The sequence below is a fragment of the Lethenteron reissneri genome, chromosome 69 (assembly GCF_015708825.2).
Source record: "Lethenteron reissneri isolate LAM-NWPU_2019-01 chromosome 69, ASM1570882v1, whole genome shotgun sequence".
Lineage (NCBI taxonomy): Eukaryota > Metazoa > Chordata > Hyperoartia > Petromyzontiformes > Petromyzontidae > Lethenteron > Lethenteron reissneri.
Genome location: NC_083847.1, coordinates 10,517,869 through 10,589,957, shown reverse-complemented (window position 1 = coordinate 10,589,957; position 72,089 = coordinate 10,517,869). Strand labels below are relative to the sequence as shown.

At 47.8% G+C, this 72,089-nt stretch overlaps 1 protein-coding gene across 1 annotated transcript; it reads left to right on the top strand.

Annotated features, from left to right (window-relative positions):
• The first annotated feature begins 15,010 nt into the window (after positions 1-15,010).
• Positions 15,011-70,708, top strand: LOC133360834 (gastrula zinc finger protein XlCGF26.1-like). The gene is made up of 5 exons (XM_061579721.1): positions 15,011-15,236; positions 18,785-18,923; positions 62,360-62,527; positions 63,008-63,325; positions 68,818-70,708. The coding sequence occupies exons 2-5, from the start codon at positions 18,791-18,793 to the stop codon at positions 70,197-70,199; spliced, it is 2,001 nt and encodes a 666-aa protein (XP_061435705.1). The 5' UTR covers positions 15,011-15,236; positions 18,785-18,790; the 3' UTR covers positions 70,200-70,708.
• Positions 70,709-72,089: the final 1,381 nt, after the last annotated feature.

Sequence of the window (72,089 nt, the reverse complement as noted above, 5' to 3'; positions counted from 1 at the left end):
GTGTGTGGTGTGTGGGGAGCGGTAGTGTAGTGGTTAGCGTGCTGTCTGTGTGTCTGTGTGTCTGTCTGTGTCTGTCTGTGTGTGTCTGCGTGTGTCTGTGTGTGTGTCTGTGTGTGTGTCTGTGCGTCTGTGTGTGTGAGGAGCGGTGGGTGTAGTGGTTAACGCTACGCTGCGCTACCAACCCGGCGAACCGAGTTCGATTCCCGCTCATGGCCACCACCGGTCAAGATTATTTGAACCTCCCATAGGTCGACTCAGCCTCAAACGAGTAACTGGTGTGGCGTATTAACATCGCCACTGGGGAGACAAAGGCGGCCGGCCGTGGTGGATACAAGTCCCGGGCGAAGCCGGGTAGTACAGCTAGTCTAGTATATAATTACAATCACTCCCCCCTTGAATCTTGGCACCTGATGAGTTAATGAGTTAATGATGACGTCACCCTGCTGCTGCTCTATATAAGAACGGGAGACACAGGAGAACCTCACCATTCTGGCGAATTGCCCGATGATGCTGGTTGCAATTACCAGCGAAACGTCGTACTCAAATTGTAAATGTTGTGGCTTCAACACACCGGTGGGCTAAAGCAGTGAACTATTTGTCTTTGTCAACGTGACACTTTTTTACTGATTGGCCGTGTCGGGTGGTGGAGGGTTACGACACATTTATAAATAAACGCGATCTAAACCCAAAAACGTTGATTATGAAATGTAGCAGAGTTGCGCAATTTAACACGTGATTCACCACAAGTGAGCTCACACTACGTTTTGCATGCTGGGCGGCAATGCGTGGTTAAGGAAACTCAACTCACGTCCAAAAGTTGTCAGTTCCGAATTCCAATTGCTAGTTGAGTCAATATAGCATCCATTTTCAAATTTCAGTAAAAACCAGTCGAAGCTTGTGGGACACTAGTCATGAAATATACACAGCCTGGCCATTGGGCAAACCAACAGCTGACCCCTTACAAATCGGTACTCAAAATTAACATTGGAATGAAATGTGATAACCATGCATGGTATAATGTTAGGTCGATCCATCCAACCCAAACTCCTATAACAACAGCAATGACAGCCGCTGTTCGCCGCCAAGTGGCGGTGACATCACCGTGGTGCCTGTGCCAGGCTATGTGCACTTTAAGGCCATGTGAAGTGTCCAATGCCCGCTGGCAGGAGGCCACGGGACAGACCCAGGTGGTGCCATGTGTTGACTGACTGGGATGACTGGCCGATGCACCACCTGTGCCCCCTACTGTATCAACTTTCTGCGTTTAAGCCACCCGGTGCTCTGCTCATTGTTGTGAGCGTCGCTCCTATGCCCGATTTTATTGTTGGAGGACAAATGCTTTCAACTGACAAGGAGTATCCTCCCCCAGAGAGACCGATCTTGACATCACTGGTACCAGTCATTGGCAAGTCCACTCAACTTCACATCCTCTTGTACCACACAACTCCATCTCATCTCTAGCCCGTGCCATGCCCGTTTAGTCCCCTCTATCTGGCTGAACAAAAACTGTTTGGGCATGGGGTGGCTACATGACCCAGCCAATGGCAGCTTCACCTGCCGAAAGAGCTCACCGATGGGTGTCCAGATATCCTATAACCACTGCATCACATGCGTTGCAGGACTGGGCACCTACTAATCCCTATCCATGTCCTTTTCAGTTGCAGCCTCCGAGGGAAACGTGAGTCTTCATTGTTCCGAATTCAGTTCCAGGGCGAGTGTGTGCACCGAGAGGATCGTCATGGGTGTGGTGGGTGGCTCTGCCCTCTTGCCCTGTACCTTCTTACTTCATTCTGCCTCGAACCGAGACAGCGTGGAGTGGAGACTCCAGGAGGTGCATACGGGACCGGTGCTATTCAACAGTTCGAATAATCACACTGCTGGGAACATCAGAGATCGACTCAGGCTGATGGGAGACCCGGGAAAGGGCGAGGCGAGCATCAACATCACCAATCTGAAAGATGCTGACACAAACATATACTTCTGCCGAATAAAAGAGTGGGAAATGAGTGAACAGAGAAACATTGAGTACAATTACTATGACCATCGTGGAACCCGCCTGCTCGTCCAAGGTACATTGGGCCTTGCGTTCGAGGTTGTGTGTACACAAGCAACCCCCCTGATGCAGTCACCTGTCTTGAAGTTACATTATCCATGTTCTCCCCAAGAACGACAATTGGTAACTTCCCACAAGGCTGGTTTCCTTTTATCAAATACCATAGGATGCATTGACAAAGTCACGATGTGAACTTGAAACCTACCACATTGTGAATCAGGTCCACCGGCTTGTACAGCAACAAAGGGGAGGCGAGCATCAACATCACCAACCTGAAACATGGGAAAACAAACATCTACTCCTGTCGAATCAAAGGGTGGCAAAAGAGTTAACAAGGAACCGTAGAGTAGAATTAATACACATTCTCAACAACAATGCAAAATAAACAATTCAGGACCCATGCCTCTCCACTGAGGCAATGACACACCCAGGGCTACCTTTCGGAACATCGTCACGAGCATTGCCCTGTCGTTGATAATCTGTGGCTACGGGAATGGCAAATAGTGACCTTAGAATAATTACGTGACCTCTGTCTGTGATCTGATTGGAAGTTGCCATCGCTGTTATCTGGTGCCAATTGGTAATACTAAGCGGTAACGAATTGGCACGTTTGGTTATGTGACAAACCTTACTTATTGGCGGTGGCGAGTTGGTGGCGGGTTTCACGACACATTTATATTTACACGATCTAACCGCAAAAACCCCCTTAGTATGGATAATATTGGTCGCGAAAGCCTACGTGTTAAACCTCCTTATTATGCTTACCTTCATAGCCATGTAATCTTCCAGTGATCATGCGCTTAGTGCAACCCCTCAATCCACCTCGTATACAAAGACAATGATCCCCCATGCAGCCTTAACAGTCTGTTGGGGAAAGTGCTGTTAGCGAGTAGCACCTATGAAGGCCAGAACGGTACATGAGGGAGTGGGTGTCCAACACCACGCCCGACCGCCTTTGTCTCCCCAGTGGCGATGTATTTACACATCGCACTAGGTACTCATTTGAGGCTGAGTCGACCTAGGGGAGGCCCAGGAACTGGTTCAGATAATCGCAACAGGTGTTGGCTGTGAGCTGGTTCACAGCATGCTTACCGCCACACTACCGCTTCCCCACCTCATATTAGCACCGCATCACAGGCACGCGCTGCCAAATAACTAATCTCATTCGCATTCCTTTTCAGGTACAGCCTCTGAGGGAGACGGGAGTCTTCGGTGCTCTAAATTCGGCTCCAGAGCGAGCGTGTGTACCAAGAGGTTCGTCATGGGTATGACGGGTGGCTCTGCCCTCTTGCCCTGCACCTTCTCGATTCGTTCTCCCTCGAACCACGACAGTGTGGAGTGGAGAGGCGAGGAAGTGCATACGGGACCGGTCCTATTCAAAAGTTCAAATAATAACTACATTGCCGGGAACTTCAGGGGTCGACTCAGACTGGTGGGAGACCTGGGCAGGGGCAAGGCAGACATCAACATCACCAACCTGAACCGTGGCGACACAAACATCTACTTCTGTCATATCAAAAAGTGGGAAATGAGTGAACAGGGAAACATCGAGAGCGAGTACAGTTACTATGACCAACATGGGACCTTTCTGTTGGTCCAAGGTACGTTGGGCCTTACGTTCGAGGTTGCGTGTACACAGAGGACCTTTTGATGTACAGTCACCCATCTCGAAGTTCCGTTACCCAGGGTCTGATTAAGGTTCTTGTATATGTAGATATAAGCCATACGTGCATTGTCTAATAGCATGCTCTGGTCTAACACCGGTGGTGAGGCAAGGTCATAAATAAGTATAACCCGTAAAAACAAAGTTTTTCACTCTAAATCCTTTATATGCGTGGCGGCTAGAGTCCTCTCGTCCTCTGGCTTGAGATCGCTGCCACCTATGGGTCAGATGATTATCTGCCAGTATTAAGCAATTGGTAATTAAATATTTAATTTGTTTTCCCTAAACAGTGTAAAATTTTGGAAAAATTTTTTCACGAACATTAATTGTCTCGCACAACAAGTCTGTGTGCAAAATGTCAGCTCGATTGGATCACGGGAAGTCGGTTAAAAAATGACCGAAAGATTTGCACGGTCGTAAGCAAGCAAGCACGCAAGCACACAAGCACGCAAGCAAGCACGCAAGCAAGCAAGCGAACTTAATATAAAGGATTTAATAAAGGATTTAAAAAGACTGTCTCTGATGTAGGCCAATCAGTTTCAAAGACAATGCATATGTTATCACAGCATGTTTGTTTGCATGTTCATCACAAGTATGTGTGGTCAATGCAGACTTGATTCTTTGCAAATGGTATTTACGTGGTTGTTGAACATCTTAACCCAACTCCTGTTTTATTGCCAGAAAGGGTAAAAACCTATTCTTATTTTTATATTATCATTTCCCTGTAGGTGAAACTGGAGTACCTGGAGAAAACCCCACGTAACACGAGGGGCGTAATCCTCAATATAAACGTTAACGAATGCATGTTTCTGCTCTCACGTGCAGTGTGGTGACTACAAGCCGCATGAGGCAAATGTCACATTCCTAAGGTTGGAGGCTGTGTTCTCCCACAATCCCGAAAAAACATCTAAATTTATCACGCAAATGGGAGAAAAGGTTGCGACCTTACGGAGTCGTCTTCACCACGCGGTGTCACGTGACCTCCGTTGTGCAGATGTCAACGTGAATCCCACATCTTCCGTCGCCACTGCCAACTCGACGTCTTCCGTCGCCACTGCCAACTCGACGTCTTCCGTCGCCACTGCCAACTCGACGTCTTCCGTCGACATGGTTACCATAATATCCATCAGCACCGTCTCCTTCCTGGCCGTCTCTCTGGGTGCTGTCATGTGCATTGTATGGTGGAGGGCGCTCCGAGCCAAAGGTGAATGCTCTCGCTGATGTGAGGGGTGAACAACAACAGCAACAATAAAACTGTGCACAAAAATCGCTTGCAACACCGCGGGGGGGGGGGGGATTGCCCTGTTAGATTCCTGAGAAATGCCGCGGGTTAGGCAAATCTGCGGTTGATGAAGTACAGGGGGGCCCTATGGGAAGTAGGGGGGATAGGGGAACCGCGGCCATGGGTCAGACTCATTGTAGCTTTTCTAAATCGCCCGTTTCTTCACTGTTGTCCTTCCTCCGCACCTCTGATTAGCACAGTTGGCTACATACGGTGGTGCGAAAGAAGTTCCACGTATATACAAACTATTAAACACTACTATACACTAATAGATACCCCTAATACACAATACTACATTGAAAATAATTTCTTTAGAACTGCTCGTTCTTCTTATTGTATTTAATTTGGTGTCCTTCCCCCGCAACTCCGATTAGCATGGTTGGCTATGTACAGATCTAAAGGAGTTCAACATAGTACACACATACAGCAGTTACTGACAATTGAAATGATCTTTTCTGTGGACACGGACAAGACGTATATTGTACGAACAGGGCAAGGATTGCGTTTTAACTAATCAAAATGAAAATACAAATGTATTTCTATTTTTTGGGCCACATGAGTCTATCCACTGACGAGATTCTCTGACGGACCGTTCCACACCTTGGAAAGGACTGCCCCCCCCAACCCCCTGCCTGGTGGCAGCTGTCCCTGTTGAGCACAAGGCGACGCAGTGCGCATCCGTTCTTCCAAAATGGGCATTCCTTTATGCCAGTGCAAAGCGATGATTTGCCACCTGTGCCCCTGCCTCCAGCATTCCTTCTCCCCATCAAAACCGTCGGCTTAGAAGGCAAAAGATGTGAGTTGTCATTGAATTCGGATTTGCCGTCGAACAGAAAGCTATGAAGGCGGTGGCACAGTGGTGAACGGGTGTGAGAGAGATGTAGGGTGTTTCAAAAGGATGGACCCAATTTCAAAGCAGTATATTTCACGATGGCAACATGTTACAATTACACAAAAAGTTACAAACGGTTTAATGAGTTATTAAGTTTTACTAACCATTTTATAAATTCTCTGTGTCTTCCACCTGCTGTACGGACAACATCGAGATGATATTTACACTATGAGACCTCCTTTACCAGTGGCAAAATATAGTAGTAGGTTTTTACCCTTTAAGCTGGTACAAAACTGACACCTTTATACAAGGCATCATGTTTGCAATAACCGCAACACAAGCAGTCAAAATTCAAACAAAAAGTACGCCTTTTGGCGTCATCTGGTCCAACACCAATGGAGACTAGGCTCTAATGAAAGCTGTCTCGGGTGTGGACTAATCAACTTCAAGGACAGTGCATATCATTATCAGAGTTGTTTCTTTTTGTTTGCATTTTGACTGCTTGTGTTGCGGTTATTGCAAACATGATGCCTTGTATAAAGGTGTCAGTTTTGTACCAGTTTAAAGGGTAAAAACCTACTACTATCGAGATGATAGTTGAATTCGTCCCAAACGCCTCTCAAAGTGTCTTCTTCCACTGAAGTGATTCTGTTTTTGAGGTCATCTAGATTAGTCGCTAATGGTGGCAAAAAAACATGGTCTTTGACGTATCCCCACAAGAAAAAGTCGCAGGGTGTGATGTCTGGGGATCTTGGGGCCAAAAGTGTGGTGCGAAGTCTTGGGGTCCCGTGCGACCTATCCAACGTTGAGGCAGTGTGTCATTTAGAAAACGTCGAACCTATAGATGCCAATGTGGCGGTGCTCCATCTTGCTGAAAAATGAAGTCATCGGAATCATCATCAAGTTGTAGAAAGAGACATTTCTGCAGCATTTCGAGATATGCTTGCCCCGTAATTGTGTTTCCCTCGAAAAAGAAAGGGCCATAAACCTTTCTTTAAGAAACAGCACAAAACACTTTTGGGGAATTACGCTCATGCTCTACAGTTTCGTGTGGATTCCCTAATTCCCATATGCGCACATTGTGACGGTTAACTTTACTACTTAGATGAAAGCTGTCATCCTCAATGTTCCATAACATCGCATCACAAAATTCTACACGCTTACCTTTGTCACCTGCACGAAGAGCCTGTACCATTTGCAACCGGTATGGCTTCATGATAAAACATCGCCTTAACACACGCCAGATAGTCGTATGAGGGATTGCAAGTTCTCGGCTGGCACGACGAGTGGACTTGCGCAGGCTACGCAGAAAACTCTCTTGAATTCTTCTCACGTTTTCCTCTGAGGTGCGTGGTCGCCCTGTGCTCTTCCCCTTACATAAACAGCCTGTTTCCTCAAATTGTCGGTACCAACGACGAATGCTCTTTGACATTGGCGGATCAATGCCAAAATGCCATTGAAACGCACACTGCACCGCAATTACGGATTCAGTCTTGCTGAACTGCAAAACGCCTTGTGTTGCTGGGTCGCCATCTTGCGAATGACTGAGACGCTGGGAGAAGCATCTAGCTGTAATCATTTGAAACTCTATGTCCCACCCTTACAAGTGGTAAGAGTTTCATTCACGGGCGGTTCGTGGTTGTAGAGATATAGCGATTTCAAATCGGGTCCATCTTTTTAAACCACCCTTACTAGACTGGCCACGCACTCGCCATCGCTTCCCTTTTGCATACAACCCCACAATGTCTACATAGCACAGTGATGTGCATGTTACCAAAGCAAAGTAATGCGCACGAGCGGCGGTGCAGCAGTTTTTGCTGCACTACGAACCCGGCAGTGACCCGAGTACGATTCCCGCTCACGGCCACCAAAACCAGTGACGATTATCTGAACCGGTTCTGGGCCTCCTCTAGGTCGACTTCTCAAATGAATACCTGGATGTGTAAAAATATCGCCACTAGGGGAGACAAAGGTGGTCAGGCGTGGTGCTGGCCACCCATCCCCTCGTTTACTGTGCCATCTTTCAAAGGTGGTACTCGCTGACAGCACTTGCCCCAACACTCTGTTAGGGCTATATGGGAGATCTTTGCCTTTGTTTTTTGTATAATGTACGCACTCTCATGTCAACCCCATTCCCGTAGATCCGAAAGTTGCCACGGAAAGTGTAAGCCACGCAACGCAACGCCATTGTGCACAGAAAACCACCGCAACATTCGTCATCGCACGAGTTGGTTACGCAGGCAATGGATGTGATTCATAGTGGGGCATCTGTGACACGTCGGCAAAACATGCTCTAATGATATATGCATTGTCTTTTAAACTGATTGGCCTACACCAGAGACAGCATGTTTGTTTGCATGTTCATCACAAGTACTGTATGTGGTTAATGCAGACTTGATTCCTTGCAAAAGGTTTCTATTTGGTTTTTGAACATCTTAACGCCTGTTTTATTGCCAGAAAGGATACAAATCTATTCTTATTTTTCATACTTTTATACTGGAAAAAAATGTCCCATGATATACTTTTCAATGATGTTACGCCGTGCAAAAAATTGGTCCATGCATCCTCTTCCTGTTCTGAATCCCGCTTGTTCTTGCCTCAGCTTGGTGTCGATAGCAGACTCCATCCTATTGAGGAGGATTCTGCAGAAGACCTTGCTTGGGATAGAGAGTAGGGCGATCCCTCGCCAGATGTCACTACTTGAGCATATGTGGCACAGCTTAAGTACATTTGCGATACAAGACAGTGGAAATTGGAAACAGCAAATAACGAAATGTGCAGTGGACACCTACTACGGGCTATGTGCCCCAATGATACATTACGCTATAAACTATACTATCCACTGCACTATTATACACTACTCTATACAATACGCTATACACTACACAATGATACACTACGCAATATACTACACTATACACTACTATACACGACACTACTATATAATACACTACTATGGTGTGCACTGACTGAGCCTATTGGCACTACAAGACAGAGGAAAGTGGAAAAAATTACAAAATGTATAGTGTACACCTACGTGATGATAATAGCTATTTTCCTCCACTTTAAGAATCAACACCACGCGCTTAGAGAGTATTCGGCTGCTGCTATACATTTAAACGTGATGATATCAGTCCAATTCGTTGAGCGGCTGTCATTTGTCATGGCCAGGTCGCTTCTCTGAAACAAACTTGTGGTACATTTATGCGTCCTTTTGTTATTATCCATTGTTGAACTGGAACAGATACCCATGAATATCTACAATGACCTGGGAGAGCAGGAGAACCGCACCTACGACGGCCTGGAGACAGCGTAAAAACCACCCCATCTGTGGCCACAGCAGTATACAGGTGGCAGCGTGGGGTTCAGGATATAGAGGCAACGGATGGAGGTTGCGGTCCGTTCTCTTTAATGCCGTAATTTTTCACAATGCGAATTTGGATATATTTGTAGTGACACACAACACATCAGTCTTGAATGACAGGAGTCTTTATTTCTTCCAGCACAAGAACCGGTCTTCAAGGATTCCCTTTATTCCAAACGCCCTGAACTCTCTCATTTATATATCCCTCCAGTCCCCTTTCCCAAAGGTTCCTTGACCTTCCACTTTCCCTCCAGCCAATTACCTTCTACTTTTCCTAATGGATTTCGACCTTTCATCCTGTCGATCATTCTCCGTTTCCTGCTCTTTTCATGTTTGTATTTCTCCTCCAATCCCTTCAATTCCCTGCCTCTAACCAATACCCTTTCAGGTCCGTTAAGTAACCCATCAGAGGGCTTGTTTTACTTCCTGAATGTCCATGTCATGCACGCCGTGTCCATAACGTCAGGTATTTTCTGGTGTAATTAAATTTCTAAATATGTATTTTCCGTAAATATATAAATGCTAGGAATGTAATTAAGGGCATTTTTGTGTGTGTTTAAGTTGAATCACTATCCCCCAGACTAACATGTATTTGCTGTAATAGATTGAGACAATGACAAACAACAGATTTACATAGGTTGATACTCGACATTGCATTTCTCCATCGGTTTCCCCCATTACCCACCTGGTTAAGCATGAGTTGTCCCTTCGTACAATGACTTTCTTGTTCCCATTCTGTTAATTTCATGCAATTGTTTTTGTATCTACACGCATGCATACATATGTAAGAGATTGCATCACTACCAACGATACCTGACGTTGTGAACACCATGTGACACGGATAATCAAAAAGTTAAAACAAGGCCTCTGATTGGTACTTAACGGGCCTGAAAGGGGATTGGTTAGAGGCAAGAATACTGAAGGTATTGGAGAACTACAAATGGAAATAGCTGGAAACGGTAGGATGATTGACAGGGAGGTCGGTTGGGATCCGTTAGAGAAAGTTGAAGGTGATTTACTGGAGGGAAGGTGGAAGGTGAAGGAGCCTTAGAGAAAGGGGCTTCAGGGATCTATAAGAGGGGAGAAGCGAGAGGGTTTGAAACACTTGGAGTGAAGGGCATCCTTGAAGATCTGCGCGTGTATCGTGCTGAAATAAATACTGTCGGGTGTCATTCCACATACATATATAGAGTAATAGCGCTGGCTGCTGACAGAAAGTGGTACTGACAGCAGAGGGCAGTATACACGTCAGCAGGGATAGTTTCTACGGGGGAAAAGAAAACTAAGGGAAAGCTCAGGAAGGGGTCCATCTGGAAGCCCCGGGAACCTGCTAGTAAGTTGCAGAAGGGGGGCGTGGCAAGGGCAGAGCGAGGCAACGCCAGGAGGATAAAAGGGAGTACTGGGTGAGAGCTCGGGGATGTTTCTGGAAGTGGATCCCCTCGCTGTGTTGCTGTTCATCACCTTCGTCACTGCCGTCTTGACCATCTCTAGCTAGACAGCCAGCCAACTGTACTAGAAAAATAGTGCCGTCGAATTAGACAAATGTGCGATATATATAATTTGTATGTAACCACATAGGGTGGTTGTAGGCCCCTTGCATGTGAGAATAAAGACGGTGCCGTAAACTATCCCTGTATCCAAACTGTGTCACTATATCTGGTGTCAAAAGTGTCAAGAAGGAAGTCTTCATGTCGAAATCAGCAAAGAGGAAGAACCCGCCTGTAGTGTTGTCAGAGGATAAGGACAGCGAGGATGTTATCCCCCCAACAGCCCCGGAGTCCGGGACCCTGATCATGGTTTCCGCGGGAATGGCACCTGCAGAGCAACGGGAGCAGCATGCCGGTTCTTCGCTGCTGCCTTTAGAGGAGGGGTGGCACGAGCTCACTGGGCGCCTCGGGCTGCTGCTATCCTCCACCACACAGCTGGTCATCTAGCTTGCTGCGGCTTCACCCGTTGGAGAAGTCACGGTGCAGGGCCTCCCGACGGTCAGGTTGCCTTCCGTGCAGGAACAGCAGCCTATGCTCACATGGATCGGGCGGCGCTCGACTCCCTGGCACTGGAGAGGTTGCTGTCACTGGCACAGGAGTTGAGTGCCGCCCTCTCTGTCATGGAGGAAGACGACCTGTCATCCTTGAAGGTGGCCCATTGTATATAGGCGCACCTTAACCTGCGGTAGTGGCTCAGAGTGGCTGCTGGTGCGAGAGAGCCTGCGGATCTGGAGGGGCCTGCACCGAGGGAGCCGGAGTGGGTCTGCGCTTTGTTCATCCAGGGCCTACATGGGAGGAGAGTCAAGGGATGGCAGCCAGAGCAGTAGGCCCACATCGCCAAAGGGGTGCCGGAACAGTGATCGATTGTCCACCTCGCCTTCAACGTCCTACGCCCCGCCAACATCTGCCTCCCGGCCTCACAGGCAAGTCGCAACACATCAGACACTCAGGCGCAATTGTCACCTTACGCATCTCAGTCGTGACGCGCATCTCATTCATGACGCTCTTCCGGTTCGCACGTCGCCATCCCTCATCTTGTCGTGGTGCGCAGGCAGCGGACTCCGGCGTCGGAGGGGTAGCCGTGTTGTGTAAAGCAGTGGAGTGAGTTGACGCGCCATGTTTTCACAGCTGTGGTGGGTTCGTTGGCTGTAGTTGGGTTTATTCAGTATGTAGAGGTGAGGGTTCTGGTCGACATGAGAGATTCGGCAACAATCATTTCAGATATCATTTTTTATCTGTTTCCACCACAAGCCTGTTGCCTCAGCCCGGTCGCGAGTGCTTGCGTTGCCGCAAATGGCGGGAGTTTGGCTGATGGAATTGGTCTCCAATGGGACTCATGCATCATTTACCTGGGCGACATCATTGTGTTCGGATTTACATTTAAGGAGCATTTGCGTCGATTGTGGTCAGTGTTTGTTAAAGTGCGACATCTGGTTCATATTGTTAGTGCGTCCAGGATAGCAACAGATCCCGATAAAATTGCGTGCATGTGCACGTGGCCAACCCCCAAGTCAGTGGGTGAGGTTCACAGTTTTGTCGAGTTTGCGTCCTACTATTGCCCATTTGTCCCGAAGTTTTCAACGATCGCCAAACCTGCTCCATGCGTTGACTGCTAAGGGCCAGAGATATCAGTGTCCTTGCCAACGCGCCCCCTCTCGGCTACCCCGATTTCTCTCTGCCCTTTATTTTGGACACGGATGCCAGCGACACTTGGATAGTGTTGTGCTGTCCCAGGTCGTAAACGGCATGGAGAGAGTTGTGGCCTATGGTAGCCGTGTGTTATCCCCCGCAGAACAGCGCTACTATGCGACGTGCAGGGAACTGTTGGCCATGGTTGATTTTGTCCAACAGTTTCGGCCGTACCTCTATGGACGGGACTTTTTTTGTGCACATGGATGACGCGGCCCTCCAATACTCCCTGTGTATTGACCAGCCTTCCGGCCAGCTGTCTCACTGGCTGGGAATACTGCAGGAATATTCCTTCACTGTCCTCTACAGGAAGGGTGTGCGGCACTGCAATGCAGATGCGCTGTCCCGCCTGCCACTGACTAACCAGTGTGTGTGTTCTATGGGTGCGGGCAAATGTAAGCCATTGCTGGCTGGTTCGCCTCAAGTTGTGGCGGCATCCGGTGATGCAGCACCACTCGCAGTGGCTGCGCCTAGTGATGGCACGGTGGGTCTCACACATGCTGAGTGGGGACGGCTGCAGACAGAGGAATTTACCATATTGACGCTAAAGAACTGCAACTACCCAACTACCATACAATAAACCGATGTGAAAAAAATAAATATAAAATACATCAATATAATCAATGTGTAATAAACCACTGCGACGACGATCTGTGAATTGTGTCTTCTTTATTATTTATTCCTCGACAGCTGAACAGCTCTGCGCTTTTCAGTCTGACACGGCTCCACTCCCGTTCTGCGCGGTTAGATGTTGTCGCTCGCACCGGCTCGCTCACACCTTTCAACTGTGATGATGGTTACAAGCTGAGTAATCATTGGAAAGACATGATTAACCATGCAAAAAAGATTTAACTACACTTATTTGGACCATCTTATTTGACAGACAACTATTACAGGTTATTGATAGACAGCAAGTTTTGTTTTACCAGGTTTAGTTTTTTCTTTTTTCACACTTTTGTTATGTAGGCCAGGCGTAGTCACAAACCGCACCTCTCCATAACAAAGGCTCAGTCTTTTGTTATGCAGTCTATTCTTAGTCGTAAGCAGTGGCGGCTCCTGCAAAATCTCTCAGGGGGGGCAAATGTCTGGATGATTGATAAGGATAAGGTCCACCCATGCAATGGATAAATTAACAGCTTAAGCATGTAAAGGCAACTTCACTTCTTTATTAATGAAAAATAAAGTGACTCTTACAATACATCTTGTTTGTTTATATACTCACTATTAAAACAAACCACTCAAGTTTATTTTATTAAAGATTCCACTAGGTGGCGATAAATTATATTGTTGGATGAAACGTGCTTACGTACGATGACGTTAGCACGTATGATGACGTAAGCACGTTAGTGCATGCCCTCCCGGAAGCCATAGAGAATGCATTGGAGCGCCCGCCATTCGAAAAAAAACATCTTTGAATGTAAGTCTATGGGGCCACTCGGGACGATTCTCAGCCGGAGTGAAATCGCCCAAAAAGAGGCGGTACTCCACAGAACGTGACATGACGCTGATTGGACTATATCCAGAGGCACAGTGACGGCTAGCGTGACTCTGTGGTTGAATGACATTGGTGGTGCGTCGCCCAATCGCCCTAATGAAGAAACCGCCCCTGGTCTTAAGCCTCACCTTACCATATTAATAAAAAAGTGTGCCGTACTTGGCCCTTCCCCTCTTCAACCATTATATATACGGAGTGGTAGCTCTTGTAATCTCTCATTTACTTGATACAGCTGTCGTGGCTGTGACGGTTCCACCTGAAGACGGAAGCATGTGTTGCCTCCGAAACGTCGTGATTTTTATTTTATTTTACTTTTATTAATTAAAATGTTTTACCTACGTGACTTTACCGAAAAAAACCTAAGAATATAACCATCATTCCCACTATTCTTTGGTTATTTCGGTAAATTACTCTTTGGTTCTTTCGGTAAAGTCACGTATAAAGATAAATTAATAAATTAAATAATAGCATACGACGTTTCGATTGCAACACAAGCAATCATCATCAGGTATAAATGAAATAGAAACACAAATCTAGTATACTTTGAAATGTAATGTAATACAACAGAGAGTCGGATAACATAACAGTCAACACCCTACCTGGTTGATTACGTTCTTCCTGAGAATGCTAAATTTGAGAGAGAGATAAAACACAGAACCAGAGACATATAGACAGACATATAAACAGACATATCACAGAGTCACGTAAATAGAAGAAAAATAATAATACTGAATAAAATGAATAAAAAATGAAAAATATAATAAAAAAACAAAACCACTAATGTAGATTGTAGCCTGGTTCTTCATCTGAGTGAGTGTACTGGCAGTCTATAATGTAGACTGTAGCAATGATTATTAAGCTTAAAAAGCTTAATTAAGAACCAGGCTACAGTCTACATTAGTGGTTTTTGTTTTTTATAATTTTTATTTTTTTAAAAATTATTCACTTTATTTTTTATCGTTATTTTTATATCTACGTGACTTTACTGAAAGAACCAAAGAATATTAATTCCTGCGGTCAACGAAAGTTTTAAGTCAAAATTATTCCCACTATCGGTCAAGTCACAAGCACCCTGATGTCCTTGGATCTAGCCGCCCGCTTGGCTCGGCTCTAGCGCCCTCTGCTGGATTGCTGCTAAAGTCCGTCCCACTTAATGCGAGTCGCGGAGCGAAGCTGCGGCTCCGTCTCCTGCTGCTGCTCCTGCTCCTCCTGCTGCTGCTGCTCATCCTGCTGCTGCTACTCCTGCTTCTGCTCCTCCTGCTTCTGCTGCTCCTCCTGCTGCTGCTCCTCTTGCTACTGCTGCTGCAGGGAGGTCGTCCTGCGACTGAACTCCGCTCGCCCCCCTCCAGCATCAGCTGCCGCCTGCTCCAGGTTGGGGCTTCTCGCTGCGGAACTCACGAGGCCAGGACAACTCGGCCTGCTGCTGCTTCCCCTCCTGCTCCTGTTGCTTCTCCTGCTCCCCCTCCTGCTCCCTCTCCTGCTGCTCCCCCTCCTGCTGCTCCCCCTCCTACTCCCTCTCCTGCTGCTCCCCTCTTGCTCAGCGGTTGTCCATCGTAAGCCTGTGATCCCGTGCTCGGTATAATAACGATGATGACGATGGTATCATGATAATAATGATGATGGAATAATGATATTGATCATTTTACAGTAAAACCTTGGATTGCGAGTAACTTGGTCTGCGAGTGTTTTGCAAGACGAGCAATTTTTTTTGTACATTTTAACTTGATAAACAAGCGAGGTCTTGCAATACGAGTAGTACGTCTACGCTTTGTCTGCCGAGCGTCACGTGATCACAACTGAGCCGATGGTTCTTCTCTCTCTCGCTGCGGGATTGTGGGTAATCGTCTCCCATGCTTCGGTCTAATTCGGGCGTGCCTCACTCGTATAGTCAACATCCGTGCGAGCGTATACTGTTTACTATAGTGTAGTGACTGTTCTTTAGTAACTGTACTGCAACAATGGCCCCCATGAAGAAAAAGGTTGAAAAGGAAGGCGGTAAGAAAAAGGAGATGATTACGGTGGAAGTTAAGAAAGAAATCATCGAGAAGCACGAACGAGGTATGCGAGTGGCCGACATCGCAAGATTTTATAACAAGTCTACGTCGACGATTTGCACAGTATTAAAGAAGAAAGAAGAAATAAGGGAGTTAGATGCAGCAAAAGGAGTCACAAGAGTATCAAAGCAACGGCCACGTGTTCTAGAAGATGTAGAAAAGTTGCTTCTCGTGTGGATAAACGAGAAGCAACTAGTAGGTGATACTGTGACCGAGAACTTTATCTGCGAGAAGGCAAAGGCCTTGTATGCTGACCTCGTAAGTAAACTGCCAGGTACGTCGACAGAAAACGAAGAAGGCTTCAAGGCGAGCAGGGGATGGTTTGATAACTTTAAGAGGAGAAGTGACATCCATAGTGTTGTGAGGCACGGAGAGGCTGCGAGTTCGGACGCTAAGGCAGCTGAGGCGTTCACTGCCGAGTTCCAGAAGCTCATCGTTTCCGAGTGTTACCTGCCGCAGCAAGTTTTTAACTGCGATGAGACGGGGCTTTTTTGGAAAAAGATGCCAAAGAGGACCTACATTACAGCAGAAGAGAATGCAATGCCCGGTCACAAGCCCATGAAAGACCGTCTCACCCTCTTGTTGTGTGCTAATGCAAGCGGTGATTTCAAAGTCAAGCCCCTGCTCGTGTATCATTCCGAGAATCCACGAGCCTTCAAGAAATGCAAGGTGCAGAAGAGCCAGTTAAATGTTATGTGGAGGTCCAACAGCAAGGCTTGGGTCACTCGTATCTTGTTCATTGAGTGGATCAACGAGGTCTTCGGTCCCGCAGTGAAGAAATACCTTTTAGAAAATAATTTTCCACTTAAAGTCTTGCTGGTTATGGATAATGCTCCTGCTCATCCTCCAGGCCTTGAGGACGACTTACTGGAGGAATTCGAGTTCATTAAGGTCAAGTTCCTTCCACCCAATACCACTCCATTACTCCAGCCCATGGATCAGCAGGTCATTTCTAACTTTAAAAAGCTTTACATCAAAGCACTATTTCAGCGATGCTTCGAGGTGACCGAAGGAACAAACCTTACCCTCCGAGAGTTTTGGAAAAATAATTTCCACATCGTAAACTGCCTCAAGATCATCGATAATGCCTGGGATGGGGTCACCAAGAGAACCCTCAATTCTGCTTGGAGAAAACTGTGGTCTGATTGCGTTGGGTTTGCGCATGGACAGGAGCCGCCAGTTGTCGATGAAATTGTGTACTTGGGGAAGACCATGGGACTGGAGGTGAATGAGGACGACATTCAAGAGCTGGTGGAGGAACATGGCCAGGAGCTGACCACCGACGAACTGATGGATTTGCATCGCGAGCAACAGCAAAAGGTTATGGAGGAGATCTCGTCTGAGGAAGAGGAGAAAAAGACGGAGGAATCCCTCACTTCAAATGAGATTAGGGAGATCTGTAAAATGTGGGAAACAGTGCAAAATTTTGTAGAAAAGCACCACCCGAATAAGGCTGTAGCAGGGCGAGTGATGAATCTGTTTAACGACAATGCAATGTCACATTTCCGCGAAATCCTCAAAAGGAAGCAAAAGCAAGTGTCATTTGATAGGTTCCTTGTTAAAGTCGCACAAAAAGAAAAATATTCCAGTGAGCCAACATATTGCAGTGATTCCGTGAGTGACAGTGAAAGTCGCCCTACACAATAACCCTCCTCCTCTCCTACACACTATACACAATGCACACTATACACAATATACACGGTACACAATACACACTACAACACAATACATACAACACAATACAACAATGCACTCTACACGCAATACGCACCATATGCACAATATACACGATATGCACAATACACAATACCACAGCAAACACAATACACACTATACACATGAAAGAAGACTCTGGCCCTTTTATTTTTATCCACAAGGTAAGGTCTTTATTTCATGGCACAGGTCCACACCATCCTCGCAATCTCTCCCGCAACGCCCCTAACTCTGCCTTTCCCCTCCCTCTTTTAACCTCTTCCTGGCTGCGCCCGTCGTCGCACTCCGTCTCCATCAATCGTCGCCTCTCTCTTACCCTCACCTGGCCTAACCGTCCCACCTGACGCTCACCCACCCACCCAACCACTCACCCACCCACTCACCCACTCCCTCTCTTAACTTCTTCTTTGCTCCGCCCCTCGTCGCACTCTGTCTCCATCAATCGTCGCCTCTCTCTTACCCTCACCTGGCCTAACCGTCCCACCTGACGCTCACCCAAACCTCCAGCTCTTTTCCCTTTTGAATGTTTTGGCCAATCCTCTTGCTCCCGGTGCCCTAACCAATCAGAGTGAGGAGTGTTTGCTCCAGCCTTCTTGATTGCTCTGTCCCAGGGATCATGTGGGACAATCACAAGACACAATACACACCATACACACAATACACACAAAACATACTTTACAACACAATACAATGATAGCAGCTCAACCAAGTGGTTGATATAATCATCATCATCTCGCCTGGTATACAGGGGTGGGTTCGATCCCAACCCAGACGCCTACTGTATATTTGGAGTTTGCGTCTCTCTCTATGGTGGTGACATGGAATTTTCTCCAGGTCCTCCCTTTTTTCCCTCCAACATTTATTATCAACATCACCACACCTTCAGAGGATTTGGCTGCAGCTATACATTTCCACGTAATGGTGATAAGCCCACTTGGTTAAGCTATCGTTTGTGATAGCCAGGGTCGCTTTTGCAAAAGAGCTACACAGCTCAGTGGGGCCTTACCTGATAAAATATAAAATTGTTTAGTTTTTCGTATGGTTAACTACTTAATGATGATAATAGCCACTTCGTTGAGCTATCATTTGTGATAGCCAGGTCGCTCAGTGGGGCCTTACATTCGTGAGCATGTGGTTCCCTGTGTTTCTCAGCTCAGGATGTCCGAGGCTCCTTTGCCTGAAGAAGGGTCTCCGCTCATCAAGCGAGAAGCCGCAGGACATCTGGGCTGTCAGATGTCGCGCGGAGTGGACGTCCGATTGGACGACGACGCCGCTGCCGCCGCTGCTGCTGGTAAGTATCTCTCTGAGTGTTTTTCGCGCTGAAAACCCTCAATAAGTGGCAGCATCGGAGAGTGGGGTTGACACATTACATGCTCAGCACTGCACCATAGACTAAGCACTGCCACCCATAGACTCAACACTGCACCATAGACTCAGCACTGTCCATAGAATCAGCACTGGCACCCATAGACAGAGCACTGCTACCCATAGACTCAGCACTGCTACCCATAGACTCAGCACTGCCACCCATACACTCAGCACTTCCACCCATACACTCAGCACTTCTGTAGAGGTGTAATTGTAAAGATGTATGGGCACGGATGGGTAACAAACACAAGGGGCGTGGTTAGGGCCGTACACATAGGAGGTGCTCACACCGACGTCCGCACCTGCATCCCCCACGGGCCCCTCCCGGGAGCCGAGTGCTATAAAAGGTGGTGAGCCGGAGGGCTCGAGGTCGAGTGTTAGCTTTAACCAGCGAAGAGTGAAGACCAGCTAGAATAGGCCCCGGAGCTCCCCTGGCTCGCTGTCCTTGTCAGGACCGACCAGGGCAAGCCGGTGGCGTGGCCCCGCGAGCCCAGACTGACGTTCTTATCAGAGCCGGTCTGAAGACTCAGGGTGCCGGGATCCCAGCTTGACCAGGGCTGGGATAGGTAGCCTCCCCTAGCTCCGTAGTGGAGGACTCGGGCGTAGGTTAGCGGGGTTAGACGTGGTGTCTCCCTGTTAGACGAGTGAAGGGGACGATACCCCTTCAAGTGCTGTGTATTCCCGTTACTGTATACAAGTTGGTATTAATAAATAAGTGTGCCTCCAACCCCGTCGTCCAAAGCCTCCTGCAACTTACTACAACTGGGGTCAGAAGTGATCGTTCACCAATGGACACACGAGGGACGACACGTACCAGGGAGTCGGAGATGGAGGACACCTCGGCCGGCTCGGTACCAGAGATGGCCGAGGTCCGATCCGAGCAGCCGGGGCCGAGTACACCCGCGCCGCTACGACAGGAAGGGTGGGGTGCGTCGGCCGAGGGACTTCGGCTGGCTCACTCCCGCCTGGCGGAGCTGTTCTACGCTGCGGCCGCCGCGTTGGAGGAGATCACGCGGCTGGGGGCTGGAGAGGCTGCGCGGGACGATGACGGCAGCCGACGCGCAGCGCCGTTTCCCGCCACCCCGACGCGGCTCGCAGTCAAATTTCCCGCCATCGCTACAGTGGGAGCAGAGGGCGGGGCCGGCCCACGTCAGGTGACCGCTGAGGGCCAAGCACAAGCCGTGACATCATCAACACCGGCCAGCGCGTCGACAACGGAGCGACCGGCGATGCCATACGCGCAGCCCGCCCCCACTGTACCGAGTGCTGGGAACGACGAAGCGCGATCCACAACCACGGACGTCGCGTTACAGCAGCGACTGCCGCCTCTCAAAGAGTTCGTGGACGCGGACGGGGACTGGGGTGGCTTCAAGAGACGGTTCCTCGCTCATCAGGAGATGGCGAACTGGACGGACGGGAAGCACTACGTGCGCTGCCGGCGATGCTGGACAACGACGCCCTGGCTATCCTCACCTCGGCGCCTAAGGAAAAGCGCGCCACGCTGCACTTGGCGCTGCAGCTGCTGTCTGCTGTCTACGGCCCGCCTTCGGACTGCAGACAGCTGTTCCACGATCGCCATCGGGGTGCCAACGAATCGCCTCTGGCTTTCCGGACGGCTCTCCTGGCCCTGGCGAAGGCAGCTTTTCCGCGGATGGACGAGGAGGGAGTGGACGCTATGGTGGCGGAAAAGCTGTTGCTACTCGCGGACGAGCTGGACGTCGCTGTCTTGGCTCAAGACGACACAGAGATGTCTTCCTTGCTGGTCGCACGCCACATCCACGGGGGCTTGCGGTCCCTGCGTCGCAAGGCCACCAAGGGGGTGGCCGGCCATGCCATGGCGGCTCCCACCCTGCCATCGGAGGACGTCTGCGGGGTGGAGCGGCGGGGGGAATGGAGATCTGCGGGACCACAGGCTCGGAACGGACCGAGCCGCCAGGAGCAGCCCAGGCCATCTGGGGCGCTCACACACTGCTACAACTGTGGCCTTCAAGGCCACGTGGCTTCAGGATGCCGGGCTCCTCGTCAGCGCGGGGCGACACCTCGTCAGGACGCCGCGCCGCCTCCACCCAAGCTCCAGCAGAGAAATACGGCGAGTCGTGGCACCTCACACGTTTGGCCCGTGCACACATCTGACACACACTCACTCGCTGAAACAAACAGGGCTCGAAAATCGCCGGGCGTTGCGTCGGAATGTTCTGAAATGCGGCGAGCGCTCCAACCGGCCCAGTGGTCGGAGCTCGCCCATCGTGTCGTTGCAGCGTCGGCGGGGTCGTCGGTCGTGGTCGGTCACATTGATGGGGTTGAGGTGCGGATTTTAATTGACACGGGAGCATCAGCGACCATTATATCTGATTTGATTTATAACATCCTTCCCGTTCAAAGCCGTCCTTTGCTCCCCGTTGACGTGCCATGCTATGCTGCTAACGGGGGCTCGCTGGGCATCATTGGGCAGATCCGCGCCAAAATTTGCATTGGGGACATAAAATTATCCGGGCCTGTATTGGTTTCCTCCTCGCTGGCGGTTCCGTGCCTGTTGGGGACGGATTTCTTGGCCAAAATGCCTATCCGTATATTGATCGACCAGGGGTGCATCGAACTCCCATCGGGCCGACGTGTAACATTTTTGTCTTCCCCCGCCACGGAGCGTCGGGCATTTGCGACCGTGCAGGCGCTCGTGGCGAGAACTGTACGCGTACCCCCGGGAGCTCAGATGCTCGTCCCCCTTAGGTTGCGTCGGCCGTTTGCTGAGGGGGTTGCGGATCGGGGGGTCTTGTTGGGACCATCTCGAGCCGGGGTCAATGGACCCGATTTGCTTGCGGCTCAGACCATGGTGAAAGGGGATGGGGACCCCTTCATTGCAGTCCTTAATGTGGGATCGCGAACGGCCGTGGTTCCTCAAGGGACCGTGCTTGCACACGCAACGCCGGCACCCTATGAGGAACCGCTCGTGGGTCAGGTGACCACCGATCATCCGTCGCGACCGCATTCTGACTGTGATGACGGATGGCTGGATGCGCTTTGCGCAGGATCAGTGGACCTGTCCGACTCACAGCGTGAGAGGCTGCGAGTTCTCCTGAAAGAGTTTGCCGACGTTTTTAGTCAGCACAAATTTGATATTGGTTGTACTAAATTGCTGCGACACCACATTGACACGGGTGACAGCGCGCCATTCCGCCAAATTCCCTTTCGGTTGAGTCCCGCCGAAAATGATCATGTCAAATCGGCCGTTGATGACATGCTAGCCACCGATATCATATCCCCTTCCAACAGCCCGTGGGGCGCACCGATCGTTTTGGTGAAAAAACACGACGGCTCACTGCGGTTTTGTGTCGACTTTCGGCGGTTGCACAAAATTTCAGTAGCCGACGCGTACCCGCTTCCTCGAATGGATGAGTCGCTTGATGCCTTGGCGGGGGCGCGATTCTTTTCCACCCTGGATTTACTTTCTGGATTCTGGCAGCTTCCTCTGGATGACGAATCTAAACCTAAGACTGCTTTCCGTACACCGCACGGCCTTTTCCAATTTAACCGCTTGCCGATGGGCTTACATTCCGCGCCGGCAACTTTTCAGCGGTTAATGGAACTGGTCTTGGCGGGCTTGCAATGGGATTCGTGTTTAATTTACTTGGACGATGTCATCGTCTTTAGCAAAACATTCGATGAACACCTCCAGAGGTTGCGTGCTGTTTTTCTCAAAATGCGGGCTGCCAATTTGAAATTTAAACCGCAGAAGTGCCATTTGCTCCGCGAATCGGTGCGGTATTTGGGTCATATTGTTGGACGCTCGGGGATATCCACTGATCCCGCCAAAACGAAATGCGGCAGCTCTTGGCCGACTCCCACCTCGGTGGGGGAGGTCAGGAGTTTCATTGGGTTCGCGTTGTACTACCGACGGTTTGTGGCTGACTTCGCTATGATCACGAAACCCTTGCATGCCTTGACGTCCAAGGGAGTCAGGTTTCGTTGGGGACCGGAGGAGGAGGCTGCTTTTCGCTCCCTCCGGGATGCCCTGGTGGGGGCTCCGCCGTTGAATTATCCCGATTTCTCACAACCCTTCTTGCTCAATACAGACGCAAGTAACACGGGCATTGGGGGCGTAGAGCATGTGATGGCTTACGGTAGTCGGGTGTTGTCTCCGGCGGAACAACGGTACTGCGTTACCCGTCGTGAACTATTGGCGATCGTTTATTTCATTCAGCAGTACCGCCCGTATCTGTACGGTCGGCGTTTCACCGTCCGTACAGATCATGCGGCGCTGCAGTACGCCTTGCGGATTCAATAACTATCGGGACAGTTGTCTCGATGGTTGGAGATTCTCCAAGACTACGATTTTGTCACCACATATCATAAGGGCGTCCGCCACACGAATGCTGACGCTCTGTCGCGGTTGCCGCCCACTTCAGAGTGCGCTTGCCTCTTGGGTTCGGGGCGTTGTAGGCCTTCGAACGTGACCACGGATTCGGTCCTTGTGGCTGCCGCCGATGCGCCTTCAACTTCGGGTCCTATCGAGCAAGAAGGGAGGGATTCCTTGCTGGGGTTGTCCATTGCGGAGTGGGGACGCCTCCAAATGGAGGACACCTCCCTCCTCGCTCTGCGCCGTCGCATTGGGGGGGTTGGTCAGGGGGCGGCGAACGTTGACTCGTGGGGGTTGTTCCAGGGGCTTTTAATGCACTGGGACGGGAAATCCCGCCGCCAACGGCTGGTGGTGCCTGTAGCATTGAGGGGTAAAGTGGTGTGGGCTACGCATGAGCGGCTCCTGCACTTGGGGACTCACAAGACCCTTGCCATGCTCCAGCTCGATTTCTTCTGGCCGGGCATGGCAAGGGACGTGGGGGATCTCCTGGGGTCGTGCACTCAATGCGCGCAGCGGAAGCCACCAGCGAGGGTGTCCAACCCTCCGCTGCAGTCGATAAAGGTTTCCCGGATTAACGAGCTCGTTGCTCTGGATATTCTCGGGCCATTTCCCGCTACACCCAGGGGAAATAGGTACTTATTGACAGGGGTCGAATACTTCACGAGATGGCCCATGGCCTGGCCCCTGGCCAACCAGTCGGCAGCAGCCGTCGTGGAGGCCTTTGTCCAGGGCTATGTCCTCGACAAGGGTGCTCCAGAACGGCTGCTGACTGACCAGGGTAAACATTTTTCAGGGAAACTCCTCCGCGAGGTGTGCGACCTCTTGGGTACGGAGAAAATTCGGACCTCCCCATATCACCCACAAACTGACGGGATGGTGGAACGGCTGCATCGGACTATCACGTCCATGCTGTCCCAGCAGGTATCGGAATCCCAGACCGATTGGGACCTTCACATTGCGGGTGTGTTGCAAGCCTACAGGATGGCTCCCCATGCGGCCACCGGATTTTCACCTTTCTTCTTAATGTATGGCCGCGAGGCTAACCCGCCTGTGACGACTCAGCTGAAGCTCTCGGCGCCTCAGGCAAATTCTAAATTGTCCGACCACGTTAAATTTAACATCGGGAAATTAAGAGAGGCGCGGGAAGCGGCCGTGCAAAATTCGGAACTCCGCCAAAAGGCGAATGAGAGGCTTAGGCTGGGGCGGGCACATGTGTTCCAATGGAAACCGGGAGACAGGGCATGGTTGCACTGTCCCCAGGTGCCACTGGCGACCTCGTCGAAGCTGGTGCGGCCGTGGCGGGGGCCCGTGGAGGTCATACAGGTCTTGCGGCCGCAATGTGTACGCGTCAAGTGGGGGAAGCGTCAGTGGTACGTGCACCCCTCCAGGTTGAAACCGTTCATTGCGCCGCCCCGTGTTCCTCACACACACACGCATGGCCAAACATGTGAGGGGTCCGCCGACTCCCCGGCTTCGCTGCTTTCGCCTAACCTGACACCGACTGTTCCATCTCTAGGTGCACCAGGAGTGACGTGTCCACGACCGACAACCCCTCCCGGGGGGGTCGGGGGTCACTCAGCAGCGAAGCCAGACACTCTCACACCCGGACTGTCGACACCCGCCACTGGGCGAGCCGGGGCAGGCCCTTGTGACGGGCCCGCCGCGAGAACGCGCGCCAAAACGCGCAGACTTTTGTGAGGTCGGCCGTTGGGGGGCCCTTGCGGAAGGTGGGGGGGCGTCCGGGGTGTGTGTATATATGTTGGTTTTACGGAATGGGGTATTTATTCATGGGGGGTGCGTCGGGTTATTTTTCTGTTTCCTGTTGTTGTTGTTCTTGTTAAAATTACGCGAGGCACACACGGTTTTGAGGGGGGGATGCACCTTTATTGTGATTTTGTTGCAGCCGGGGACGGCTGCGGGCTGTACAGGGGGGGGGGGGTGATGTAGAGGTGTAATTGTAAAGATGTATGGGCACGGATGGGTAACAAACACAAGGGGCGTGGTTAGGGCCGTACACAGAGGAGGTGCTCACACCGACATCCGCACCTGCATCCCCCACGGGCCCCTCCCGGGGGCCGAGTGCTATAAAAGGTGGTGAGCCGGAGGGCTCGAGGTCGAGTGTTAGCTTTAACCAGCGAAGAGTGAAGACCAGCTAGAATAGGCCCCGGAGCTCCCCTGGCTCGCTGTCCTTGTCAGGACCGACCAGGGCAAGCCGGTGGCGTGGCCCTGCGAGCCCAGACTGACGTTCTTATCAGAGCCGGTCTGGAGACTCAGGGTGCCGGGATCCCAGCTTGACTAGGGCTGGGATAGGTAGCCTCCCCTAGCTCCGTAGTGGAGGACTCGGGCGTAGGTTAGCGGGGTTAGACGTGGTGTCTCCCTGTTAGACGAGTGAAGGGGACGATACCCCTTCAAGTGCTGTGTATTCCCGTTACTGTATACAAGTTGGTATTAATAAGTGTGCCTCCAACCCCGTCGTCCAAAGCATCCTGCAACTTACTACACTTGCACCCATAGACTCAACACTACACCATAGACTCAGCACTGCCACCCATACATTATACACTGCCACCCATACATTTGTAATAAAGGTTGTGGAAGCAACTTCTGGAATCCGGTCTTTATTTGTCTTTCTTTACAATACTCCTTCACGCTGCTGACAGACAGCGTGAGAGGGATAGAGAGAGAGACACGTGCGGCCATGTGGCAGCCTGGACCCCCGCTCCCGCGTGGCCTCTCCCTCCGTTCGTTTCCAGTTCTGACCACGTGTTGTTCGTCTCCACCCCTATTTAATACCCGGGTCACGTGGTACCTTTCCACCAATCCTGGTTAGCCTCTATGGAATCTTCTAGACTCCATCATAGGCTCCCGGGACCACGCCCCTGACTCGTCTCCCCATTGGCTGTGGCTAAAGCCAGCAGAACCAATCCTCTACTTACAGATGTCACCTTCCCATTACGTCAGGGCCACGCCCCTAGGCTTCCCCCCATTGGCTATGGACCAGGACCTGCAGAGCCAATCATCGTGACGAGTTCTGATCAGTCAGCGACCCGAATATATCCTCACATTACACATTTGTAGTGACGCAGATCGGAGATAGTAATAACTGGAGGCACTTCTTTCATTTAACAAGCACCATCGGGATAATACACACCCGACGTGGGTGGACACTATTATTATTATTACCGTCTATTGTCGGCAGCACTACTTAGTTAGAACAGTTGCTAAGCTGTCTAACAGCACCCCGGGTTGGTGAAGATGGAGATGACGACGAGGAAATGGTGATGACGACGAGATGGTGACAACGATGATCTTGAACAGCACGACGGGGATCCCACTTCCAACAACAGCCCTGAGGTCCTGCTCGAGGCTCCCTCTTATTCTCTCAGCATGACATTTCTCCGCCTCGACCATGCCCCCTATCTGGAACCTACTAGCGGGTTCCCGGGACTTCTCGTTGGGCCCCTTCTGTGACCTTTCCCCGAGATGTCCCCCTCGTATATATCGTGGCCTGCTGACGTGAGTACTGCCGTACACCACAGTCACCCTTTTCCGCCAGCAGCCAGCGCTATACCACTACACATTCAACACTGCCACCCACAGACTCAACACTTCTCCATAGACTCAGCACTGCCCGTACAATCAGTACTGCCACCCATAGATTGAGCACTGCCACCCATAGACTCAACACTGCCACCGATAAATTCACCACTGCCACCTATAGACTCAAAACTGCCCTAGATACTCAGCACTGCCCATTGTATCAGCACTGCCACCCATAGACTCAGCACTGCCACCCATAGACTCAACATTGCCACCCATAAATTCACCACTGCCACCTATAGACTCAAAACTGTCCTATAGACTCAGTACTGCCCATTGTATCAGCACTGCCACCCATAAACTGAGCACTGCCACCCATAGACTCAGCACTGCCACCCATAAACTGAGCACTGCCACCCACAGACTCAACAATGCTCCATAGACTCGGCACTGCCCGTACAATCAGCACTGCCACCCATAGACTGAGCACTGCTACCCATAGACTCAGCACTGCCACCCATAGATTCAACACTGCCACCCATAAATTCACCACTGCCACCTATAGAATCAAAACTGACTTATAGACTCATCACTGCCCATTGTCTCAGCACTGCCACCCATAGACTCAGCACTGCCACCCATAGACTAAGCACTACTACCCATAGACTCAGGACTTATACCCATAATCTGAGCACTGCCACCCATAGACTCAGCACTGCCAACCATACATTCAAAACTGGCACCCATACATTCAACACTGCCACCAATAGACTCAACACTGCACCATAGACGCAGCACTGCCCATAGTATCAGCACTGCCACCCATAGACTCAACATTGCACCATAGACTCAGCACTGCCCATACAATCAGCACTGCCCATACAATTAGCACTGCCACCCCATAGACTGAGCACTGCTACCCATAGACTCAGCACTGCTACCCATAGACTCAGTACTGCCACCCATAGACTCAGCACTGCCACCCCATCTATTCAACACTGCCACCCATAGACACAACACTGCACAATAGACTCAGCACTGCCCATAGTATCGGTACTGCTACCCATAGACTCAGCACTGCCACCCATAGACTCAGGACTGCCACCCATAGACTAAAAACTGCACCATAGACTCCGCACTGCCCATACAATCAGCACTGCCCATACAATTAGCACTGCCACCCCATAGACTGAGCACTGCTACCCATAGACTCAGCACTGCTACCCATAGACTCAGTACTGCCACCCCATCTATTCAACACTGCCACCCATAGACACAACACTGCACAATAGACTCAGCACTGCCCATAGACTCATCACTGCTACCCATAGACTCAGTACTGCCACCCATAGACTCAGCACTGCCACCCCATCTATTCAACACTGCCACCCATAGACACAACACTGCACAATAGACTCAGCATTGCCCATAGTATCGGTACAGCTACCCATAGACTCAGCACTGCTACCCATAGACTCAGTACTGCCACCCATAGACTCAGCACTGCCACCCCATCTATTCAACACTGCCACCAATAGAATCAGCACTGCCACCCATAAACTCAGCGCTGCCACCCATACAATTAGCACTGCACCCATAAACTATAATTTGTGATCGCCAGGGTCGCTCATAAAAAAGAGCTACACAGCTCAATGGGGCCTTACACCCGGTAAAATACAAAAAATAACATTGCCCTATCCACAAATAGTAAGGAGACATTACGGTGATTATGATGATACACTACTCTACTTGCTCCTGATTGTGGTTGTTGTCTGGGCTTGATCACCTGAATGTGAAATTGTGTCGTTGCTCTGCATCTACATCAGCAGCCGTACGGAAGATAATGAGACTCATAGAAACCCATAGAGATCCAGACCCATAGAGACACACAGCAACTCATAGAGATCCAGAGACTCATAGAAACGCACAGACACCCATAGAGATGCACAGAGATTCGGCGACTCATAGAGACACACAGAGACTCAGAGACCCATATTGACTCGCAGAGATCCGTGAAGACTCAGACTCAGAGACTCGCATAGATCCAGGCTTAGAGACCCATAGAGATCCATAGACTCATATAAACTCATAGAAAGACATAGATCCATAGTAGAATAGACATCACAGCAATGGTGATACACTGCTCCGCTGCTCCTAATGCGGTTATCTGCTGGCTTGACCACCTGAAATTGTAGTCATGGCTGCTCTGCATCTACATGAGCTCGCCATCAAATAAAATAAAAGTTTCTGTATTGTACAATGTCTCTGCGTTTGCTCCTTTTGACGCTGTAAACCGAGCAGTAGCATAAAAGCAGCAGCAGTGACAGCAACAACGGCACGATTGGCTTGAGTCTCCCTCTCGCTCTCTGCTGCTGTCTTTCACTTGGTACAGACGACGATGAGGAGGAGCAGGAGGAGGAGGTGGTGGACCCTTCTCTGCCCGCAGGGGCGTTCATTAAGCAAGAATACAAGGAGGAGGAGGCTTGGAGGAAGATGTTGCCCATGGTGAAAGTGGAGAGGGAAGATGATGATGACGATGATGACGATGATGGCAGTGATGGTGATGGCAATGGTGGTGGTGATGGTAGTAAGTGTCATCTCTTGACAACCCTTCGCAAACAGCCGCCCATCAGCACCCCTAGTTTGTTGTCACAACACGATTATACACTACACTATGCATTACACTATACACTTGACTACTACATACTACACTTCTATATACTACACTACTCTTTACTACACTATACACTACACTATGCACTACACTATACACTACTGTACACTACATCACTATACTATTTTGAGAACTAATTTCCGTAGAACTGCTTCTAGTTGTTGTGTTTAGTTTATAGTCCTTCCTCCCCACACCTCCGATTAGCATGGTTGGCTACATACGGTGCTGCGGAAGAAGTTCAGCACACACACGCACGTACATGCCGTATGTCACAGCACAACCATCGACATAATTTCCGTCGGGGCGGAAAACAAAACCCAGAGGTCTCGACGCGTTTTGATTTTATTTTTTTGTTAAACGCTCGCATCGGTTTCAGTGCGGCCCTCACGTAAGTGACCTTTCACCCCCAGTGCAGGGAGCGGGTGACATTCGGATAAAGGGTGAAGAAGAGCACGATGATGAAGAAGATAACGTCGAAAATGACGAAGCAAAACATTCACACTTTCGAGCGGCACACCGACCGTCCCGTAGAAGTCAACCGTCGTACATTGCGAAGGTCGAGCGGCGGGACCTCGGCGGTTCGGGCGGCGACTGCCAGGCCCCGGCGGTCAGCCACGGCGGTTCCCGGGAGAAGGCCGGAGGGTCAAGGCCATCGCGGATAGACCGAAGAGGGACCGCGGCCGCCGGCTCGTCAGACGTGGCCGAGATTGAGGTGGAAGTGGAGGACGACGACGACGACGACGACGGTAGGGAGGGGTGGCGATGGAGCTGACACATCCCGCATGGGGTCATTACGGGCGAGTTGGTACCCCCCAGCCTCAATGCACTTTTAAAATCGTCATGTATACACCACTCCTAAACACTACACCAAACACTATACACTGTACACTACACTACTGTATATTACTATACACTGCACTGATATACACTACACTACTATACACTACACTATACAAATCAAAGTTTATTTTCATATTCTCTTTACTACCCGGTGGCGATGTTCACACACCACACCAGTTACTCGTTTGAGGCTGAGTCGACCTAGGGGAGGCCCAGGACTGGTTCAAATAATCGTCACCGGTGGTGGCCGTGAGCGGGAATCGAACTCGGGTCGCCGGGTTCGTAGCGCAGCGCGCTAACCGCTACACCACCGCTCCCCCCACACACACATCGGTGCGCGTGTCCATAGGTACACATACACACGCTTGCTGCAGACACACAACTTTCAGGGTGCGTACAGCAGTAAACGACTGAAATAATAAAGCAATTCTGCGCGAAGAACACCTTAGACCTGCAACACATTTGTATGGCACTTGACTCGCAGAGGGTTGGGGGGGGGATGACATGAGCAGGCACACACCGTTACGCTTGCGCATGCCGCGGGTGACATTACAGAGATGTGACGTTACAGCTCACTTGCCGTGCAAAATATATGCATAATTGCGCCCGCCCCCCCCCAAAAATAGACAAAAGTCTATTTTTATAATTTTTGCATGGTGTGCAGTCTGGAAAGTACCCAAATGGCAAATTTCAAGTTTGTTGCATGACTGGAAGTACGCTAAACATTTTGAACAGACACATTCACAAATTTCCCTTTTATATATGTAGATGAACAGGATCCAGGGAATTGTAACACAGTACAATGACATGCTTACTTGCAAGCTCTCATCTCAAACAGTGTGGCAGCTATCAAAAAAATATTCAATCCAGGCAATAAGTAGACAGCATCAAGAAAAAAATACTACGTCAATAAAAATAAGTCTTAGAAGTACAAAAAAGAACACCATTTAACAAAAGCCATGGTGAGAAATATAACATGGTCAGATAGACGTATTCAGGGTAGGGGGGAAGAGGGATAAATTTGGATAAGTGGAGAAAATAGAGTTCTTTGATTGAGCAGTGGAATATATCGTAAAAGATAGTAGCAGCAGTCGTGGTGGTCGTGTAGGCGTGTGTGTGTTGTGTGGTAAGGTGCAGAGAGTCGGTGAAAATAGTCTGATTTGTGTGTGTGGAGTGTGTGTGGTAAGATGGAGAGTCGGTGCAAATAGTCTGTTAAGGTGCAGAGTCAGTGAAAACAGTCTCATGTGTGTCTATGTGTGTAGTGTGCAGTAGTGTAGTGGTTGGCGCGCTGTGCCACGAAACTGACGAGCCGAGTTAAATTCCCCACCAACACCAGTGACGATTATCTGAACTGGTCCTGGGCCTCCTCCTCTAGGTCGACTCGGCCTCATGAGTGCCTGGTGTGGTGTGTAAACATCGCCACTGCGGAGACAAGCAATGAGACTGGATGTAAAAGCCGTCTCTGAGCCTGGTTTTTTGAGACCGAAAGTTCCGGTACCATCTGCCTGACGGCAAGGGAGAGAACGGTCCGTGGCTGGGGATGGTAGTAGTATATATATAAAATGTATATCTACACTTGTATAGGCGAACCACAACTTACGCGAATTCGCGCTTGCGCACAGGTACACGGAGCTTAACCCCCGCCGCGTACTCTGAGACCTTACTATACATACACACACATACATTACCTTTTTTTGATTTGGCCCAAGGTTGCCTGCAAGCTTCTCTGCAAAATAAAATCAGGTCACCGTTTTTGTACAGCTTCTTGACATGGAGTAGCGCTTAGACACTGCGCTATTTAATATCGTGCCGAAATGTATTTGTTTTGTACGTACGTACGTATGTTGAACATCTTATCACCCCGTACATAGCCAATCACGCTAATCGGTGTCTTGTGGCAACATGCATAGTTGTAAAGGCACTTTGAATGACCATGGCATGTCAGCACTGAATTCAAATAAAACTAAACTAAACTATTTCTTAAATTTTACCAGGTGTAAGGCATCACTGAGGTGTGTAGCTTCATTTTCAGAAGCGACCTCGACATCATAAACTAAACTATTAACTATTTTTTATTTTACCAGGTATGGCCCCACTGAACTGTAGCACTTGGGTGCACGCGAAGGAGCGGCCCCACCGGTGCACCGAGTGCGGGAAGGGCTACGTGCGGGCCGCGTCCCTGAAGCAGCACGCCCAGACGCACACGGGCGAGAGGCCGTACCGGTGCACCGTGTGCGGCCGAGGTTTCGGAATCTCCAAGGTCCTCAAGGCTCACATGAGGATCCACACGGGCGAGAGGCCGCATGCATGCCACATCTGCGGCAAGGCCTTCAGACGCTCGTCGGCCCTGGGGAGGCACGCGAAGACGCACACGGGAGAGAGGCCCCACGTGTGCCCTGTGTGCGACAGGGCCTTTGCTCTGCCCAAGTTCCTCAAGGACCACATGATGACGCACACGGGCGAGCGCCCCTACAGGTGCTCCTTCTGCGGCAAGGGGTTCATCAAGCAGGAGAACCTCGTGTGCCACGTGAGGTCGCACACCGGCGAGAGGCCGCACGCGTGCGCCGTGTGCGGCAAGGGCTTCGCCTACGCGTCGGTGCTCAAGAGCCACGCTGTGACCCACACGGGCGAGAGGCCGCACGCGTGCGCTGTGTGTGGCAAGGGGTTCGCCTACCGATCCGTCCTGAAGCGTCATGCAGAGACCCACGCGAGGGAGGTGGCAAAATGAAGACCCCCGACAGGCATCGTGAAGGAAGCGTTTTGTTGCGCTCGCTCGCTTTTGAATGAGACTCCGCGAAGATCGCGCGGTGCAAACGAAATAAGTTTTGATGACAAAAAAATAATACCCTTTTTACTAATAATACAGGTGTGTTAAAATGTTAAAACACCAAATAGACACCTAAGCACACAAAAATAAAAACAAACATCATAATATATGCACATTGTCTTTGAAACTGCTTGTACAGGCCATAGGTTCAGAGGAAGTACGTGTGCATGCATATAGATTTAGCACAGTTGGCTACGGATGGCATGAAAGAAGTTTAACGTACATACGTACGTAGATAGATAGATAAAAATAGCATGAAATTAACATAACGAGAACAGGAAAGTTATCGTATTAAGGAACAACTCGTGCTTAATAACGATGAAGCAATGCAATATCGAGTATCAACCTACATAAATCTGTTTGTCTTTGTCTCAACAACCTATTAAAGCAAACACATCGATGTTCTGTGGGGTATTGATTCAACTTAAAACACACGAGATCACACCGGTCCTGTACCAATGTCATATTTTCTGTCTGTTTGCAACAGCAGAGGTGGAGAGAATTCCAACAAAACCTACATCTTCTTTGGTTCTTTCGGTAAAGTCACGTAGATAGAAAAAAAAACTCACGACGTTTCGATCACAACACAAGCGGTCATCATCAGGCGGAGAAAAAAATAATTACATTTGATTTTTTATCTTATTTTCTATCTGTGACTTTACCGAAAGAATAAAAGAATATTAATGCCTGCAGTAACGAAAGCTTAAAGTCAAAATTTAAAACATACATCTGCTTTATTTCAATAGACCTGGGTTCTGGGTTGTTCTTCGTGCCTTAATACTCTGACAATATTTGAAGTTTTCGTGACTGCAGGAATCCATACTCTTTGGTTCTTTCGGTAAAGTCACGTAGGTATAAAATAAAATAAATGTATTTTATAAAATAAAATAAAAACATTTTTATTTCAAACCAAAGAGGATAGTCTCTGACTCTCTGCTCACAATCATTATGAACATTCATGATGGTGAAAAAGCCCAAGTAAAGCAACATGGCCGGGAGCTGGAGCCATTCCATTCACCTAGGGGGGCGACAGGGATGTCCTCTGCCTCCCAGATTATTCAACATTTTTCAATCACGTAGTTTGAGAATCCTTCCATGGCTAACTGGTGGAATCTCCATCTGGTGCAGATACAATGCGAGGCTGATTGATGCCCAGGTGCGGTCGAGGGATGGCTCCCTATTGGTTAACCATGTTATGTATGCTGATAATCTGGTAATTGCTGCTCACTTAATGAATGAGTTTGAGGCACTGCTGCTGAACCTGGAGTGTACCACTAAGAGGTGGAGCCTGACCATCAACCCCACCAAAACTAAGCACCTACCTGGGTAGTTTGTGCCATCAAACACTCCACGCCTTCAACTCCCCATTGGTGATATGGCAGAGTGGAGATTTTTCCATACCTGGGCAGTGTGCTTATGACCAGCTCCAATTTGACGGCAGTGGAGCGGCATTATCTTTTAATCAGCTGCGTAACGCTGTGTGAAATCTACCTGGTCTGTCGCTCCACAGGAAGCTTCAGGTCTTCCCGGCCATGGTCATACATACCCTCCCTTTATGCTTGCGAAACGTGGACCCCCCTAATGGAACATCTTCACCAGTTAAAAACATTCAGGCTGGCCTGCCTACAATTCAACCTGGGATTAACCAGGCTGGATTGTGTGAGGAGCTCACAAATCCTTGAAAGGTCTGCACAAAGTCCCATCGGTGAGGTCCGGCAGGCAAGGCTGCAATTGCTGGGTCATGTAGCCTGCATGCCAAGCCACCGCGTGCCTAAACAGCTTTTATTCGGCAGGATAGAGGGAGAGAAACGGACGCAGCACTGGCTAGAGAAGATATGGAATGATGGACACGAGGATGTGGAGCTGAGTGGACTCGCCGATGACTGGTACGAGCGGTGTCAAAATCGGCCTCTGTGGAGGAGGCTCGTGAAGGGCGCTACTGGGCAGTTGGAGGCAGCCACCCTCCCGCTACAACGGAGGGCAGAGCAACGCTCACAATAATGAGCGGGGCGCCGGGCGACTAAAACGCAGCAAGTTGGCACAGACGGGGGCACAGGTGGTGCATCAGCCAGTCATCTCAGTCACGTGGCCTTAAAGTGCACATAGCCTGGCACAAGCGCCGTGATGTCACCACCACTTCGTTGCAAATGGCGGTTATTGTGTGTGTAATTGTGCGGACTCATTCCATCCCTATATTTTTTACGTAACTTTATTTAATGTTTTATTTACAATACAGTATTTTTCGATTTAAAGCTTTCGTGACTGCAGGGATTTATCTTCTTGGTTCTTTCGGTAATGTCACGTAGAAGGGAAATATTAAAATAATAAAAATAAAACAATAAAATAAAATTCTCACGACGTTTCGGCCACAACACAAGCAGCCGTCCTCAGGTGAAGAACAGAGCTGTCTGAAAAACAGCGTCGTCATCTCAGTCCAGTCAACCCATCCTCTGTTGATATGTAAACTCAGCTTATTGGAGAGTATATTGAGTATATTGATGATATTGATGTAGTTTATATTTTAGTTTTTTATCGGTTCACTATATGGTAGTCATTATATAGTGTAGTGTATACCCAGTTACTTAATGTTAATAGCTCAGCTTATTGGAGAGTATATTGAGTACATTGATTATACAGTAATCCCTCGCCACTTCGCGGTTCAAGTTTCGCGGCCTCAGTGCATCGCGGATTTTTTGAACTGATTTAAAGGCCTCATTATACCTGTGCAGTAACACCATCATCATCATTCATCATCACATTCATCGAACTGCACAGGTCTGTCATCGTCGTCATTGTCATCGTCATTGTCATCGTCGTCGTCGTCATTACTGGAGTCAAGTCTCAAGATACTACTGTCATTGGTGAGTGTAGAACATCATAATACGTATCGTATGAGAGAGAGTGAATATACAATATTAAGGTTTTATAATTAAATAGATTTAAGTAAAATATATATAAAGTATAAATATACATATTTTAAACATTCTGGTACCCACACACACATATACGGAAATTCCTATGGGGCCAATCCTACTTCGCGGATTTTCACCTATCGCGAGGGGTTCCAGTCCCCATTAACCGCGATAAACGAGGGATCACTGTATTGATGTATTTTATATTAAGTTTTTTCACATCGGTTTATTGTATGGAAGTAGGGTAGTTACAGTTCTTTAGCGTCAATATGCTAAATTCCTCTGTTGATATGTAAACTCCTTTGTCAAGGCACTCTGCTCCTCCCATCCAGCTTAAATATACGCTGCCAAGCTTAGCGGTGTTCATTACGATGCTGTTTTTCAGACAGCTCTGTTCGTTCTTCGGCAACATAGTAATTTCGTCGATGATGATGAGCGAAGCTTTGCGCAGAACTTCGGCTTGTGGCGATGCAGGCCGCATGGAAGAGACTGAAGTGTCGAGCAAGGGAACTGGAAGCTTTAATCCGCTGTGAACAGGACGTCCTCCTTTGAGCATTGTTCCAGCGATGCCTGTCATTGCAAATGGCAGTACAATTTGTCCTCAACCCCGGATGTACACCATGAGAGTTGTGTAGAGGAGGGTCTTGCCCGAACCTCCGGGACCATCGAGATAGAAGCATCGGTTCGTCACATTCTCGTCATCAACAGCCATGATGATCTTGTTAAATGCGTCGAGCTGCTTCTCGTTGAGCATCGCGAGACGTCGTGCGCCCTTGTTTGCTTGCTCAACTTGGTCATACACATCTTCTTCCGGTGGGTTTCCCTTTGGTGTTGGCAAGCCAATTGCGTTGCAAGAGAATCCGTGCTGCTGCAGAACGCTGTTGATGTCGTGAAGTGTTTTGTTGATTGCGGTGTCTTTGGCATCTCTTCGCATGTAGTCGAGAGTTAAGTCCAATTTGTGGTCCTCCCACAGCTTGAGAGGTGATGCGGGCTGAGTGAAGCAGCAGATGAAAGCAAATATCTCACACAACTGCTTCAGAATCATGTAGGTGCTGACATCCGTCAAGCAGCGATCCCACTCGTCGTCTGAATCAAGAAGACCTCGTGCTGAAGCTGCTGCCTTGAAGCTCTCGCACACCTCTCTGTAGACGGTCCGCAGCGACTCAAAGCTGGTCGCACCTCGAACATGCAACAGCACCATTCGAAGATAAAAAGGTTCTTAGTTTTTGATGCTGACCGTGTACATGCGGGACACGATCTTGTCGGCTCCTCTCTGCCGCTTCTGCCAGTTGCCTCAAAAAGTAGACATAGTGCTGCGGGATGTCCGTGTAGAGCCACTGACGTGCGTCTTAATCGCTTCCGTTTAGCAAGAACCACGATTCCAGCTTTGTGCGACCGGTTTGTGCTGCTAGCAGAGCTTCCTCCTCTTAGATTTGAAGCTTTCGTGACTGCAAGGATTCATACTCTTAGTTCTTTCGGTAAAGTCACGTAGGTAAAAAATGAAATTAAAATTAATAAAAATAAAACAATAAAATCACGACGTTTCGGAGGCAACACAAGCTTCCGTCTTCAGGTGAAACCGTCACAGCAAAATATCTGTACCTTATATAGTGGTTAAGGGGGGAGGAGCCAGGAAGGGCAGCGGGGGAGGAGGAGTTGTGAAGTGGTCAATTACTGCTTTTTGTTATACTGCTGGGTGGGTAAATGAATTAGATACGATTAAGCCGCTCTTTGTTATGCTGTTTGTGCGCAAGTCACTGTGGGATGAATGGACTCGTGGTCAGGGACGTGTTGCGCAAGTAACTGTGGATGTACATAATAGAAAAGGAGCAGAAATGCCCATGTTTATACCAGTGTTGGCTGACAATAAAGAGTACTGTTAAACGTTAGGGATGTTAACACTCGGTGAAGTAAAATAGTGCCTGTCAGATAAGATGGTCCAAAAATGTGTAATTAAATATATTTTTTTTGCATGGTTGATAACATCTTTCCAATGATTACTAAGTTTGTACCCATCATCACGATTGAAATTATGTTTGTGTTTGTATATCTGAATGGCTTCATGTACAAACCTTTGATGGTAGCCAGAAGGCTTGCAGAGCACCTTAGTCTCGGAGAAAACAACACGATCAGAGACATGACGTTTCGTTTCCCCAATGTAACAGTCACCACAGCTGCAACTCAGTTTATAGACTCCAGGGTATTGCAAGTCAGGGATGACATCCTTCACAGATGGAATTAGATCACGGATTTTATGTACTGTACTGAATCGGACTTGGATCTTATGTTTGTTTAGAATTTTGGAGATCTTTTTGGTCACGCCTGCTATGTATGGTAACGTGACAGTTTTGATCAGAGTTTCAAGTGGCTGTTTCTGTATGGTGGGAGAAACAGCTTGGCGGATGGTGCGTTCAGAGTATCCGTTCATCCTGAGGGCCCGATGTACATGTCTCAATTCACTGGCCAGGTGGTGTTGGTCAGAAATGCCATGAGCTCTGTGGTATAGCGTTTTGATGAGATAATTCCTTTGAGATGGGTGGTGGTGAGAATCCGGTTTCAAGTAGGAATCTGTGTGGGTGGCTTTCCTGTAAACAGAATGTCCCAAGGATCCGTCAGGTCTCCTCTCAAACAGAATATCTAAGAATGGTAGTTTGCCATCTTTCTCCACTTCAATGGTGAATCTGATGGACGAATGTCTGGAATTGATGTGGTCCAAGAAGTGGTTCAATGCTGGGAGGCCATGTGGCCAAATGACGAAAGTGTCCTCCACATACCTCTTCCACAGGGAAGGACGCAGGGTGGATGTCTGGATGGCGTCTGATTCGCGCAGTTCCAGCTGTCCGTCAAAAGTGAGAGCAATGTTGGCGCAATCGAATCCCTTGAAGATGTATTTATAGATGTACTTGATGGCTTGAAGGGAATTGCACATTTCCACGTTGATGTGCACATTGTACTTGAGCGTCAAGTAGGGGTTGTACGGCACGATGTATCGATTGTCCATAGAAACGCCTCTGGCTTCTGCCAGCTCAGCGTATCGACGATGGTAGAGTGGGTAGCCGCTCACATTCGGGATTGTGGTGTTGTTGAAAACTTTAGGGAACTCCTTGCTGCACTTTCTGTCGTTTATGCAGGGGGCGCGTAGATTTGCAGTGCCGCATGGACCATGCATCATGCATCTCGTAACAATCTCGCGCAGTCGTGGATGGTCCCACGTTGGAATTTCGGCGCACACAAACTGGTCGATCCGTTCGGCGGTTGTGAACTTGTCCTGAGCTCGCAGAGTCACCAAGATGTGGGTGTGCGGAAGGCCTCGCTTCTGGAACTCGATGGTGTAGACATGCGCCTTCAATTCTCCAAACACGCCGTGTTTGGTCAGATCGTTGATCAGAGCATCCAATTTGATTTTAAATACACGTGCCACCAAGTTGGGTCGAGCTGATGGCTGCTCGCCCGGTCGAAGGTTGTCGGTGATTTCTGGCCAGCTCGGATTTGCGGTGAAGATGTCGGGTGCACCCCATTTCGCAAAGATCGACATTGCATTGCAGCATCGCTCGCGCATGTTTCTCGGCGATCCCTTGAAGCTCAAAGGGAGGATGACTGCGACGCCAGCTGCAATGTTTGCGTTTTGGACTAAGTTTGCGACGTGGTCTGCGAGACCTTGGTACTGCTCTGCTCGCAGTCGCTGCTGATTTTGGCGGTTATAGTTGAGATTGTTGGCCTCGACTGGCAGGTACGAATCCAACAACCATTGTTGAGTCAGATTTCCAGCACTCATGACTGGATTGAAGTTGCCTCAAATCGCCGTTTGAGCTGCTTTACACTGAAGCATGCTGACGTTCTGAACTCTATTCAGTTGTCCTCCCTCGTAAGCCTCGCACTGCCAGTTTTGTTGCCATCCAGGCTCGCCGTACGGATACAGAATCGCGTACGGATACAGAATCGCGTACGTCATGGGATCCATGTTGAGACTCAAAATATTAAGGTTGATGAACTGCTGATTGGAATTCTGTGGATTCCTCGGGTAGATGCGAATGTCACGCTCGAACGGCGGCTCGCCATCCTCATTGACGAAGACCATCGCGACTTCGTTTGATGTTGGTGCGTTGTATCGTCGTTAATCCGACTGATGATCACGTCTCAGCACCATGCTGACCAACATAATTTCCTCTCCCGCTTAAAGTGCACGGTCAACTTCTCGTGCTTCGACTTCGCGCATCAACTGGTAGCTGTTGGCGTAATAGTTGTGCCGGCGGAAAAAAACTGTCAATTTCGTTCAGGAAAGGTTGACGACACTGAGCATTTGCGGTGTGCTCTTGACGGATCTCCGTTGCTTGCGTGCTGTCAAGCACGTACAGCTGCACGTACTGCGGTGCTTGATTGTCAAGTGGCTGCAGGTGAGATGGCGGTGAAATGTCTGGCTGTGGACCTTGAAGACATATGGGCCTCGTCCTGGCAAATCGATGATCTTCACTCCCATCGACGCGAAGGAGACGACGCTGTTGTAGGTTCGTATGTGATCGTGGAAGTGAGCGTGATTCGGATAAGTTGGGTCAGTTAGCAATGCGCTGAGAAACTCAGGATATTCCAGCTCAACTCCGTTGATGTCCTTTGGCTTTGGCAACTTGAATTTTCCCTTATGGCATCATGAAGTGAATTTCCGATCAACAGGGCATTCTGAGATGAAGTTCCTCGAGCCGCAGAACTGGCAGATGATGTTCAGTGGACTGCAATTGTGCGCCTCTACTTGAGTGTCGTCGAAATTAATGGCTTCATTGCGGAACGCTTGTCTCTGACGCTCTGAAAAAAAGCGCTGACTCTGAACAACCGCTGCACGCCGCAACTGCGATTGTTCAGGAGTTTCTGCCGCGATTCGAAGTCGATGGGCTGTGGCATCTGCTTCACGCCGCGACTGCGATTGCTCAGTAGTTTGTCGATTGATGTAACGTTGTTGAGATTCACAATGTGCAGCACGAATTCTCTCGAGCGACTCCTGACTTTGCTTGGCCAACCATCTTTGCTTTCGTTCGTTTGCCTTTCGACGCTTTATTGCGACAGAATCTTCGTCCTCGTCCATAATTTGTTACTGGAAGTAAAAAAAATCTTTAAGGAACATTATGAAGGCAAATAGAGAGAGAAGAGCGGGCCACCTCTCCTTGGCCTCTCCTCGCTCTTCTCTCTCTCTCAAGCGTTCATCATATTCATCAATAGTGCACTTACCAACGTAATCGAACGTCTGTCCCTGCGACTTGTTGATTGTGATAGCGTATGCGGGGAGAATGGGAAATTGTCGTCGTCGCAAAACAAATGGCAAAGTCGTGTCGGTGGGGGCCAAGTCGATTTTGATAGTCGGTTTTGGAAATTAACACGGAATCGCCTCGTTCTCTCAAGCGTTCATCATGTTCATCACATACTCTGTGGTTCTTTCGGTAAAGTCACGTCGGTATAAAATAAAATAAATCACAGTGTTTCGGGTGCAACACAAGCGTCCATCATCAGGTGGGAAAGCATGGTCTGCTGCTGAGGCAGACTGCTTTAAAGGTTTGAAATGGGTGTAACCCAAGGGTAATAAAAAAAGTGGGCGGGGCTAGTGATGTTAATGTGAGAAATTAGCATGTAAATGTAAGAACGCGATCTAACCCCAAAAAAACTCTTATGGATATCGTAGTGTATTACAGTATGTAGTATATAGTTGTGTATTATATTGTAGTGTATAATGTAGTGGATAGTCGTGTAGTATATAGTAGTGTATAATGTAGTGTATATAGTAGTGTATAGTGTAGTATATAGTAGTGTATAATGTAGTGTATAGTCGTCGTGTATACTGTAGTGTATAGTGTAGTATATTGTAGTGTATAATGTAGTGTATAGTCGTGTATAATGTAGTGTATATTGTAGTATATAGTAGTGTATAATGTAGTGTATAGTCGTGTATAATGTAGTGTATAGTGTAGTATATTGTAGTGTATAATGTAGTGTATAGTCGTGTATAATGCAGTGTATATTGTAGTATATAGTAGTGTATAATGTAGTGTATGGTCGTGTAGTATATAGTAGTGTATAGTGTAGTGTATAAATTTTGATTTAAAGCTTTCGTGACTGCAGGGATTCATCTTCTTGGTTCTTTCGGTAAAGTCACGTAGAAGGGAAGTAATAAAATAATAAAAATAAAACATAATAAATAATTCTCACGACGTATCGGCCACAACGCAAGCAGCCGTCCTCAGGTGAAGAATGAAACACCACCAAGCTTGGAGCGTATATTTAAGCTGGGTTGGAGGGGGGAAGAAGAGCGCCTTGACAAAATAATTTGCATATCAAGAGGAATTTAGCATATTTATGGGAAATGCGTAGGAGGTGGGCGGGGGGTTTCAACGTCATATTATGCCCGTGCATTATGCAGGATTAGCAGCAGGGATGGGGTGGGGGTAGCATTAACAAAGGGAAGGAATGTTAATAGTATGTAGCTACAGTTACTAAACAACCACATAAAAAACTAAAGTATAAACTACATAGTATCATCAGTATACTAAATATACTCTCCAATAAGCTGAGCTACTAACAGTAAGTAATACATTACAATTCTATGTCGCAAAAAATATAATATGCTTCCAGCTAAACTTTTTTCTCTTACATCACACGGGTCTACCCCATACTACATACTATCATAGACAAACCCAACATTAAATTATATACTGTATTACTATACACCACTCTATACCTTCGTCTATAATATTACCATAAGTTTTATTCTACCCACCCTACTGTATACCACACTGCTGTATATTCACTATACAATTACGATACTGTATATTACCTTATACATTGTATTAAACATTACAATTTTATACTATTTATACAATCTGCTATACACTATACCATTGACCGTCGCGTGAAAGATACTAAGAGGAAGCAACGAAATGTCAATGGGAGAGTGGTGGTGGAAACTTGCAGCGGAGCAACGAATCCATTCTCTGTGGAGAATACAATATATATAGTCAATGGCAGTGAGTGGACTGCGGTCTGAAAGTCACCGTAAACGTGAACACAATCAGTTAAGATCCGAAATGGTTTATTATGTCCTTCCAATGATTGCTGAGCCAGAATCCATCTTCTCGGTTGAAATTGTCTCTGTGTTTGTATATGTGGATCGCCTCATGAACGAATCTCTCATGGTAGCCAGATGGCTTGCAGAGAACCTCTGTCTTGGAGAAGTCAATATCATGTAAGCCCACTGATCTGCCACGGCTGAGGTGTTTGTCCTATCGTGTTTCAAGTCTGCTTTATGTTCACGGATGCGGTCCGAGACATGTCGTTTGGTTTCTCCAATGTAACTGCTACTACAGAGGCAACTTAGTTTGTAGATGCCGGGGTACTGTATGTCTGGAACCACATCTTTTACAGACGGGACCAGATCACGGATTTTATGTACTGTGTTGAATCAGACCTGGATCTTGTGTTTAATCAGGATTTTGGAGATATTTTTTGTGACCCCAGCAATGTAGGGTAAGGTGATGGTTTTGAAAGTCTCCTCAACAGGATCCTTCTTGATGGAGTGATGGCTTTGCGGATTGTGTAGTCGGAGTAACCATTAGCCTTAAGAGCTTGGCGTACGTGTTTGAGTTCACTGGCAATGTGTTCCTGGTCGGAGATGCATTGGGCTCTATGGTATAGAGTCTTGATGAGGGAGTTCTTCTGGGATGGATTGTGGTGGGAATCCGGTTTTAGGTAAGCAACCGTATGGGTGGCTTTCCTGTAGACAGAATTGCTCATTGAACCATCAGGTCTCCTTTTAATTAGGACATCCAAAAAGGGTAGCTTGCCATCTTTTTCGACTTCCATGGTGAATCTGATGGCTGGGTGTATGGAATTGATGTGGTCGAGGAATTTGTCTAGAGCAGGACGGCCATGTGGCCAGATGACAAAAGTGTCATCTACGTACCTCTTCCATAAGGTCGGGCGTAGAGTGACAGTCTGGATGGCGTCAGTCTCAAATTTCTCCATGAAAACGTTGGCTACAACCGGAGATAGGGGGGAGCCCATTGGGGTGCCCTCAGTTTGTTTGTAGAAAGTTCCATTCCAGGTGAAGTATGTATTGGTTAAGCAGTGTCTCACCAGGGGGGGGGTACCCCAGTATTCAGTCCTTGATGAACCAAGTCTTCAATGATTGCGATGGTGTTAGGTACAGGAACTTTCGTGAATAAGGAAACCACATCAAAACTGACAAGCAGGTCGTCTGGGGACATGGAAATTCCCTTAATTGTCGATACCAGGTCAGTAGAGTTTAGTACCGCAGAGGTGGTTTTTCCAGTGAAAGGCCGCAGGATTTCAGACAAAAAACGACCCAGTTTGTAGGTGGGGGAGTTGATAGCAGAGACAATGGGACGAAGAGGTGTATCTTCTTTATGTATCTTTGGAAGGCCATATAATCTTGGTGGCCTGGCTGCAGAAGGTTTCAACGAGAACTGTTTGGTTTGATCAATTAATGCGGTTGAATCAGAAATGATTTTGTTGGTTTCAATGACGAGGCTATTGGTGGGGTCTCTTTTTATTTTTGTATAGCTGCCATCGTTGAGTAGTTCTTGAATTTTGTTGTTGTATTCTATTTTGTCCATGATGATAGTAGCATTGCCTTTGTCGGCTGAGAGGATGACCATGTCATCCCTCTTTATTAATTGAGCTAATTCAAAACGCTCATCTTTGCTGATGTTACTAGCTGGCATCTTAGCGTTTTTGAGGGTTGCAGCGATTTCAGATCTTGCTACGTCTGCAGCGATGTGACCCAGGCCCTTGAGAGCCACATCTACTCGGGCAATGATATCATTAAATGGTATGTGTCTAGGTGTGACTGCAAAGTTTAGTCCTTTAGCTAAAACGGATTTCAGACCATCAGAAATAGAACTGTTACTGCTATTAATTACGACTTTGTTAACGTCTAGCTTTTCAGTGTGTGGGTCCGGTCTCTTATTTGAGAGGCGGTTGAATTTGGAAATCAAGTTGTCCTTACATTTGGTCGACATAGCGGCAGCTGAAGAGGCAGTCATATTGTCTACATGTTCCAATCCGATGTGGACATTGTTGCAGTCAAAGATAAGTGTGATTTGTAGAGTGTCTTGTCTAACTGATCTAGTTCGGTGCGCGTAAGTCTGATTTTCTCTGAGATAACAGCTAAGCTAGTTCTAGACAGAATTCGTTTAGCATTAGAAGAAGTTACAGCAGCAGAGGTTAGTGTAAATGCGATTGGTATTACCTTAGAGTCGCGGTATCTCTTCAGAAAGGTGAGAGACTCGATTATCTTTCACGCGACGGTCAATGGAATAGTGTATAGCAGATTGTATAAATAGTATAAAATTGTAATGTTTAATACAATGTATAAGGTAATATACAGTATCGTAATTGTATAGTGAATATACAGCAGTGTGGTATACAGTAGGGTGGGTAGAATAAAACTTATGGTAATATTATAGACGAAGGTATAGAGTGGTGTATAGTAATACAGTATGTAATTTAATGTTGGGTTTGTCTATGGTAGTATATAGTACGGGGTAGAACCGTGTGATGTAAGAGAAAAAAGTTTAGCTGGAAGCATATTATATTTTTTGCGACATAGAATTGTAATGTATTACTTACTGTTAGTAGCTCAGCTTATTGGAGAGTATATTTAGTATACTGATGATACTGTGTAGTTTATACTTTAGTTTTTTTACGTGGTTGTTTAGTAACTGTAGCTACATACTATTAACATTCCTTCCCTTTGTTAATGCTACCCCCATCCCCTCCCTTTGATGCTGCTAATCCTGCATAATGCACGGGCATAATATGACTTTGAAACCCCCCACCCACCTCCTACGCATTTCCCATAAATATGCTAAATTCCTCTTGATATGCAAATTCTTTTGTCAAGGCGCTCTTCTTTCCCCCTCCAACCCAGCTTAAATATACGCTCCAAGCTTGGTAGTGTTTCATTCTTCATCTAAGGACGGCTGCTTGCGTTGTGGCCGAAACGTCGTTAGAATTATTTTATTATGTTTTATTTTTATTATTTTATTACTTCCCTTCTACGTGACTTTACCGAAAGAACCAAGAAGAGTGTAGTTTATAGTTGTGTATAATGTAGTGTATAGTGTAGTATATAATGTAGTGCATAGTCGTGTATAATGTAGTGTATATAGTAGTGTATAATGTAGTGTATCGTAGATGAAGTGCTGTGCTAATTGGAGGTTCCGCATTTCGTCTCCCAAGTGCACCAGCTTAGCCTTCCATCGTGTCGCCCTCTTGCTGGGTATCATCGTTCACTCACAGACTCAACTCCTCCCACCAACTACGTCGTCATCACGTCTACCACAACGTCATCACGTCTACCAATCTCGTCATTACGTCATCTCGTCATCACATCCATACGTCATTACGTCTAACACCACTCGTTATCACGTCCACTCATTACGTCTAATACGTCATCACGTCCAACGCTCGTCACGTCTACCCGCTACACATCATCACGTCTACCACATACGTCATCACGTCCACCACTCGTCACGTCCTTGTGTTTACCAATCGCTTCGGGTTCGCCACTCGGGGCTGCTGCTGCGGGGAAACCGAGCGGAGGACGAGACCCGGTGGGTGGCTCCACGCTCCTCCTGCTGCTCCTCCTGCTGCTGCTCCTCCTGCTGCTGCTCCGCCTGCTGCTGCTGCTCCTCCTGCTGCTGCTGCTCTTCCTGCTGGGAATTACGAGCAAATCGACTTACGGACAGACATCTGCAACCCAACTCGTTCTATTTCTCGAGCAAAGCTGCGCTGAGCTAAGACGATTCTTTTTTTTGTTCAAGAGCAATTCGGACCGGTAGACATCATCCAAATATTCCACACAATTAACAGATTCTTTTTTATATTTCATAATAACCGCAATTATTGTGTAAGATTAACATTTTTTGCACTCAAACTCCAGTGATTGTTTTTAAAATAAGTCAGTTTAAGTGAGGTCAGAGAATGGCAGATTGGAAATGCCAAGAGATGTCAGAATTTAAAGAATCACAATCTTGCATTTGTACTGCAGGAAGAGGTAATCCGAATAGCTATGAAGTTGTTTGCTCACATATGTCCAGTAAGGGGGCACGGGGGTCAGAATGTTACAACAATAAACAATACTCACAAACACGATAGGAGTGCAAAGTATAGGAAAAGTTAAAAAAAATCACTTAAAACAATATACAAATGAAACTAAAATATTTTGATCTTACCAGGTAAGGGCCACTGAGCTATTAGCTGATTTTTCCGAAGCGACCTCGCCATAACAAATGATAGCTCAACGAAGTGGCTTATGTGGAAATGTATGGCAGCCAAATACTCTTTAACGTGTGACGTTGATTCTACACTCGGAGACTCCTATAGAGCAACAGAGACCCATACTCATATAGAACCACAGAAACCCATGGAAACTCATTCTCATCTAGAGACCAATACGAAACTTTTTATTGTACCAGGTAAGGCCCATTGAGCTATTACCTTTTTTTCAGAAGCGACCTGGCCATCAAAAATGATATCTCAATGAAGTGGGCTGATCATCACGTGAAAATGTATAGCAGCAGCCAAACACTCTAAGTGCGTGACATGGACTCGTATAGAACCAGAGAGACCCATACTAAAATTAAACTATTATTTTCCCAGGTAAGGGCCTCACTGAGCTGCGTAGCTTATTTTGTCAGAAACGACCTGGCCATCACAAATGATAGCAGCTCAATGAATGGGCTCATCATCACGTGGACATTTATAACGGCAGCCAAATCCTTTTAAACGCACGTTACCACAATTGGACTGTTCTGCTCCTCGCTTATCCATCGCGGAATGACCTTTAGAACTGTTTTTGTTGTTGACTCTCTTGTTGCTGACCTGGTACGTTGATCTAATGTGAACCGCTTGTGATCCCCCCCCCCCACCCGCATCTATTGCCACGATTGGCTACGTACGCACACCTGTCAATCCCTTATCAGTGCCTACCTTATTACAGACCAATTCAGACCTTATTGGTCACCCCGTGCCCCTTATAAATCTCAACATTCATCCTACAAAGTGGCATCACAAGGGAGAAACACAAACAAATATAAAAAAAACTGCCCATAATTAAAACGGCTGTATGGACCTGTAAACTAAATTTCTCTGTACAAGAATACGGGTAAACCGTATGGGTTGACAGGTACAAACGTGCTAAATACGTTTGTACGTGTGTAGTGTGGTGTGGTGAGATGTTTTCTTCCTCCCCCGGTATGCAGGTCAGGGGTTCAATTCATACCTTGACGCATGTATATTTGGAGTTTGCATGTTCGTATTTTGGTGCTATAAATGTAAAAAGAATGGGCCCACTTTGTTGAGCTATCATTTGTGGCCAGGTTGCATCTGAAAACTAAGTTAATACCTCAGTGGGCTTTGCCTATGTCGGATGAGGATGGTTTAGTTTTATCTGAATGTGTTTGGGTGATTTGTTTACCTTTCTTGTACTTTGCACTACTATCGTGTCTTTGTACTGTTTATTGTTGCAACGTTCTTATCCCATGCCCCGACTGGACATGTCAACAAAGAGCTTCATATCTCATCGAATTTCTCCTGTTGCAGTATAAATACTGATTCTGTATGTATGTTGAACTTCTTTCAACAACCGTGCTAATCGGAGGGGATCAACACAAATACATGGGTGCCACAGTGGCTAGGAGATGTTAACTACTTCGCCTGGTATGCAGGATGTCATGGGTTCGATCTCGACCCTGATGACACTTGCTGTATATTTGGAGTTTGCGTGTCTTTCTCCTGCTGTGGTTGCGTGGATTTTTCTCCAGATCCTCCGATTTTTCTCCTCCCAAAATTTAGAATAAACATCACCACGCGTTTAAAGTATTTGGCTGCCACTATACATTTTCACGTAATGATATCAGCTCACTTCGTTGAGCTGTCATTTCTGATGGTCAGGTCGCTTCTGAAAAAGAGCTACACAGTTCAGTGGGGCCTTACGTGGTAAAATAATAGTTTAGTTTTAGTATGGGTCTCAATGAGTATGAGTCTCTATGGGTCTCTGTGGGTTCCTGTGGGCATCTGTAGGTCTCTGGTTCTATATGAGCATGGGTCTCTATTCTATATGAGTCTATGAGTGTAGGATCGACTTCATGCATTTTTAGAATTTGGCTGCTATACATTTGCACCAGATAAGCCACTTCGTTGTACTATCATTTGTGATGGCCAGCTCGCTTCTGACAAAGAGCTACACAGCTCAGTGAGGCCTTACCTGGTAAAATAATAGTTTAGTTTTACTGTGGGTTTCGATGAGCATGAGTCTCTATGGGCCTCTGTGGGTTTCTGTAGGTCTCTATAGTTCGATATGAGTATGGGTCTCGCTTGTTCTATATGAGTTTCTTTGAGTGTAGAATCAACATCACGCATTTAGATTATTTGGCTACCATACATTTCCATGATAGTTTGACATAGAAGAAGGTGCGATATAAATCTGTGTAAGCTGAGATACATAACGTGTGAGTTGCTGTTCATAATTAAAATAAGAACAACAAAAAACAACAGCATTTGTGATGAATGATGCTTTCAATGTCTTTATCCATCTTCTGACATTGTATATTTTCTTAACCCGAGTTTTTCTAGCACCAATAATTGCGGCCTACCGAATTAGATTGATAGGTCACTTAGTTTACAGGGGGTTAGACTTCTCTTCATTCTGAATCAGGAAAAAATAATAAAGCTCATTTTGCCAAAAACCATTAATATAGGTACAAATAATGTTTACGTTTCTACGCCATCGCGCAGATTAGTAAAAATGTAAACTCACAAAATAAATGATAAATTGCTCAAAATGAAGCACAACTGACAATTTCGATTGTTATTCTTTCGATTGAGAATGAATACTAACGATCGACCGATCGATGATGCGCGTGCTCAGTGATAATTAACACTTTCCTGGCTCCTATCCAGCAGAAGACTCTGCCCAATAAGTGGATGATAGCAGAACCACAGCCAATCAACATCAATCAAATTCCGCCCACTTTTGTAAATATATTGCAACTACCGTACTGTAGAGGCGATCAAGTGGATTTCGGATTCAACCGGAGCAACATATTTGTTTGGTTTAAGCACCGTGTGACTTGTTATTAAAGATTTTCAAGAATAACAACTTAGAACTGTTTTTCGATTATTAATTTGGGCTTAAGGGAAATTCCACGAGTTATTAATTTACATAAAAATCTCAGGTGCCGCGGTTAATTCCAAAATCGGATAACCGCACACGGATAACCGAGAGTCGACTACTTTAATTAATTATTTTATCTGATTTATCAAGATTGGGAAAGGCCGCAAAGACAATAACCACAAACACAGACCCAGACCACACCAAGATAAGAACCACACACAGCATTAACATTCAACGATCGATACGACTACTACTAACTACTACGCGGCAGGTGATCAAAGGTTACAGATCACATTCAACATCAGTGCGTTCTCGGTTTTCACGCGGAGCCTTTTCGCGGCCAATGTTATTTGTGATAAAGGTTTTTTTGGGGTCACCATCCCACACCTCTGATTAGCTACAGTCGGCTACGTACGGCGGTGCAAAATAAGTGCAATACACACATACGTGCGTACATTCTCCAGGTGCATGCCCGTTTGTGACCATGTCTCCTCACATCCGCAGGCTTAGGTTGTCTGCCGAGGCTCTCCCTTTTTAGAATGCGGAAGTTGCCCCTGCCCCCCCGTCAGGCGAGAAGCTGCAGAAAAGATCCCTGAGCACACGAAATGCCACGCAGAGCCAACGTGTGATGGGAAGACATCGCCGCCGCTGCTACCATTGCTACTGCTGCAGCTGCTGCTACTGGTGCTACCGGTGAGTGGTGTCTCTGCATTTTGCTTCCTTCTCGCCACAGAACTCTCGCTGGGAGGGTGGTGTGTCGGAGTCGGCAGTGTCGATCGGCATTAATTTGACGCGTCGCACAATCATCGTCGTCGTCACAGCTGTCTCTCTCTCCGTAGCAAAATATGTAACTAAACAAATACAGCTCTACATCGGTAGGACATCTTCATTCATAAGAAATTCAGAACATCTTGTGAATGTGATTAAAATATATTAAACATAACCCTAATGATCTTCTGGTGCGTTTTCATGTAATTTCTCTATTCACTAAGGTTCTAGTTAACGAGTCACTTAAATTACTTGATACACTAGTAAATAAGACAGGTTTACCAAAATATATTCCAAAACTAGCAGACCATTGTCTAATAACACTTATTTTTTTATGGAGAGGTGATTTCTTTAACAAAAGGAAGAAGCAGCAATGGGATCTCCTTTATCTCATGGTATAGCTAATCTGTACATGGGAAACTTTGAAGCAAGAGCACTCGCTTCAAGTATATTAAAACCATCTTTTTGGTTTAGATATGTTGATGACACTTTGGTTGTCTGGCCACATGGTAAAGATAGACTTAATGAATTTAGAAATCTCAACGTGCAAAACCCAGCCATCCAGTTCCCCATGGAAATGGAGGTGAATAACACACTCCCTTTCCTAGATATTTTGCTTGGACCTGGCCTAAATGGTAATATATAACAGCGTTTACCGAAAGAGAACGCACACTGATGCCTATCTGAATGCATATTCGCATCATCACCCCACACAGAAATCCTCTCTCATCAAGATGCTCATACATCGGGCTAAAACAGTGTCAGATGGTGAAAGTCTAGGGAGAGAGATTAAACATGTTAAAGAATCACTACGACTGAATGGCTACAATAATGCTCAAATTAACAGAGCATTGAATGCCAAACCAAGATCGAACAGCAATACTGCTGAAAACAATCAGATTATTAAAACAATTAAAATACCATATATTTCAGGAGTAACTTACAAAATAGCTCGTCTTTTGCAAAAGCAAAACATTAAAGTAAGATTTGGTATAGTACACAAAATTCAAAAACTAGTATCTTGTACTAAAGATGAATTACCTAAGTTGTCAACAGACTGTGTGTATCGGATTAATTTCTTACGCGGTAACATTCGTGTAAGACTCAAAAAAAGAACACCAAAGAAATATTAAATACTCTCAAACACAACTGTCGGCAGTTGCAGAACATGCTTGCCAACAAGGACACTCAATTGATTTTGATAACATTGAAATTAAAATTAATTATGACTGGCCAAGACTAATTAGATAATCCATTGAAATTGAGAGAAATACAAATAATTTTAACCGCTCTGACAGCTACAGGCTTAGTTCAGCCTGGAAGCGTATTATTAAGTAATACGTGACTTAAAGCTTTCATGACTGCAGGAATTCATATTCTGTGGGTCTTTCGATAAAGCTATGTGTCTTTACCGAAAGACCCAAATAATAAGTAATACGTATTACAATTACAATTCCTTATAAGAAAACATACAGTAATTCACTGATTACTAATCTAGTATATAATTACAATACCCCCCCCTCCTCTGCCTCTGATCTCTACACCTGATTGGGTTCAGTGATGACGTCGCCCTGCTCTATGTAAGACCGGAAACAGGTGGAATGCTTCACTATTCTGGCAAATCGCCCGATGATGCTAGATGTAATTACCAGCGAAAAGGTCGTACTCAGATTGTAAATGTTGTGGATTCACTCTTCAACACACCGGTGGGCTGAATTAGTAACTATTTGGCGTTTTGTTTACGTGACAAATCCCTTACTGATTGGCTGCATCGGGTGGTGGAGGGTTTCGACACATTTATACTTACACGATCTAACCCAAAAACCTTTATTATTAATATTGGTCGCGAAAGCCTACGTGTTAACCCTCTTTATTTAAGACTGAAACAGGAGGAGGATTTCCCCACAACTATGTGGCTGTCATCTGATGATGCTTGTTGCTGTTGTTGTAATTACTGCCGAAACGTCACTGTTACTCGAATTGTAAATATTGTAGTGGGTTACTCTTTAACACACAACTACCGGTTAGTGTGCTGTACTAGTAACTCATTAGCACGTTTTGTTTATGTGACAAACCCCTTACTGACTGGCTGTGTCTCAGGGTGGTGGCGGGTTAATGACACATTTATATTCACGCGATCTGACCCAAGCACCTTTATTATGGATAATATTAGTCACGAAAGCCCTACTGCTACTACTCCTGCGTGTTAAACTGTAGTGGTGGTGTTGTTGTTTGGAAAAGAATGGAAGGAACTGGGAAAGAGAGGAAGACTCTAACAAAGTACAGAGACTCCTCTACTTATGGGGACCTCATTTGCCAGTAAAAATATGATAATTGGTTCTTTACCCTTCTATCTGGCAACAAAACTGACACCTTTTTACAAGGAGTCATGTTTGCATAGACCGCAATACCTGCAGTCATAAATACAAACAAAAGACATAACTCTGATAATGTGCACTGTCCCTGAAGTTGATTGGTCCACACCCGAGACAGCTTTCCTTCGAGCCTAGTCTCACATGGGTTGGACCAGAAGACGCCAAAAGGCGCACAACTCAAAGACAATGCACCATCAGGGTGTCAGTTTTGTTGCCAGATAGAAGGGTAAAGAACCAATTATCACTCCTCTACTTATGAACATTCAACTTCGGAATTTTCAGAGATACGAACAAACCCTGTTCATATGTTCAGTTGCCTGTTCGGAGAGTCGTAAATTCAATCGCCGCGCAATAGATGGCGGTGGTGGCATCTAAATCTGCAGAGCATGAAGGTTCCAGAGGTCTGTTTGTAAGTCGCTTTGTTTGTAAGTCCAACTTTACGCCTGTCGATTCCAAACATGTTGTACGGTGTGTACACTAAACACGGGGAATGCCTTTAAAAGTTGTATAATCTCTTGTAGATGTAGATGCCACCAGCGCCATCTATTGCCTGGCAGTTGAACTTATATGACTATCGTACCGAACAGGTAACTAGACATACAGACAGGTTTGTTCGTATCTCTGAAAGTTTGTAAGTCGACTGTTCGTAAGTAGAGGAGTCCCTGCATTGTATTGTTTTAATGTTCAGACCCTGTGCCCTCCTTACTGTACATCTGTAGACAAAGAGCTGTGCAGGTCATCGGATTGATTTCTCCAGCAATAACAAACTAATGCTGCATTTTTGTATAATAATAAAATTATAAGATTTGACATTCACATGTCTTGATTTTTTCCCCCCCGTACAGGAGGAGTGGTCCCTTATCCGACCGTGAAGGTTATTGAGTGGTCACTTGGAGCATAACCCTCGGAGGCAGACGTGGCTTCAGGTGAAAGAGGAGAGAGGAGGACGAGGAGGAATACAGGGGTGAGTGACTTTGCTGTTGAAATGTTCTGATCCCCGTGCCCAGACAATTTGTGACAAAGAGATTTATAGCTTATCGTATTCTGCACACAATAAAGAGTGCAAGACAATACATTAGACACACTATCCACACAAATACACAATGCAGCACAATACACACTATACACACAATACACTATACATACTATAACACAATAAATACTATACATCTTGCCTGGATAAAGGATACCGGGACACACCCCTGGAGCCAGGCCTGGGGGTAGTGTTCACCGGCAAGTGCCTGGTGGCCGGGTGACCCACGTAACCCGGTCGGGTCCAGCCTGAAATGGCTATGTGGTGCCGTCCTGTCGGTGGCACCATCCGCAAGACGAAGGGTGAGCGTCGGGTGCGATGCCAGTATGGCAGGTCTCAGACGGAAAGGACCTTGGCAATGGACACTCGCTTTTGGGATGTGGAATGTCATTACACTGGGGGGGAAGGAGCCAGAACTAGTGGAGGAGGTGGAAAGGCACCAACTAGATATAGTCGGTCTCACCTCCACACACAGCATTGGCATTGGAAGCAAACTTCTCGATCGGGGGTGGTCTCCTATTCCAGAGTAACCCCTGGTGAGAGGCCCGGGGCGGGTGTGGAGATACTCACAAGCCCATGGGTGGATGCTGTAGTTTGTCCTAGTGGATGAGAGGGTTGCCTCAATAAGACTTTGGGTCTCAGAAGGGAAATCTCTGACTGTTGTCTGTGCTTTTGCACCAAACAAGAGTTCAGAGTATTCAGCCTTCTTGGAAACGGTGGTAGCAGTGCTCGACAGAGTGCCGGAGAATGGTGAGATGTTATTGGAATTCTGCATTCGTCACGGAATATCAATAACAAATACCATGTTAGAATACATGGATGCTCATAAGTGTACTTGTATCAACAGAACTAGGTTGTATGTTTTGTACACTTAGGTGAAGAGAGGGAAAGAGCTGTCAACTGATCACCACCTAGTGGTAAGTTGGATCTGGCACTTGGGGCACCGACCAGATAGACATGGAAGGCCCAAACAAATACTGCGGGTTTTCTGGGAACGTCTGGCGGAAGACCCAGTGGAGAAAATTTCAACTCCCATCTCTGGGAAAACTTCTCCTGCACTAATGGGGAAGTCGTGGACATTGAGTCCGAGTGGATGGTGTTCAGAACCTCGATTATGGTTGCAGCTGCGAGAAACTGTGGCCTGAAGGCAGTTCGTGCCTGTCTTGGCGGCAACTCTAGGCCCTGCTGGTGTACACCAGTAGTGAGGGAAGCAGTCAAGTTGAAGAAGGAGACTATCTGAGCTATGCTCGGAAAAAGGTCTCCCGACTCGATTGAGAGGTACTGTCTTTCCAAGAGGGCGGCATGTGCAGTGTTGCCGGCGCTGTACCATTCCATGGTAGTGAAGCGGGAGCTGAGTTCTCCAATAAAGCTTGCGGTTTACAGGTTGATCTGCATTCCCACCCTCACCTATGATCATGAGCTATGGGTACTGACCGAAAGGATGAGATTGCAGGTACAAGGGGCCAAAATGAGGTTCCTTCGCAGGTTGCTGGGCTCACTCTCTGTAATCCGGGAGAGCCTCAGGAGTTGAGCAGCTGCTCCTCCGGATCAAGATGATCCAATTGGGGTAGTTCGGGCACCTTGTAAGGTAGACTTCCCCCGGCACTCTACCGGCGGCAGTACGTCCCACTGGGCGGAGACCTTGGGGCCAGCCCATGCCATGCTGGTGGGACTATGTCACTCAGCTGGCATTGGAACGTCTGGGAATTCCCCAGGAAGAGCTAGAGTCTGTCACCAGGAAAAGGGAGGTCTGGACCACCCTCCTCAATATGCTGCTGACGCGACCCTCACCAGGACAAGTGGACTGAGAAATTAACGAATGAATGAACACACTATACACACAATACACAAAACAGGATAGAAGTGCAATAGAGAAATTGGAAAGCAAGTCACTAAATATAAATAAAGAATTCATTATAAAAGTCGGATTTATCAAGATTAAAACTATTAAACGATTTTTATTTTACCAGATTTTTTTCAGAATCGACCTGGTCATCACAATGATAGCAGCTCAACAAAGTGGCTGATATCATCATCTCGCCTGGGTTACAGGAGTGGGTTCGATCCGGACCCAGACACCTACTGTATATTTGGAGTTTGCGTATCTCTCTCTCCCCGTGGTGGTCACGTGGAATTTTCTCCGGGTCCTCCGTTTTTTTCCCTCGAACATTTATTATCAACATCACCACACCTTTAGAGTATTTGGCTGCAGCTATACATGTCCACATAATGGTGATAAGCCCACTTGGTTAAGCTATCGTTTGTGATAGCCAGGGTCGCTTCTGCAAAAGAGCTACACAGCTCAGTGGGGCCTTACCTGATAAAACAGAAAATAGTTTAGTTTTAGTATGGTTAACTACTTAATGATGATAATAGTCACTTCTTTGAGCTATCATTTGTGATAGCTAGGTCGCTCAGTGGGGCCTTACATTAGTGAGCATGTGGTTCCCTGTGTCTCTCAGCTCAGGATGTCCAAGGCTCCTTTGCCTGAAGAAGGATCTCCGCTCATCAAGCGAGAAGCCGCGGGACATCTTGGCTGTGAGATGTCGTGCGGAGTGGACGTCCAATGGGAAGATGACACCACTGCCGCTGCTGCTGGTGAGTATCTCTCTGAGTTTTCTTTGCGCTGCAAACCCTCGGTGAGTGGCAGCATCGGGGAGTGAGGTTGACACATCACATGCTCAGCACTGCACCATAGCTACCCATAGACTCAGCACTGCCACCCATACGGTCAGCACTGCCACCCATAGACTAAGCAGTGCCACCCATAAACTCAACACTGCTACCCATAAACTCAGCACTACCACCCATAAACTGAGCACTGCCACCCGTAGACTCAGCACTGCCAACCATAGACTCAAAACTGCACCATAGACTCAGCACTGCCCATAGTATCAGCACTGCCACCCAGAAACTGAGCACTGCTACCCATAGACTCAGGACTGATACCCATAGACTGAACACTGCCACCCATAGACTGAGCACTGCCACCCATAGACTCAGCACTGCTCCATAGACTCGGCACTGCCCATACAATCAGCACTGCCACCCATAGACTCAGCACTGCACCATAGACTTCGCACTGCCAGTACAATCAGCGCTGCCACCCATAGACTGAGCACTGCCACCCATAGACTCAGCACTACCACCCATACATTCAACACTTGCTACCCATAGACTCAACACTGCACCATAGACTCAGCACTGCCACCCATAGACTCAGCACTGCCAACCATAGACTCAAAACTGCACCATAGACTCAGCACTGCCCATAGTATCAGCACTGCCACCCAGAAACTGAGCACTGCTACCCATAGACTCAGGACTGATACCCATAGAATGAACACTGCCACCCATAGACTGAGCACTGCCACCCATAGACTCAGCACTGCTCCATAGACTCGGCACTGCCCATACAATCAGCACTACCACCCATACATTCAACACTGCTACCCATAGACTCCACACTGCACCATAGACTCAGCACTGCCCATAGTATCAGAACTTCCACCCATAGACTCAATACTGCACAATAGACTCAGCACTGCCCATACAATCAGCACTGCCACCTATAGACTCAGCACTGCCACCCCTTGACTCAGCACTGCCACCAATAGAATCAGCACTGCCACCCATAGACTCAGCACTGCCACCCATATAATCAGCACTGCCACCCATAGACTATCATTTGTCGCTCATAAAATAAAAGAGCTACACAGCTCAATGGGGCCTTACACCTGGTAAAATACAAAAAATAACATTGCCCTATCCACAAATAGTAAGAAGAAATTACGGTGATTATGATGATACACTACTCTGCTTGCTCCTGATTCTAGTTGTAGTCTGGGCTTGATCACCTGATTGTGAAATTGTGTCGTTGCTCTGCATCTACATCAGCAGCCGTACGGAAGATAAAGAGAGTCATAGATACCCATAGAGATCCATAGAGATGCACAGATATTCGGCGACTCATAGAGACACACAGCAACTCATAGAGATCCAGACTCATAGAAACGCATAGAGACCCATAGAGATGCACAGAGATTCGGCGACTCATAGAGACACACAGAGACTCGGAGACCCATATTGACTCACAGACATCCGTGAAGACTCAGACTCAGAGACTCGCATAGACCCAGGCTTAGAGACCCATAGAGATCCATAGACTCATATTCTTAGGTTTTTTCGGTAAAGTCACGTAGGTAAAAAACATAAAAAAGTAAAATAAAATAAAAATCACGACGTTTCGGAGGCAAGACAAGCTTCCGTCTTCAGGTGGTACCGTCACAGCCACGACAGCTGTATCAAGTAAATCAGAGATTGCAGAAGCTACCACTCCGTTTATATAATGGTTGGAGAAGGTGGTGGAGCAAGGGCCGCATACTTTTATTAATATGGTAAGGTGAGGCTTAAGACTAAGAATAGACTGCATAACAAAGGCTGAGCCTTTGTTATGGAGAGGTGCGGTTTGTGACTCAACCTGTAACAGGGAGACCACCACGAGACATGGTAAAACTGTGATGGTTGTCTGTCAAATAAGATTGGCAAATAAGTGTAGTTCATGGAAAAGTTTGAATCAGACGCCATCCAGACATCCACCCTGCGTCCTTCCTTGTGGAAGAGGTATGTGGACGACACTTTCGTCATCTGGCCACATGGCCTCCCAGCATTGAACCACTTCTTGGACCACATCAATTCTAGACACCCATCCATCAGATTCACCATGGAAGTGGAGAAAGACGGTAAACTACCATTCTTGGATATTCTGTTTGAGAGGAGGCCTGACGGATCCTTGGGACATTTTGTCTACAGGAAAGCCACCCACACAGATTCCTACTTGAAACCGGATTCCCACCACCACCCATCTCAAAAGAATTCTCTCATCAAAACGCTATACCACAGAGCCCATGGTATTTCTGACCAACACCACCTGGCCGGTGAATTAAGACATGTACATCGGGCCCTCAGGATGAACGGATACTCTGACTGCACTATCCGCCAATCTGTTTCTCTCACCATACAGAAACAGCCACATGAAACTCCGACCAAAACTATCACGTTGCCATACATAGCAGGCGTGACCAAAAAGATCTCCAAAATTCTAAACAAACATAAGTCCGATTCAGTACAGTGCATAATCTGTGAAGGATGTCGTTCCTGACTTACAGTATCCTGGAGTCTACAAATTGAGTTGCATTTTTGGTGATTGCTACATTGGAGAAACGAAACTTCATGTTTCTGATCGTGTCCGCGAGCACAAGTCAGATCTGAAACACGGCAGAACTGATTTTTCGGCCGTTGCCGATCATTGCTACAACTCGGTGGGCTCTCATGAAATTGTATTTTCTGAGACCAAGGTTCTCTGCAAACCTCCTGCCTACCATCAAAGGTTTGTACACGAATCCATCTATATATATAAAATCGTGAATCTGTCTGTCTGTCTGTGTGTCTGTGTGTCGCCGGACCATACGCACTTTCATTGGACGGCGGTTGCCCCTGGCAACGGGTAGCGACGCCTTCGCCGCTTTCATTGGACGGCGGTTGCCCCTGGCAACGGGTAGCGACGCCTTCGCCAAGGGGTGGACGCCATTTTTTATTCCCATTAAAAATAGGCGCACGCATTAACACGCGACTCTGAGGTAAATTCATCAAAGTTTCACGTCCTCTTCACTCCCCCCCCCCACCACAATGTGTGCAATTACTATTATAGGGTCGGTCGATTATTAAATTATAGCGATTAGACAGTATTATTGTAGCGCGGGGGGGGGGGGGACCGCACCCGTACCCAGCCTCAACCGGGTGGGAAAATCAGGCGAGGCCGGAGGCTCTGCACGGTGCTAGGCCTCGACACCCACCACGCGACTCTGAGGTAAATTCATCAAAGTTACACGTCCTCTTCACTCCCCCGCCACCACAATGTGTGACATTACTATTATAGGCTCGGTAAATCATAAAATTATAGCGATTACACAGTATTATTGTATCGCGGGGGATCGGCGCGCCTCACTAAAACCCTACAACGGATCGGCGCGCCTCACTAAAACCCTACAACGGATCGGTGCGCATCACTAAAACCCTACAACGGATCGGCGCGCCTCACTAAAACCCTACAACAGATCGGCACGCCTCACACAAACCCTACAACGGATCGGCGCGCCTCACTAAAACCCTACAGCGGATCGGCGCGCCTCACACAAATCCTACAACGGAAGCGTAACGCATTGTAGTGTCGTGCTTAGCGCGCCACGCTACTAACCCGGCGACCCGAGTTCGATTCCCACTCACGGCCACCACCGGTGACGATTATTTGAACCGGACCTGGGCCTCCCCTAGGTCGACTCAGCCTCAAACGAGTAACTGGTGTCGTGTGTGAACATCGTCACTGGGGAGACAAAGGCGGCCGGGCGTGGTGAATCCAAGTTCCCGGGCGAAGCCGGGTAGTAAAGCTAGTACAAATATACAAATGTAACGGGTTCCGGAGACACTTGTAGAGGTAACTTCTTTATTACAATACAACACTCCAACAGTCCAACTCTCCAACAGTCCTGATACTCTGTTACAGCCTAGGTACACAGCCTAGCTACACAGCCTAGATACTCTACTCTGGCTACGCTCCGGAACTCGCCCTCACAAGGTCGTAGAGTCGGGAGTTCCAGAGTCCCACCACTCGCTCTCACAGCGTCCCAGGGTCTTCAGATGGCTGGTCGTGGGTCTTGGGTCTTGAGTTACAACTGGGCCCCGATCGTCCAGGGAGCTCTCCTTTTATGCCTGGTCCAACGAGGGGTGGGGCCGTGTGCGCCACCAGACATCCCACAGAGCACACACAGCCCCCCCCCGTTGGCGGCGCCCAGAGGCTTAAGCGTCTGGACCCCCTGGGAACCCAACGCCTGGCGCCCAGAGGCTTAAGCGTCTGGACCCCCTGGGAACCCAGCGCCTGGCGCCCAGAGGCTTAAGCGTCTGGACCCGCCCGGGAACCCAGAGCCCCCAGAAGCCCCTCCCTTCTTATGTCACTACACAAACACAGACATAATTTCAACCGTGATGACGGTTACAAACTGAGTAATCATTCGAAAGATGTGATTAACCATGCAAAAAAGATTTAACTACACTTATTTGCCAATCTTATTTGACAGACAACCATCACAGTTTTACCATGTATAGTGGTGGTCTCCCTGTTACAGGTTGAGTCACAAACCGCACCTCTCCATAAAAAAGGCTCAGCCTTTGTTATGCAGTCTATTCTTAGTCTTAAGCCTCACCTTACAATATTAATAAAAGTATGCGGCCCTTGCTCCACCACCTTCTCCAACCATTATATAAACGGAGTGGTAGCTTCTGCAATCTCTCATTTACTTGATACAGCTGTCGTGGCTGTGACGGTACCACCTGAAGACGGAAGCTTGTCTTGTCTCCGAAACGTCGTGATTTTTATTTTATTTTATTTTACTTTTTTATGTTTTTTACCTACGTGACTTTACCGAAAAAACCTAAGAATATGAATCATTGCAGTCACGAAAGCTTCAAATCTAGAATCCATAGACTCATAGAAACCCATAGAAAGACATAGATCCATAGACTAATAGACATCACAGCGATGATGATACACTGCTCCGCTGCTCCTAATGCGGTTATCTGCTGGCATGACCACCTGAAGTTGTAGTCATTGCTGCTCTGCATCTACATGAGCTCGCAATCAAATAAAATAAAATAGTTTCTGTATTGCGAAATGTCTCTGCGTTTGCTCCTTTTGACACTGCAGTCCGAGCAGCAGCACCAACAGCAGCAGCAGCGACAGCAACAACGGCACCATTGCCTTGAGTCTTCCTCTCGCTCTCTGCTGATGTCTTTCACTTGGTACAGACGATGTGCAGGAGCAGGAGGAGGAGGTGGTGGACCCTTCTCTGCCCGTGGAGGCATTCATTAAGCAAGAATACGAGGAGGAGGAGGCTTGGAGGAAGATGTTGCCCAAGGTGAAAGTGGAGAGGGAAGATGATGATGACGATGGCAGTGATGGTGATGGTGATGGCAGTAAGTGTCATCTCTTGACAACCCTTCGCAAACAGCCGCCCATCAGCACCCCTAGTTTGTTGTCACAACACGATTATACACTACACTATGCATTACACTATACACTTGACTACTACATACTACACTTCTATATACTACACTACTCTTTACTACACTATACACTACACTATGCACTACACTATACACTACTGTACACTACATCACTATACTATATTGAGAACTAATTTCCGTAGAACTGCTTCTAGTTGTTGTGTTTAGTTTGTAGTCCTTCCTCCCCACACCTCCAATTAGCACGGTTGGCTAGGTACGGTGCTGCGGAAGAAGTTTAGCACACACACGCACGTACATGCCGTACGTCACAGCACAACCATCGACATAATTTCCGTCGGGGTGGAAGACTAAACCCAGAGGCCTCGACGCGTTTTGATTTTATTTTTTAGTTAAACGCTCGCATCGGTTTCAGCGACCTTTCACCCCCAGTGCAGGGAGCGGGTGACATTCGGATAAAGGGCGAAGAAGAGGACGACGAAGAAGACGACGAAAAAGACGAAGCAAAACATTCACGCTTTCGAGCGGCGCACCGACCGTCCCGTGGAAGTCAACCGTCGTACGTTGCGAAGGTCGAGCGGCGGGACCTCAGCGGTTCGGGCGGCGACCGCCAGGCCCCGGCGGTCAGCCACGGCGGTTCCCGGGAGAAGGCCGGAGGGTCAAGGCCATCGCGGGTAGACCAAGGAGGGGCCGCGGCCGCGGGCTCGTCAGATGTGGCCGAGATTGAGGTGGAAGTGGAGGACGACGACGGTAGGGAGGGGTGGCGACGGAGCTGACACATCCCGCGTGGGGTCGTTACGGGCAAGTTGGGACCCGCCAGCCTCAATGCACTTTTAAAATCATCATGTATACACTACACTCCTAAACACTACACCAAACACTATACACTGTGCACTACACTACTAACCTATACACTACTACACACTACCCTACGATATACTACACTGCTATACAGTACACTACACACTATACACTACACTACTTTCCAGTATACTATACACTACACTACTACAGTGAGGGAAAAAAGTATTTGATCCCCTGCTGATTTTGTACGTTTACCCACTGACAAATAAATTATCAGTCTATAATTTTAATGGTAGATTTATTTGAACAGTGAGAGACAGAATAACAACAAAATCCAGAAAAATGCATGTCAAAAATGTTATAAATTAATTTGCATTTTAATGAGGGAAATAAGTATTTGACCCCCTCAATCAGAAAGATTTCTGGCTCCCAGGTGTCTTTTATACAAGTAACGAGCTGAGATTAGTAACACACTACGCCGTGAAGGACTGAAATCCTGCAGCGCCCGCAAGGTCCCCCTGCTCAAGAAAGCACATATACATGCCCGTCTGAAGTTTGCCAATGAACATATGAAGGATTCAGAGGACAACTGGGTGAAAGTGTTGTGGTCAGATGAGACCAAAATGGAGCTCTTTGGCATCAACTCAACTCGCCGTGTTTGGAGGAGGAGGAATGCTGCCTATGACCCCAAGAACACCATCCCCACCGTCAAACATGGAGGTGGAAACATTATGCTTTGGGGGTGTTTTTCTGCTAAGGCGACAGGACAACTTCACCACATCAAAGGGACGATGGACGGGCCCATGTACCATCAAATCTTGGGTGAGAACCTCCTTTCCTCAGCCAGGGCATTGAAAATGGGTCGTGGATGGGTATTCCAGCATGACTGACCTAAAACACACGGCCAAGGCAACAAAGGAGTGGCTCAAGAAGAAGCACATTAAGGTCCTGGGGTGGCCTAGCCAGTCTCCAGACCTTAAACCCATAGAAAATCTGTGGAGGGAGCTGAAGGTTCCAGTTGCCAATCGTCAGCCTCGAAACCTTAATGACTTGGAGAAGATCTGCAAAGAGGAGTGGGACAAAATCCATCCTGAGATGTGTGCAAACCTGGTGGCCAACTACAAGAAACGTCTGACCTCTGTGATTGCCAACAAGGGTTTTGCCACCAAGTACTAAGTCATGTTTTGCAGAGGGGTCAAATACTTATTTCCCTCATTAAAATGCAAATCAATTTATAACATTTTTGACATGCGTTTTTCTGGATTTTTGTGTTGTTAATCTGTCTCTCACTGTTCAAATAAACCTACCATTACAATTATAGACTGATCATTTCTTTGCCAGTGGGCAAACGTACAAAATCAGCAGGGGATCAAATACTTTTTTCCCTCACTGTATACAATACACTATACAAATCAAAGTTTATTTTCATATGAACAGGATCCAGGGAATTGTAACACAGTACAATGACATGCTTACGCACAAGCTCTCCTCTCAAATGGTGTGGCAGCTATAAAAAAAAATAACACTGAATAACAAAAGCCATGGTGAGAAATATAACATGGTCAGATAGACATATTCAGGGTAGATACCATTTACACTATGCGGGGGAAGAGGGATAAATTGGGATAAGTGGAGAGAATAGAGTGCTTTGATTGAGCAGTGGAATATATCGTAAAATATAGTAGCAACAGTCTTGGTGGTCGTGTAGGCGTGTGTGTGTTGTGTGGTAAGGTGCAGAGAGTCAGTGAAAACAGTGTGATGTGTGTCTGTGTGTGAAGTGTGCACTAGCGTAGCGGTTGGCTGAAAGTTCCGGTACCGTCTGCCTGACGGCAAGGGAGAGAACGGTCCGTGGCTGGGGGTGGATGGGGGTGGCTGGAGCCTTTAATGATGTTGCGGGGGCCTTCCTTGGCACCGCCCCAGTCTAAATGCCATGTGTGGTTGGGAGCACGATCACCAGAGATGGACCGGGCAGTCTTCGCCACCACCCCGCTGTAGAGGGCAGTGGCGGCTGACCGTAGCAGCAAGCCATGATGTAGCCAGTCAGCAAGATGCTCCCGATGGTGCATCTGTAGAAGTCAGCGAGTATCGGAAGGGCCATGCCGAACTTCTTCGGCCTCCTGAGGGGGGAAGAGGAGGCTCTGGTGCGCATGCCTTCTTGACAACCTGTGCCGGTGTTGTGGGTCCATGTCAGGTCTTTGATAGGGACACCAAAGAACTTAAAGCTGCTGATGATCTACTCCTGTAGTCAACAATAAGCTCCTTTGTTTTGCTGATGTTGACGGGAGAGAAGGGTTGTTAGCTTGGCGCCACACTGCCAAGTCTCTTCTTTCCTCCTCCCCGTAGGCTGTCCCATCGTTGTTGGCGATCAGGGCCTACCATGGGTGGTGCCGTCAGCAAACTCTGATGGAGTTGGTGTCACGCCGGGGCACACAGTCGTGGGTGAACAGGGAGTACATCAGGGGGTGTGGACTGAGCTCACAGCCTTGGGGGGGGGGAGATTCGGTGTTGAGAGTCAGTGTGGAGGAGGTGTTGCTGCTATCTTCACAAGCTGGGTGGTCTGGCCGTCACAAAGTCGAAGATCCAGTTGCAGAGGGAGGTGTTCAGACCCAGGCACCCTGAGCGTGGTGACAAACTTGGAGGGAACAACGGTGTCTAAATGCTGAGCTGTAAGTAAGTTCATCACATCCTCACATGTGAGTTGTTCCTCTTGTCCAGGTGTGGTAGAGTAGTGTGCAGTGCAATGGAGACGGCATCATCCGTGGATCTGTTGGAGCGGTATGCAAATTGGAGTGGGTCTAGAGTGTCTAGTTCGTTGGAGTTGATGTGGTCCATGATCAGCCTCCTGAAAGCACTTCACGATGACAGACATGAGTGCTACTGGGCGGTAATCATTTAGACAAGTCACCTTTGTTATACTTACGGAACTGGAACAATGGTGGTCATCTTGACCACATGGGGAATAACAGACCTGGGGAACAGGGGGTTGAAAATATCCGCGCATGCTCCCAGGATGCCGGCCGGGCTTCTCCATCTGGGCCGGCAGGCTTTGTGAGCATTCGCTTGTTTAACAGTTCCGCTCACGTCGGCCACAGAGAGTGAGCGAGAGCACATGGCCAACTGGAGCAGCGGGAGCCTTGTGTGGACGTCTCTGTGTTGGTGGCCTCAAAGCAAGTGTGTGTGTGTTGCTCCGAGCACGGAACAGTTCAGGAAACTCTGGAATGCTATTTTTTTCCTTCTAGCAATTGCTTGTGTTGAGATCGAAACGTCGTGATATTTTTATTATTTTCTATCTACGTGGCTTTACTGAAAGACACATAAAATTTCTATTGAATATTTGAGATTTACTGCAATATACAACCGTCCTTGGACGGGCAACACATTACTGCGGAGAGAGCTGGTAGGAACGTTGGGTTGCTCAGTCAATGGCCAGGGTCAACGGCGGCGTGGTGTATTCCGCAAATATGCCCAACTGTGAGGGCGGGCACAAGCCGGCGTGAGTAGGTTAAACGTTGAGTTTTATAAGGGCACCACGGGGTGACCAGCCCCTCCCCACCCAGCCCCACCCCTCACCCAGCCCCACCCTCCCCACCCAGCCCCTCCCCAGCCCCTCCCCACCATCCCCACCCAGCCCCTCCCCACCCTCCCCTCCCCACCCAGCCCCTCCCTCCCCACCCAGCCCCTCCCTGCACGACGGACACAATCCCCTGTGGGCTGGTGTAACCAAGAGGTTCCTACCAGTAAGAAGCTAGTAGTATATAGTTGTATAGTAGTATATAGTAACATAGTAGTATATATATAAAATGTATATCTACACTCGTATAGGCGAACCACAACTTACGCGAATTCGCGCTTGCGTGCAGGTACACACGAACCTAACCCCCGCCGCATACTCTGAGACCTTACTTTACATACACACACATACATTACCTTTTTTTATTTGCCCCAAGGTTGACTGCAACCTACTCTGCAAAATAAAATCGGGTCACCGTTTTTGTACAGCTTCTTGACATGGGGTTGCGCTTAGACACTGCGCTATTTAACATCGTGCCGTAATGTATTTGTGTTTTGTCCGTACATACGTGTGTACTTATGTTGAACTTCTTATCACCCTGTACATAGCCAATCACGCTAATCGGTGTCTTGCGGCAACATGTTTAGTTGTAAAGGCACTTTGAATGACCATGGCATGTCAGCACTGAATTCAAATTAAACTAAACTAAACTTTCTTTAATATTACCAGGTGTATGGCGCCACTGAGGTGTGTAGCACTTTTTTCAGAAGCGACCTGGCCATCACACGTAATGATAGCAGCGCAGCCAAGTGGGTGATTTCATCATCATCACGCGGAAATTTATAGCGGCAGCCAAATACTCTAAACTTGTACTGATGTTGATTATAAATGTGAAGGGAAAAACCGGAGGACCCGGAGAAAAATCCATGTGACCACAGGGAGGGAGACGCAAACTCCAAAAATACAGCAGAACTCAGGGTCGGGATCGAACCCACGCCCTCCTGTATACTTAGCAAGGTAGTTAACATCTCGCCACCCTGGCGCCCTAAGGTTAAGAAATGTTACGTGTTGCCTGCTAATACTATTGTAATGACTCCAACACGTTGGTTGTAGAAAAGGTGTGAGAAGATGTTATTATCTTCTGCAGCGTGCGTTCATGTCAACTTCCACCATCAAAAGCGCCCCGAGCCTTCCCTGATCCTCTTCTCTTTTTCTTTTTCCCCGCACTTTCTCTCCCGTTTCTCTCCATCCAATCAATTCTCTTCTCCCGTCCCTCGTCACAACCTCTTCTCATCTCCCATTTGCTGCGCGCACATTCCGCGTCGGGAGGTATGTCTGACGTAATTTGTCTCCCTCCATCAATGGTGAGTGAGCTTATTCTTAGGTGTGCCGTTTCAGCCAATAGGGAGCCATGTTGCTCGTCGGCTCTGAAGTCCACATAATGCTCACGCATGTGTCTGATTGCCTCTCCGTTTGTACAGGTAAGTACTCTATACTTTTAATCGGTGTGTGTGTGTGTGAAACTGGTAAGGGCTGTCTTAATTTAAATAGTCCAGTATCATGAACATCTCAAAATGCAATTATGGCTGTCGCCTGATGGGGCTGGTTGTACATACCAACGAAACGTAATGTCTACTCGAATTGTAAATGTGTGTTGTGTGTTTACTCTCCAACACAACAACTGGTTACTGCTGAACTAGTAAACTATTTGGCCACTTTTTGTTTATGTGACAACCCCTTAACTAAATTGGCCATGTCGTGTGGTGGTGGCGGGTTTAAAGACACATTTATACTTACACGATCTAACCCAAAAACCTCTCATGGATAACATTGGTTGCGAAAGCTCAACTACTCACGACTACGTATGCATGAAACTGCAACAGAGTTTTCAAACGTTGCCTTCTTTGTGTTCTCCCCCCTATTGCAGGAACAATGGCAGAGTGTGGACTTGCAAGACGCCGGAATGAAAATTCGCGTAAGGGGTTTTTCAACTACTACGACCACCAGACCAGGATGCAGCTCCACTCTGCACAGACCACCACCAGCAGCAGCAGCGAGAGCCAGCGGCAGTGGGAACTTTTTCCGTGCAATCCGGAGTGCGAAGGCGACACGGAGACGCGCCGGGCATTGGACGGGTCGCGTCGGAGCCCGGCAGGCGCGGGAGGGATGCCCGCACAAGCACTGTCGCCCACGCAAGCGACGTCGCCCGCGCACGTCTGCCCCGAGTGTGGGAAGGAGTTCACCACCGCCAAGGGCTTGGGGCGCCACCGGAAGATCCACGCGAGGGAGAAGCCGCACCGGTGCGCCGTGTGCGCTCGGGGCTTCGTGCGCCCATCGGCCCTCAAGAGCCACGCTTGGGTGCACGCGGAGGAACGGCCCCACCAGTGCACCGAGTGCGGGAAGGGCTTTGCGCGGGCCGCGTCCCTGAAGCAGCACGCCCAGACGCACACAAGCGAGAGGCCGTACCGGTGCACCGTGTGCGGCCGAGGTTTCAGAGTCTCCAAGGTCCTCAAGGATCACATGATGACGCACACCGGCGAGAGGCCGCACAAGTGCTCGGCGTGCGGGAAGAGCTTCATCCAGTTATCGGCCCTTCGGAACCACGCGAGGATGCACACCGGCGAGAGACCATACGCGTGCTCCGTGTGCGACAAGGCCTTCACGCTCCTGAGAGTGCTCAGGGACCACACGAAGACCCACACGGGCGAGAGGCCGCACGTGTGCCCCGTCTGTGGCAAGGGCTTCATCTTCTCCAAGGACTTCAGGAACCATGCGATGACACACACGGGCGAGAGGCCGCACACGTGCATCGTGTGCGGCAAGGCCTTCGCGGACCCGTCGGGCCTCATGCTCCACGCGAGGATCCACACGGGTGAGAGGCCGCACGCATGCCACATCTGCGGCAAGGCCTTCAGACGCTCGTCGGCCCTGCAGAGGCACGCGAGGACGCACACGGGAGAGAGGCCCCACGTGTGCCCCGTGTGCGACAGGGCCTTTGCCCTGCCCAAGTTCCTCAAGGACCACATGATGACGCACACAGGCGAGCGCCCCTACAGGTGCTCCTTCTGCGGCAAGGGGTTCATCAAGCAGGTGAACCTGGTGTGCCACGTGAGGTCGCACACCGGCGAGAGGCCGCACGCGTGCACCGTGTGCGGCAAGGGCTTCGCGTACGCGTCGGTGCTCAAGAGCCACGCTGTGACCCACACGGGCGAGAGGCCGCACGCGTGCGCTGTGTGTGGCAAGGGGTTCGCCTACCGATCCGTCCTGAAGCGTCATGCGGAGACCCACGCACGGGAGGTGGCAAAATGAAGACCCCCGACAGGCATCGTGAAGGAAGCGTTTTGTTGTGCTCGCTCGCTTTCGAACGAGACTCCGCGAAGTTCGCGCGGTGCAAACGAAATATGTTTTGATGAAAAATAATAATAATATCCTTTCTGGTAATATTACAGGTGTGTTAAGATGTTAAAACACCAAATAGACACCTTACCACGCATACTTGTGGCAAAAAATGCCAACAAACATCCTCATAATATATGCACAATGTCTTTGAAACTGCTTGTACAGGCCATCGGTTCAGAGGAAGTATGTGTGCATGCGTATAGATTTAGCACGGTTGGCTGCGTACGGCGCGAAAGAAGTTCAACGTACATACGTAGATAGATAAAAGATAGCATGAAATTAACATAACGAGAACAGGAAAGTCATCGTATTAAGGAACAACTCATGCTTAATAATGATGGAGAAATGCAATATCGAGTATCAACCTACGTAAATCTGTTTTTGTCTCTGTCTCAACAACCTATTAAAGCAAATACATCGATGTTCTGGGGGATAGTGATTCAACTTAAAAACACACAAGAGATCACACCGGTCCTGTACCAATGCCATATTTTCTGTCTGTTTGCAACAGCAGAGGTGTAGAGAATTCCAACAAAACCTACATCTCCTTTGGTTCTTTCGGTAAAGTCACGTAGATAGAAAATAAAATAATTATTAATAAAAACTATGAAAAAACTAAAACTCACGACGTTTCGATCGCAATAAAAGCGGTCGTCATCAGGCGTAGAAAAAAATAATTGTATTTTTTTTTCTTATTTTTTATCTACGTGACTTTATCAATAGAACCAAAGAATATGAATTCCTGCAGTCACGAAAGTTTTAAGTCAAAATGTAAAACCTACATCTGCTTTATTTACCTGGTCAAGGCCTATGATACTATCAATAGGCCTGGGCTCTGGGTTGTTCTTCGTGCTTTAATAGTCTCTGACTCTCTGCTCACAATCATTATGAACATTCATGATGGTGGGAAAGCCCAGGTAAAGCTACGTGGCCGGGAGTTGGAGCCATTCCGTTCACCTTGGGGTGCGGCAGGGATGTCCTGTGGCTCCCACATTATTCAACATATTTTTCAATCACGTAGTTCGAGAAGCCTTCCATGGCTGACTGGTGGAATCTCCATCTGGTGCAGATGCAATGTGAGGCTGATCGATGCCCGGGTGCGGTCGAGGGATGGCTCCCTATTGGTTAACCATGTTACCTTCTTGGTTCTTTCGGTAAAGTCACGTAGAAGGGAAGTAATAAAATAATAAAAATAAAACATAATAAAATAATTCTCACGACGTTTCGGCCACAACGCAAGTATCCGTCCTCAGGTGAAACCAGGTCTGTCGAGGCGACAGCGTCTGAATGAAACAGCACATGTGCTTGGAGCATATATATATATATATATAAGCTGGGTTGGAAGGGGGGGGGGGGGGAAAGGGCGCCTTGATAAAATAATTTGCATATCAAGAGGAATTTAGCATATTTATGGTAATTGCAGGTATCTGATTAGTACTACTTATGTCCGTGCATTATGCAGGATTAGCATCCAAGGGAGGGGATATGGGAAATGCAGGTATGTGATTAGTACTACTTATGTAGAGGTGATACGCGCTGGAATTAGAGATCGTATGCCAGCGCGTAATGATTGGCTGTGTAGGTGGTGACGTGCGCTGACGGAGGATCAGGGGTCAGCGCGGGGTCGTGGGTTACGGGGTACTGATTGGCTGTGGACCGGTGACGTGCTGAGAGGGAGTGATCGGGTGGCAGCGCGGTGTGATTGGTGGAGGAGTGTTAACACGCGCTGGGGAAAACGGATCGTAGAGAGAGTGCGTCGTGATTGGTTCATTAAGGAGCGATGCTCACGCTGAAGTACGC

Bases quoted from the DNA above. Each gene is read 5' to 3' on its own strand.
- LOC133360834 (XM_061579721.1), top strand. From the start codon at position 18,791: ATGTCCGAGGCTCCTTTGCCTGAAGAAGGGTCTCCGCTCATCAAGCGA. The intron at 18,924-62,359 runs GTAAGTATCTCT...CACTTGGTACAG, and splicing joins CGCTGCCGCCGCTGCTGCTG to ACGATGTGCAGGAGCAGGAG. The intron at 62,528-63,007 runs GTAAGTGTCATC...TTTCACCCCCAG, and splicing joins TGATGGTGATGGTGATGGCA to TGCAGGGAGCGGGTGACATT.